The following is a 71741-nucleotide window of genomic DNA, read 5'->3' as shown; positions in this document are numbered from 1 at the left end:
TGTGAGACAGGAACCCATCAAAATCCTAGAGGAGAACATAGGCAACAACTTCTATGACATCGGCCAAAGCAACCTTTTCATGACACATCTCCAAAGGCAAGAGAAACAAAAGATAAAATGAACTTGTGGGACTTCATCAAGATCAAAAGCTTCTGCACAGCCAAGGAAACAGTCAAAGGAAACTAAAAGGCAGCCCATGGAATGGGACAATATATTTGCAAATGATGCTACAGATAAAAGACTGGTATCCAAGATCTACAAAGAACTTCTCAAACTCAATACGCGAGAAACAAATAAACAAATCATAAAATGGGCAGAAGATATGAACAGACACTTTTCCAATGATGACATACAAATGGCTAACAGACACATGAAAAAATGTTCAAAATCATTAGCCATCAGGGAAATTCAAATCAAAACCACACTAAGATACCACCTTACGCCAGTTAGAATGGCAAAAATTGACAAGGCAGGAAAGAACAAATGTTGGAGAGGATGTGGAGAAAGGGGATCCCTCCTACATTGTTGGTGGGAATGCAAGTTGGCACAATCACTCTGGAAAACAGTATGGAGGTCCCTTAAAAAGTTAAAAATTGAGCAACACTATGACCCAGCAATTGCACTACTGGGTATTTACCCCAAGGATACAGACGTAGTGAAGAGAAGGGCCATATGCACCCCAATGTTCATAGCAGCATTGTCCACAATAGCTAAATCGTGGAAGGAGCCAAGATACCCTTCAACGATGACTGGATTAAGAAGTCGTGGTCCATATATACAATGGAATATTACTCAGCCATCAAAATAATGATTTCTCAACATTTGCAGCAACATGGATGGGACTGGAGGAGATAATGCTAAATGAAATAAGTCAAGCAGAGAAAGACAATTATCAAATGGTTTCACTCATTTATGGAACATAAGAAGTAGGTAGATAGGTAGGAGAAGGAAAGGAAGAATGAAGGGGGGGTAGACATAAGGAGGAATGAATCATGAGAGACTGTGGACTCTGGGAAACAAACTGAGGGCTTCAGATGGGAGGGGGGGTGGGGGATTGGGATAGACCGGTGATGGGTATTAAGGAGGGCACATATTGCATGGTGCACTGGGTGTTATACGCAACTAATGAATCCTGGGACATTGGATCAAAAACTGGGGTTTACTGTATGGTGACTAATATAACAAAATAAAAATTATTTTAAAAATGGTAGACTTTATGTGTATTTTACCAGAATAATAAAAAGGATAATTTTAGTTTTTAAAGATTTATTTATTTATTTATTTATTAGAGAGAGAAAGAGAGAGAGCACGAGATGGGGAGAGGCAGAGGGAGAAGCAGACTCCCTGCTGTGCAGAGAGCCTGATGATGCGGGGCTTGATCCCAGGACCCTGAGATCATGACCTGAGCCAAAGGCAGATGCTCAACCAAGTGAGCCACCCAGGCACCCAAAAGAATATTTTTAAAAGTTTTTAAAAAGCAAAGGATAGAATAAGCTGTCATTTTTGTAAATTAATATGCATTTATGCGTACGTGTGTGTATACACACACATATACATTTGTATGTGTATAGGAAATTTCTGAAGTATACATGAGGGTAATGGTGAGATGACAGAGAGCCTTACTTTTTCAATAAAAATAAGGAATTTAGAAAGGAATATTTACCATAAAACTGTAAATAATTTTCAATAGTTATAGACCATCAAAATCCCTTTTGCCATAACAAACTTGTATTTCCCAATCTGCTTTCCCCAACGGTCACACATATACATCACACCTGCTGTTAGAGGTAACACTAGCCTAATCAGCCCCTTTGTGTAATTGGAAAAAGGCCCCTATTCCTTTGGGTGAATATAGCCCCATAGGCATGCAGCTTGAGGAACAGAGAAAAGGACAGATTTCAGCCCTACTAGCTCTTCAACTGGGTGCCTTTTTGCAGTGCACAACATGCACAACTGTTTGTGGTGGTCCTGGCTGGAGCCCACTTTTCCCTACTCGGCCAGTGTTATTTTTCATAGATTAAGAAAAAACATAGCACCTGTTGTTAAAAATACATGTCTCTTTAAAAAAAAAAAACAGACTGCTCTCTAGTTTGTTTATTTTTGAAACAGACAGAGAGAGAGAGAGAAAGAGAATGTGCAAATGGGGAAGAAGGGAAAGGGTGGGGTGGGAGAGAGAGAATCCCGAGAAGGCTCCACACTCAGCATGGAGACTGACACAGGTTTGATCTCACAACCCTGAGATCATCACCTGAGCCAAAATCAAGAGTTGAACGCTTAACTGACTGAGCCACCCAGGTGCCCCAATACATGTTGGAGCCACATGTTAGGTGTAGAGATTACTTTAAAAAAATAAAATCTTTTTTAAAAAAGTAGAAATAGAGAATATTCTGCTCTTTTCAGTTGTTTTATTGATGCAATATGAAAGGCACCATCCAAATTTCCTGGCAACTGTTGGTTGCTGTGATTTTCATAACCAGGATGACCAGCAAACCTTTCTGGTTACTTGAAAATTTATTTTTTGTTTCAGAAAATCCTAAGAGTTTAATTAGAAGGGGGAAATCCCTTGTTTTCTGTTTTCCTTCCCATCAGTTGGATCCCTATTACAAAAGCCTTGTATTAAGGGATATAGTGTTTCCTGATCTGGTCTGAGAACATCCATGCTCAATACGAGGCCAGAGAAGTCATAGGATAAACACAACATCTGATTTCAGGTCAACAGAATTCACACCAACTGGTTTTTGTATTGCTTTATTTTTTTAGATCAAAGTATCTTATGAGCTACATTACCCCATGCAAAGAATTGCAATCATTCGTAATATGAGCTAGAGGCTCATTTGTACAAACCTGGGAAACCAAAACAACCTGTTAATACTGAGTCAGCAAGGAGCAAAGCAAGAAGGAAAGTCTCAGTTACCTTGACTGTTGGTTTTTGGTTCATTCTCCACAGACACACAAATCCGCTTCTCTCTAAGTACCCTGAGTCCATAGGTGCCTTGAAACCAGACCATTCTGAACCTTAAAGGTAAACTTTTTCTATGGAACCTAAAAGAGACATGCTTTCAAATGTATTCTGTCCTTTTTTTATTGAAGATTTTTTTTAAAAGATTTATTTATGTATTTTAGAGAGAGAGAATGTGCACTCGTGAGAGTGAGGGGAAGAGACAGAGGGAAAGGGACAGAGAATCTCAAGCAGACTTTCCGCTGAGTGCAGAGCCAGGCTGGGGGCTTTATCTCATGAGCCTGAGATCATGACCTGAGCAGACACCAAGAGCGGACACTCGACCAACTGAAGCACCCAGGTGCTCCTTATTCTGTCCTTTTACAAAAAAAAATGGTAGATTTAGGGAAAAGTTGCAAAAATAACAGAGTTCCCATTTACATTCTCCCACCTTCCCCGAATATTAACCCCTTGCACAACTGCATCAAATTTAAGAAATTGATGTTGGTACAATACTATTAGCCAATCTGCAGACTTTATTTCAACTTGAGCAGTTTCCCCACCTTTGCATTTACGTGTCCCATATCCTCCACTCCTCTAATCTGTTACAGTTCTTCAGTTTGTCCTTGACTTCCATGACTCTGATGTTACTGAGAAGTACCGATCAGCTATTTAGGAGCACATTCCTCGACTTGGGTTTGTGTCAGGATCACATGGAGGTGATGCATTTTTGGCAGGCATGCCCCTGGTGACATCGTGCCTGGCCTGGTGCCCTCCCTTGGGGGATATCATGCTGACATAGCCTCTTAGTGGTAATGTTCCTTTTGATCTCTTGGTTAAGGTGGCCTCTGCTGGATTTGTCCACTATAAAATTACTGTTTTTCTCTTTGCAGTTAATGAACATCTTTGCAGAGATACTCGACTGCAAATACCCTGTTTTTCCTCAGAATTTGCTGACTGCTTTTAGCAAGCATTGATCCATCAGATAGTTGTCACGGTGGTAACCTTGTGGTGGTTTCTGTTTTCCTCGTGCCTCCTACATTTATTAATTAGAATTTCTCTGTAAGAGAGAGCTGTTCTTTCTCCCTTACTTACTTATTTACTGATTTTTAAAAAAGATTTTATTTATTTATTTGTCAGAGAGAGAGAGCACAAGCAGGGGGAGCAGCAGGCAGAGGGAGGAGCAGACTCCTCGCTGAGCAGGAAGCCCAATGTGGGGCTCAATCCCAGGACCCCGGGATCATGACCTGAGCCAAAGGCAGCTGCTTAACCGACTGAGCCACCCAAGTGTCCCAATTTTTACTGATTTTTAAAACTCAGTTATTTATATCAATAGGTACCCATGGACATTTACTGTTATTTATTTTGTTATTTATTTTCTTTCATTTTAGCTTTGGAAAATGAAGAGCTCTTTCAGGTTGGTTCCTGTGCCTTTTGACATGTCCCCAGCTTCTCCAAATTTTTCCTTACTTAATGACCCCCATGATGCTTCAGGCTCATCTTGGTTTTCCCTGCCCCAGTCCTGGGATAGAAACACAAATAGTACTGCTGTGTAATTAATCATGAATAAAACAAAGTATAATTATTTATATCTGCATGATAGAACTAAAAGAATATCCCAGACCTCAATATCACCACCATTTAGAAACTGTAGTTTAGATACTGTGGTTTTATTTTATTGTTTGGCTTGAGGAACATCTACAGCAGTACGTGACACACCGTGGGTCATAACGTAACAGCTCTGAGAATGCAGAGTTCACACCACCATTTTTCTTTCTTTGCCTCAGAATAATTATCCACAAGTCGGAATTTATGTTCCTCTTTCTTTAGGATGCGGAGAAAACAGGTGAATTACATGTCTGCTCATCTCAGATTGTAAGCTCAGAACAGCCCTCAATTCTGGGACTTCATTGCGGAAGCCAGGCTGGGAAAGGTAAGGAAAAAGAAAGCAAGACACAGGAAGGATGCACATGAGAATCAGAAAGTCACCACCTCTGGAGGGCCTCCCAGCCTGCAGACCCAGCCAATGGGCCTCACCAACTCATTTTCCTGGTCGTTGTTGTTGGATTTGCTTATTCTCAACCCCAACACTGTTCAAATCTTGTCTAGAAAGAACAAGGAAGCAAAGCAAGCAAACATAGGGATTTTTCTTTGCAAGTGTTCCTTGCATATTTTGGCTCTGGCATCGAGCCAAGAAAAACATATATGATCCAAGAGGCATTACCCTCAGCCAGGACCTGCCACCTGTCAGCGCAGAGGTTTTCTTTTTTTGTGGACAGGGGTAAAGAAGAGAAAGATTGGTTTAGTGTCAGTCCTTAGACTCCTCAGCCTGCAGTTCTGCCTCCATGCACGGTAAACTTGTCAGAAGCATAAGACAAGGCACTGCCAGGCACACTTCCCATGGGAACCAGCAGAAAAGCCAGAGAGTATTCAACAAAAAGCAAAGCAATGAAAAAAACATGAAGACTGAAGTTTGAGAACCCTCCCCCAGGTGATGCAAAGATACTATTCACTTTCTGGGTCTTTGAAATTAATTTTTTTTTTTTTTGGTTCTGTTAGCTGATAGGAAGCTGCATAGCAGGAATAGGATCCTAGGATTATGCAAAGCTTACTCTGTACTTGAACCTGGAGCTTTTGGGATAGATCTTATTTTCCCAGTCAATGAGACAGCTTGCTACAAAGGAAGTATTGTTTCAAATTTTTTAAAAAGAGTATAAAAGGAGTGTAAGAGAACTCTCGTATTTCTTTATATCTTTATAATCTTTTACATCTTCATTTCTGGGAAACTGGAAGCTAGATGAGAAAAATGTACTGAAATCAGGGCACCTAGGTGGCTCAGTTGTTAAGTATCTGACTCGATTTTGGCTCAGGTCATGATCTCAGAGTCATGGGATTGAGCCCCGCACTGGGCTCCTCACTCAGCATGGAGCCTGCTTGAGAGTCTCTCTCTCCTTCTTTCTCTGTCCCTTCCCCTGCTCATGCTCTCCCTCTCTCTAAATAAATAAATAAAATCTTAATTTAAAAAAGTACTGAAAGCATTGGAAGTGTAAACAGCTGCTATGAATTTCACTGTATCCCTCCTGTAAAAGAGAGGTGTTGCAGTCTTAACTTCCAGTACCTCAATGACCTTGTTTGGAAATACAGTCTTTGCAGATTTAATCAAGTTAAGATAAGGTCACTGATGTTCTTATTAAAAGGGGAAATTTGAACACAGAAACACACAGACTGGATATAGTTGGGTTCTGCTTTTATATTTAGTTTGACAATCTCTGACTTTTGATTGAAGTATATGCTTTATTTATATTTAATGTAATTATTAATATAGCTGGATTTTGGTCTACCGTTTTGCTACATGTTCTTTATTTGTCTTGTCTGGTTTTCACTCCTTGGTTTCTCTTTTCTTACACTCTTTTAATAATATATTTTATTCAAATTGAAATTTAGAATCTCAGATTTTCTAGGGAATTGCTGAAGCCAGTGAGCCTCAAACTTAGGGTTGTGAACTCTGATTTTTGTAATAGTATGTTTCTTCACTATCCATGACAATGTTTATGAAGTCAGCATCAGGCTGGATTATATTCAAGTCTCAAACAGGGGAAGTGAAGGCTTCAGAAGTTATAAATTTGGGAGTTGACTGAAACAGTAATTTGTGAGTTGTCACTATATAGAAATAATTCCATATGCCCACTCTAGCCACTATTATTCAACATAGTATTAGAAGTCCTTGCAACAGCAATCCGACAACAAAAAGGGATAAAATGTATCCAAATCGGCAAAGAAGAAGTCAAACTGTCTCTCTTCGCGATGACATGATACTCTATATGGAAAACCCAAAAGAATCTACTCCCAAACTATTAGAAGTTACAGAGCATATCTTCTGCCCATTTTTTGATTTGTTTATTTGTTTCTCATGTGTTGAGTTTGAGAAGTTCTTTGTAGATCTTGGATACCAGTCCTTTATCTGTTGTCCTTTGCAAATATATTCTCCCATTCCTTGGGCTGCCTCTTAGTTTTTTTGACTGTTTCCTTGGCTGTGCAGAAGCTCTTTATCCTGATAAAGTCCCATAAGTTCATTTTATCTTTTATTTCTCTTGCCTTTGGAGATGTGTCGTGAAAAAGGTTGCTCTGGCCGATGTCATAGAAGTTGTTGCCTATGTTCTCCTCTAGAATTTTGATGGATTCCTGTCTCACATTGAGGTCTTTCATCCATTTGGAGTTTATTTTTGTGTATGGTGTGAGAGAGTGGTCAAGTTTCATTCTTTTGCATGTAGCTGTCCAATTTTCCCAGCACCATTTATTGAAGAGACTGTCTTTTTTCCACCGGATGTTTTTTCCTGCTTTATCAAAGATTAGCTGCCCAAAAAGCTGAGGGTCCATTTCTGGGTTCTCTATTCTGTTCCATCGGTCTATGTGTCTGTTTTTGTGCCAGTACCATGCTATCTTTGTGATCACAACTTTGTAGTACAACTCGAAATCTGGCACTGTGATGCCCCCTATCAGAAAGAACAAGTTCTCAACATTTGCTGCAACATGGACGGCACTGGAGGAGATAATGCTAAGTGAAATAAGTCAAGCAGAGAAAGACTATTATCATATGATTTCTCTCATCTATGGAACATAAGAACTAGGAAGATCGGTAGGGGAAGAAAGGGATAAAGAAAGGGGGGGTAAGCAGAAGGGGGAATGAAGCATGAGAGACTATGGACTCTGAGAAACAAACTGAGGGCTTCAGAGGGGAGGGGGTGGGGGAATGGGATAGACTGGTGATGGGTAGTAAGGAGGGCATGTATTGCATGGCGCACTGGATGTTATACGCAACTAATGAATCATTGAACTTTACATTAGAAACCAGGGATGTACTGTATGGTGACTCACATAATATAATAAAAAAACATTAAAAAAAAATGAAACATTTCTATATATCCATATAAAGGAAAAGTTACATAGCTTAAGATAAAAAATTGAGTTTAGAGAGCCAGCTTAGAGAAGCCATCTTGCAGGCCAGAAAAATTCAGCAAGAACAGCAATTATCATCTGGCCTGTTGGCACTATATTTTCGGGGGTTTACGAGCACTTTCCAAAATCAGATGGCATGTCTGTGATATATCTGATCTTGGAAATGACTACCAAAAATGTTCGCTGATATTTCTTTGACCTACTTGACTTATATAAAATAAATCAAACTCTGTGGCTATGTCTCCCTTGATTTGCCCTCTTATATGGTAGTTGAGGTATTGATAGAAAGCCCGTAAGTTCTAACAAACATTAATTGATCGATATTTGCAGCTTTAGTTTCACTGAACAAAAAGTCAGAATATGCAAAGATTAATTCATGCAACCTGGTGATTGGGCAAGCATAGGAAAGAAGCCCTCCCCCCAAAAAAGGAGGGCAATTAACATTTACTGAGTCCTGACTATGTTCCTAGCAAGGTGCTGTGAGTGTTTAAGATGAGGATAGATCAATGGACCCTCACTGGAAGGTTGGGCATATCAGATGGAGAAATGCACGTGAAAGCTCCTGGAAAACTATCAGTGGGCTAAATGCTGTCTTCTGTTGGGTTGCTTGGAGCAGAGCTTGAACCAGGGAATCAGGTGCACAGGGTAGACTGAGGGGGTGGGCTCAGGAGAGAGAGGAAGATAAGTTCTGTGTTTTCATTTCCTCATTTGCATTTTGGCGATAAGTATCAGCAACAATTGTTTTTGAGTACTCTATCCACCAGGCACAGTTCTAGGTAGCATGGATAATCCAAACTAGAGACCCAAGTCCTCCTCATGGGTGACAGTCTTGTAGATTCCATTACTTCTTGGTTCCTTTCCACCCCTCTGGGGAGTATACTGTTTAAAGTGCCTTGTTCCCAGGTACTTGCCCTGGAGTGAGGGGGACACAAAGCCTGGACTGGCATCTTCTTCTGAGCAGCTCTGAGTCCTTGCTTGATCCATGTCATCCTCGTGTCTTCCCAGGGAGCCAGGAATAGGGTAAGTATTATTTCCACTTTGCAAGGAGGGGAATGGTGGTCTCATGACCACCCCACCATCACCCCTGAGACCCGGTGGAAGAAACATACTAAATTTTTGTCTCCTGTGTTCTCAACTGCTTCTTTCAGTCTTCCAACAACCAGCATCTGAAGTGAAGTTGTATCAGATTTAATATGAAGGTGAGTTCATCAAAATCCTTCTGTGACACCTCTGGTTCCTGAGGATGAATTCCTCAGGACACTGTCTCCATCCTGCCTCATCACTGCCCATGGGGCCAGTTCAAGGCTAACTGATTAACTTGGGATAGATAAAACCTCTGATCCTTCACAGTTCTTGACACCCATGTTCAAGAAAACTGTTTATCACTGTAAATCACTAAGTTTGGGAGTGGTTTGTTACACAGCAGAACTGCGGTGGTAGCTGACTCATAGAGGAGTCTTTTCATTAGTATAGTTGGGCAGACTTGGTCAAAGGCCATGACTATTTTAAAGTTCTTAATGCATTTCACCAATTTGCTTTCCAGAAAGATTGTTGCTGTAGATATTCCTACCCTTGCAGTGATATTTGACTGGATTTTTCCTATAGAAACACCAAGGTCTTCTATCCTTTTCCCCTGCATGCTCCCGTCAAGTAGGTTTTGCCTTCTTGCCATTTTGTTTTGTTTTGTTCTTCAGTTGGCAATAGGACCCAGGAAACGGGGCAAATTCATGAGTGAGTGTGTGAAGACAGCGGTCTGTTAAGTGATCTAATGAACGGTGGGTGGATGTATTGCCAGGAATAACATCACAGCGACTCTCTACAGGGCCCTGGGCAATGCCCCTGTAAACCCTGCCGGCCCGCTAACACCAGCCCCAGATTTATATAATAAATTGCATCTCATTATCTCCTCTCTGGCGCCTTCCTGAGTAATCTCTAATGCAAGCTTGGTGGAAAGTGCTAGAAGAAATGGCAGGCTTGCCAGAGCTCGGCCCTGAGGCCAACACTTAATAACCTACTTCAAACAGGACTGTTTTGTGACTGTGCCCCTTGTGGTGGGGAGGGAGCCGTCTGTCTCTCTCTGTGTGGGCCTTTCATTCCCAGAGGGCATGTCTGCTCTCTCTGCCCCTGTTCTCACTCTGAAAGATTACAAATTCAAACCCACCCCGCCTCCCCAAACGAAGGCCCCCAGAGGCTCGGGACTTGAGGACCAGGATGAAGGCCAAGGAAACCCTTGGAAGTCAAGGGGATTTCATACAGAGAGAATACCGAAGGCATTTAAACGTGCCACGTGCCACCATACCCACAGAAACCATCCCCCGCTCCAGGTCAAAGCAGTTTGCATTAAAGCTACAGCATGACCTTGGTGGTGGGTTTAGAAAACCCAGAGCAAGTGTTGGTAAACTTCTTCTGGAAAAGGCCAGGTAGTAAATGTTTTAGGCTTTGTGGGCCATATTGTCTCTGCAGCAACCACTCAACTCTGTCTTCATGGGTGTGAAAGGAGCTGTAAACGATACTCAAACCAATGGATGTGGCTATATGCCAATAAAACTTTATTTACAAAATATTGTGCTGCAAAGGTGTAGTTTGCCGACCTGTGACTCAGGAGATGGTGATGAAAAAAGAGGCAGAGCCCTGCCTTTAGCTGCTGAGGTGGGAAATATAGACATATTTTCATGTTTTCATTTAACAAACACTGAAATAGCCTCATTATGTTCCAGACATTTGGAAGAGCTTTATAAATATTGATGTACTTAATTATCACCATAACCTATAAGGCAAGTGCTATTGGTCTCCCTGGTTGGATACAGAAAGGTTAGGTAACCTGCCCAAGGTCACACAGTAGTAAGTGAATGTCAGGATTTGAATGCAGGCAGCCTGTGTTCTTACCCTTCACCATGTGCTGTGGAGAGGCAGGTTGGCCTTCATGGAAAGAACGTCTATGCACCTTGCTCAACATTAGCCTGGGGGGAAAGGGAACAGGCCAGCAGTGATTAAGACCTAGATCTACCCTCAAGGAGCTCCAACCCTGCAAATTAACAAGTATGAACGAACGTAGGAAAGCATGGGATTCAGGATGATTCCATTTCTATGAAAGTCTGGAACCAACAAAACTCACCTATGGGACAAAGGTGAGAAAAGAGGTAACCTTGGAGCATGCCGAGTTGGAGAGGTACAAGTAATGTTCCAAAGTGCTCTTCACCTAGGTGTCTGGTATACCTAGGTTAAAAAACAAATCATCAAGCTGACTCAGTAAAATATACACATTTAAAATAAAAATTTAAAAGAGACATGGAGGGGCTCCGGGGTGGCTCAGTTGGTTGAGCAGCTGGCTCTTGATTTTGGCTTAGGTCATGATCTCAGGGTCATGGGATCAAGCCCCAAGTCGGGCTCCATACTCAGTGGGGAGTCTGCTTGAGATTCTCTCTTTCTCTCTCTGCCCCTCCCCCTGCTCACTCACACACACTCTCTCTCTCAAAAATAAATACATAAATAAATCTTAACAACATCAAAAAAAGACCTGGAAAATGATCATCCCAAGCCTTGGGATTGAAAGAATACCTTCAAAAATTGGCTGAGCCCTCACTCCTTGGAAGGAAGGCAGTCTCTGCACTCACTGTCCCCAGCTCAGAGGACCAAAGTTGCTCATGTCTCCTTGATCGCAAAGGCAGTCTCATCCCAGTATAGACCTCAGACCTCAAGCCCTCAGCTGGAGTTTCTAGGAGAGGCCATCTGGAGGCTTTGATTTCTTTATTCCCTGCCCCTCAACCTTAGTAGAACCCAAGCAGAGATGAGGTTGCGTGGTCCTGAGCCCACCACATCACGTACTTGCTAACAACCCATCCATCCAACCATCCAGCCGCATGTGCACTCAGGCCCCTGACCATCTACAGAGTCACCCATCCACAAGCCCACTGGCACATCGCTTCCAACTTCTGTCCTTCCTGCAAGGAGCTAAGGGTCTTTGGAGATGATTTGCTTCTTGAGGTTGACTGGTGTGTTGGGGGTTTTCGGAGAGGATGACATCCTTGAGGGCTGTCTTCACCATCAGGACATGCTCACAGGCTTGGAGAGATGGGAGGGAGGTTGAATACGTGGTCACTGGTGTCTGACTGCCTAGGTTCACATCCCCCATTCGCTGGCTTTGCGAGCTTGGGCAATTAATTTTAAGACACTTCGCGGTTCCTCACTCTTCTGACCTGCAAAAGCCAGTGAGGTAAATTACCAAAATGCCCACAAACCTCCACTCCCCCTTGTATCCACACCCTTCACAGCGTGACTTCACAGCTCTTCCCACAGAGAGGTGGAGCCTGTTTTCCCACCCCTAGAATCTGTGACTCGTTTTGGAAAACAGAATGTGGCAAAAGTGATGTTGGGCCAATTCTGAGCTAGACCTAACAAGCCTTGGCACCCTGTTGTCTTTCCCCTTCTTCTTCCCCACCTGTTTTCCCCCTCAGTCCTGCCCCCACCATGTAAACAAGCCCAGGCTAGCCTAGTGGAGGAGGGGTGCCCCCATTGCTGCAGCCAACCCCCAGAAGCTGAGCCTCCTAGCTGACCTGTGGCTGACACACGGTGGAGCCCAGACAAAACCAGGAGGACTGCACAACCGAAATGCTTCACTCACAGAATCACAAGCCAGCGATTAGTGGTTGTTTTGAACGGCCATGTTTTGGGGTGGTTTTACGCAGAACTACTGCAGCAATAGGAAGGCGATGCAACAGGATTCCACACCTCCTGTACCTCCCAGAGTTGCAGAGGAGATGAAATGAGGTCTTCTGTGCAAAAGGGTTTAGTTCAGTGGCTGGCACTAGGCAACAGTCCATGAATGTTCTCTGTTAGTCTCCGTGTGGGGCATTGAGTCCTACATGGAGATCAAACCAACAATCTCTGCCAAACTGTGCTAGAAGCGGACTCCACCTGAGCACCCAACAGGCCACTCGTGGACCATATGTGGCCCCACCGACAGAAGCCTGGGCTCTGCCTACAATGTCTAGTTATATAATCAACAGGCACCCATGGACCAGCTGAGAAAGGATGTGTGCAATTTGGTTGGCATGCGGTGATGTGAGACTCACCTGCCATGCAAATACGGGGCACCCGCCGCGAGCCCGCAGACAGGTTGCAACAGTCTTTTCGTCCCCCGCTTCCTCGAGGACGTTCTGGCCCTCCTCTGGAAAAGGCCGGGATTGCATGCAGCAGATGGCCCCTGGAGACCAGCCTTCCTCCCACTGCTGAACAGCTTTGAGCGTTAGTGGATCACGAAGAACTTGTGGTGTCGACTCTAATTCCAGTCTCAGAAGTGAGTCACAGCCTCAGCACCCGTACAGTGGGTTATGTGCACAAGGATGCTTTTCGCTTCCTTGTGTGTAGTGGTATAAACTGGAAACTGCTGGAGTATCCATCGTTAGGGAGGCGGGTGAAGAAATCGTGATATCATACACGTATGGAATATTACACAGCTGTGTTTAAACCTAGGTCTTTCGACCTGGGGGGAATCTCCATGATGCATTGTTAAGGGAGAAAATCAAGCTGCGCAATAATTAATGTACAGAGACTGATCCCATTTTTATAAAACAACAAAATCCCATATAAGTGAATACATATTAGTGTAAGTTTGTGTGTGGTATGGAGAAGGTACGGAAGGATACACGCCTGGAGGAGGGGCTGGGAGAAGCTTATTAGCTTATCCTTTCTTTTCGTTTTATTTTTTTATTTGCTAGATGATTCATGTATGTTCCCACCCCCATCCCTCACTTTCTCCCCCTCTTTCTCTCTCTTGCTTGGGATCTCTGTACACACACACACACACACACACACACACACACACACACAGTTTTTTCCTGAACCATTAGAGAGTAAGTTACACATATCATGGAAATTTACCCCTAAGTAAGTACTTCGGTGTGTATTTGTGGTCCTAAGAATAGGACCACAGTGCAGTCATCAGCTTCAGAAATTTAACATTGATACTAAGCATGTTCTCTGATCACAAGAGACTTAAACTAGAAATCAATAACAGAAAGATATATGGAAGTTTTCTCCAAGATATGGAAATTAAATGACTTACTTCTAATAACGCATGGGTCATTTCTCAACATTTGCTGCAACATGGACGGCACTGGAGGAGATAATGCTAAGTGAAATAAGCCAAGCAGAGAAAGACAATTATCATATGGTTTCTCTCATCTATGGAACATAAGAACTAGGAAGATCGGTAGGGGAAGAAAGGGATAAAGAAAGGGGGGGGTAATCAGAAGGGGGAATGAAGGGGCGCCTGGGTGGCACAGCGGTTAAGCGTCTGCCTTCAGCTCAGGGCGTGATCCCGGCGTTATGGGATCGAGCCCCACGTCAGGCTCCTCCGCTGTGAGCCTGCTTCTTCCTCTCCCACTCCCCCTGCTTGTGTTCCCTCTCTCTCTGGCTGTCTCTATCTCTGTCAAATAAATAAATAAAAAATCTTTAAAAAAAAAAAAAAAGAAGGGGGAATGAAACCTGAGAGACTATGGACTATGAGAAACAAACTGAGGGCTTCAGAGGGGAGGCGGGTGGGGGAATGGGATAGACCGGTGATGGGTATTAAGGAGGGCACGTATTACATGGTGCACTGGGTGTTACATGCAACTAATGAATCATCGAACTTTACATCAGAAACCAGGGATGTACTGTATGATGACTAACATAATAAAAAAAATTTTTTTTAAATACAAAATAAATAAATAAATAAATAACACATGGGTCAAAGAAGAAGTCATGGAGAAATGAGAATATATTCTGAATATAGCAATGTTAAAGAATAACACTTCCATCTAAGACACAGATTCACGTTTCCTTTATAGACTTTATAATTCATGTCCTTTACCACATGACTTTATTTATTTATTTATTTATTTTAGAGAGATTGCAAGTAGTGAAGAAGGGGAGGGGCAGAGGGAGAGGGAGAGAGAGGGTCGTAAGCAGGTTTCAAGCCCAGTGCAGAGCCTAACACAGGGCTCCATCTCCTGACCCTGAGATCATGACCTGAGCGGAAACCAAGAGCCAGATGCTTTAATCAACTGAGCCATTCAGGCGCCCCTGCCGTGTGACTTTATACACCCAGCCACTGGAATGGGTGGAGGCTATTTCCCTTCCCTGCCAATATTGGGCTGGGTCACGTAACTTTCTTTGGCCAAAGGAAAGGGGCCAGAGTGAGAATGTGCTGGTTCCTGATCAAAGCCTTGTGTTTTTCCAGTGTCTTCTGCCTCTGCCATTGTCCTGAGAAGAGCTTGCCCGTGGCACCTGCCCCAGTGTTGCCTCAGGACCCAAAAGGAATAGGTGTGGGGCAGACCTGAGCCTAATTCAGCTACACACACACAACTCGGGCAAGAGATGCCCAGAGAAGGGGATGGAAGGTGGGGAGGGGGGAGGTGGGTGGGTCAGAGTGGAGAGACATTTAGAAAGCTGAATGGCAGAACTTGGTCCTGATTGGCCAGGAGGAAGTGGGATGGGGTAAACTGAGGCTCAAGGTTTTAGTTTGGGCAGTGCGCTGAGTAGCAGTGCTGCTCTTGGGTGGAAAACACAGAAAGGGGAGCAGACTGAAAGCCAAGGGACCTGGGGTTTCTTCTTCTTTTGCTCCTCTTCTTTCTCTTCTCCTTTAAAAAAAAAATAACAGCTTTATTATGCTGTAATTTACATACGGTAACATTGACCCATTATGAGTGTAGGAGTCAATGATTTTGTAGCCTATTTACAAAGTTGTGTGACTACCACCCGAATCCCATTCTGGACCATTTTCTAAAAGAAACATTGCACTCATTTACAGCTGCTTCCCATTCCTACCTCCACACCGAATAACCCCTAATCTTTCTGTCTCTATAAATTTGCCTTTTCCAGATATTTCACGTAAAAGGAATCATGCAATCAGTATTCTTTTGTGTGTGGCTTCTTTCAGTGAACATAATGTTTCAAAATGCTTTCATGAAGGCTGTGTCATCCATGTGGGAACATTTGTCAGTGCTTTGCTCCTTTTTATTGTTGGGTAATATTCCATTGTATGCACACACCATATTTGTTTATCCATTTATCTGATGGACATGGGAGTTGCTTCCACTTGGGGGCTATTCTGAATAATGCTGCAATTAACATTCATATACAAGTCTGTGTGTGAGCATATGTTCTCATTTCTCTGGAGAGGACTGCTGAGTCATATGGCAATTCCATGTTTAACATTTTGGAAAGCTGCCAAACAGTTTTCCAGCGTGACTGCACCATTTTGCATTTTCACCAGCAATGTATGAGGGCTTCAATTTCTGCACAGCCTTGCCCACACGGATTATGCCTCTTTGATTAAAGCCATGCTAGTGAGAAGCATTTGAATTTCCCTAATGACTAATGATGTTGAGCATCTTTTCATGTGCTTATTGGCCATTTGTATGCCTTCTTCAGAGAACTTCTCTTCAAATCATTTGCCCATTTTAATTTTTTTTAAAGAATTTGTTTATTTATTTGAGAGAGAAAGTGAAAGAGCTCCAGTGGAGGGAGGGGCAGAGGGAGATGGGTAATCATACTCCCTGCTAGCAGGGAGCCCAACGCGTATCCCAGGACCCCAGGATCATGATGTGAACTGAAGGCAGACACTTTACCAACTGAGCCACCCAGGCATCCCCATTTCCCCACTTTTAAATTGGATTGTTTGTCTTTCTTAAAATGGATTTAAGTTTTTAGTGCAGTTCTAGGTTCACAGAGACTTAACCAGAAGGTACAGAAATTTCCCATATAACCCTGCCCCCATATACACACAGCCTCCCCCCATTATCAACATCCCACATCACGGTGGTATGTCTGTTACAGGATAACCTTTACTGACACATCATTATCATCCAAAGTCTATAGTTTGCATTAGGCTTCACTTTTGATGTTGTGCATTCCATGGGTTAGGACATATTTATAATAAATTTATATCCATCATTATACTACCATGCAGAGTATTTTCTCTATCCTAAAAATCCTCTGTGATCTGCTTTTTAATTCTTCCCTCCCCCACAAGCCCCCGGAAACCACTGATCCACAGTTTCCACAGTTTTATCATTTCCAGAATGTCATCTAGTTGGGCTCATACAGTATCCAGGCTTTTCAAATTGGCTTATTTCACTTATTAACATGTATTTATGTTTCCTCCATGTCTTTTCATGCTTGATGACTCATGTCTTTTTAGTGCTGAAAAATATTCCACTGTCTGGATGTACCATAGTATTTCCTCCAAGTAACCTATGGTTACTTCCAAGTTTTGGCAGTTATGAATAAACGTTAGTGTGGATATAAATTGTCACCTCAGTTGGGTAAATATGAAGGAGTATGACTGCTGGATTCTATGGTTAAGACCATGTCTAGTTTTGGGATGCTTGGGTGGCTCAGTAGGTTAAGCGTCTGCCTTCGGCTCAGGTGATGACCCCAGGGTCCTGGGATCCAGCCCTGTGTCAGACTCCTGGCTCAGTGGGGAACCTGCTTCTTCCTCTGCCTCTGCTTATCACTCCCCCTATTTGTGCTCTCTCTCTCTCTCTCTGACAAATAAATAAATAAAATCTTTTTTAAAAAAAGACAAGACTAGGGGCGCCTGGGTGGCACAGCGGTTAAGCATCTGCCTTCGGCTCAGGGCGTGATCCCGGCGTTATGGGATCGAGCCCCACATCAGGCTCCTCTGCTATAAGCCTGCTTCTTCCTCTCCCACTCCCCCTGCTTGTGTTCCCACTCTCCCTGGCTGTCTCTATCTCTGTCAAATAAATAAATAAAATCTTAAAAAAAAAAAAAAAAAAAAAAGACAAGACTATGTCTAGTTTTGTAAGAAACTTGCCAAACTGGGGCGCCTGGGTGGCTCAGTCGTTAAGCGTCTGCCTTCGGCTCAGGGTGTGATCCCGGCGTTCTGGGATCGAGCCCCACATCAGGCTCCTCTGCTGGGAGCCTCCTTCTTCCTCTCTCACTTCCCCTGCTTGTGTTCCCTCTCTCGCTGGCTGTCTCTCTGTCAAATAAATAAATAAAATATTTAAAAAAAAAAGTTTCAAAATTCTGTACTAGAACGTTGCTCAAGCTGTTTGTTTTTAACGAGAGATTGGTTAAAAACACCCAGCTTCGTACAGTACATCCCTAGTTTTTGATGTGAAGTTCCATGATTCATTACTTGCGTATAAAACATAATTTAAAAAATTATGAAAAATAAATAAATAAATAAAAACACCCAGCTCTGAAAGACCGTCAGCCGCAGGGACCATAGACCGCTCCCTCTGCCCGTGGGACCGCCGGCCACTAGTGCGGGGCCAGGGGACGCGACGGTTCTGAGAGTGATCTTGCGGCCAGACGAGCAGGCAGAGGTGGCCCAGCAGTGCTTCCCTCCTAACCGAAGGACACCTGCATGGCGCGGGGTGCAGGGCAGAAACGGGCGGGGCACGTCTACCTGGCACGAGTGGAGAAAATGATCTTTGCATCAGTAGGAGAAAGAGAAAGTAACGTGGCACAAAAGATTGCATTTATATACCATTTCTCCTCAAAAATCTCTTCAAATGTTTCCATGAGAAGGTTAGTCTGGCTTCCATGAACTAATTTTTAAAATACCAGGTACTACGTTTGAAATCACTATACACAATTATCGATCACGGGTGTTCACGAATTCTCTTCTAGTTCTTGACTGTCATCCACGAGAAAAGTAGTTGATGAATGTAGGTGATATTTAATCTTCTCTTTTTTTAATTTAAAAATTTCTAACGGTTGAAAGGATAGTCTGACGGTTGAAATGATAGTCCATGATGTTCTTCTCCTGGACACAGGTAATGTTGATAATTATGAAAACGGGAATAGAATTTGAATCCAAAACAATTTTTTTCAAGCCAAGGCTGGAACAAAGGGCTCCTCAGGCCTCCAGGAGCCTCCCCGACCTCCCCAGCCCAGCCCCCCAGCAGCTCCGTCCTCACCTGGGCTCAGGTGGCCATGTGTCCGCGGCTTGGTGGACCTCAGGGCGAGCTGCCAGCCCCTGCTCTCTGAGGGTCCAGGGCAAGCTGGATGCAGGAGCGGTTGGTTAGATTTCCAGGGATCTTGTGAGTCATTATGGAATGTTGAATTACATAAAATTACATGAATCACATTCAAAATCAAGATAATAAATTCTCAAAACTCACCACGGGCTGATTTTACTATGTGACAACTCTGCTTTTGAGGTGGTTTCTGTCCACTGTGTCTCTATGACAGCAGTGCTGCGTGATGGTGTGCCACCTACATGACTTTCCGACTCTGGCTTCAGTGACATCACATTGGTAGCTTTGGATCCACCATGGTGAGTGTTAACGCCACGGAAATCAGCAAACGCGGCAGATGGGTGCTTGACTTACTGCTCCTGACTCTGACCCCGGCCCCCCAGTGGTCAAACATTTATCAGCACACCTCTGGCTGCATGACACCGGAGACAAACATCTAGGGGCTCCAGCTGCCCCGGGGCTAAGGGCATTCCACTGGAACCATGCTTGGACCGGTGGCCTTCATGACACTGACGCATGCTATCACGTCACCCACAGTAAGACACCATCTAGTGAAGCCAGAGGGGGAGACTGAGCTGCCCTCTGCACCCGTGGGCTTGCCTGAAGCCATACCACCTGTGACAACCAAGGGCCCCTTCCGGCTCTTACCTGAGCAACCTTCAGTCTTCGTAGCTCATCGAATCCGAATCTGGTTACGGGCTCTGGTTACCCTGGTAGGATTCCCCTACCCTCGTGGAACCTGTGTAGAGTATTGTAAGGTTCTAAGAGGTGGAAGCCGCCTTTACTCACCCAGGCAGAGAAGGGCCTGTGCTCATGCAGGCTCCAAGAAGTAAGAAAATTTTAACTTGTGATGAACAGAAAGATGCTGTGTTTGTGAGATTTGGGAAAGTGAAAAGAAAAAAAGAGAGAGAGCGAGCCACTACTGAGGTCTCCCCCGCCCCCCAAGCCCAGACACATACAGTAAGACACTTCATTTTCTCCACACCCACCCAAGCGTTAGCGGATGCCTGTCCTGCGCCAGGCAGTTCTAGGTACTGGGGATAGTGGCGAGCCACGCACGATGCTGACCCCTCCCGGAACTCCCACCTACTGCCCCTCATCCCCGGGTGGGGCCCAAGCGGGGAAGGCCGCAGGCTGACACCAGACTGCCTGGCTTTGAGTTCAGGTCCTCCGTTAGTGATTTTCTTGGCCTTGTTGTCCCTATTGCGGCAAACCTGTCAGGCAGGGATCATCAACCCTCTTAAGAGAGAGCAAGCCGAGGTTTGATATTGTCTGAGTTAACTTAGCCTGTTTCCCAGGGCCCAGCACATGCTAATGAGCGCACAAGTATGAAGCAAGTGTGTACCAATGAAGAATCTTACAACCACTCCATGGCCATCCCCAGTACTGAGATACACTTTTTTATCCCAGTCTCCTGCTAGTATATAACAGAAGCATATCCTTAGCCAAGGAGTGTGCCGAGTAGCCCAGCCCTGTGGAGTGGACCCAGGATGCTCTCCCCGTAGGGCTTAGTGGGGACACCGAGCCCACTCACAGGAGGCAGTTCCAGGGAAGGTTCCATGGAAGTATGGCTTTTAGGTGATGAGCATTTTGCATAAATCATGTTAACTAAATTTTAGAAAATTCAAAATTTTGGTTTTGGTTCTCAAACATCCTGCTGCAAAGAGCTCAACCTCCCTAGGAAGACTCTGGATAAGTAAGGACATGGTTAATTCTGGTCTCACTCCTACCTGCATGGGGGCCCTGGAAGCCCACTCAGCTACTACAGGCCACCTCCCCAGAGGCAGGGAGGCCTGGCTACAGGTCAAGGACAATCCAGACTCCTTGGGAACACACAGCTGAAGATGGGGTTCCTCAGCTCTTTAGAACTCATGCCCACTTTTGTAAAACAGAAAACAAGCCCTCCTTACTTGGGAATGTTGAAATTTCAAAATAAATTATAACGGAAAGTCCACCAAAACACAGTAATTTGAGAACGCTCTTCCATGCTGCAGCCCCCACCCCGTGCATCGGTTATTAAGTATTACTTCTGGAGGGTGGTTAGAGGTTTCTGATAGTGTCAGCCTGGGGGAAAGCCAAGGGCAGATCAAAACCAGCGGCTGCTTGCTATATTGGGGCCACTAGGCCCATCTCTGGAGGTAGCCTAGCCCCGATGCTGGAGCAGGACTGCGGTGGAGCAGAGCACGTATACACGAACAGACTGTGGAGAGGGGGCTATCGGTCACCTGTGTGACCCCCACTTGGACACTGACCCAAACCAACCACAGCAAAGGCACTTTTGAAGCAACCCATAAGTGTGACTACATATTGACTACTAGCTAACTCTGAAAATGGGTTCATCTTCTTGTGAGTGGTAATAGGCATTAAAGTTATATAAAAAAATATCCTTAGTTTTTAGAAATATCTACCAAAGTAGGTGTGAAATTATATGATATCTGGGATTTACCTTAAAATATTTAGCAAAGGACAGATGAAGCCAATGTGGCAAAAATCTTGATAATCACTGAATCTGAGTGGTGGTGGGGCGGGGGTTGTTGCACCATAATTTAAAAATCCGGGGTGCCCGGCTGGCTCTGTTGGTAAAGCATGCGACTCTTGATCTCGGGGTTGAAGTTCGAGTCCCACATGGGGCATAGAGATCACTTAAAAATAAAATCCTTCAATAAATAAAAATGAAAATGTAAAACAAAGGTAGATTAAGGCCATCGCAGAATCCCTCAGCTCCTTGAAGTTATGGAGATCGTTGCTTCTGCCACATTTCCCAGCAAATGCTTACTGTTCACGTACAACAATTGCAGCCTGGTTTCCAAGTTTGGAAAATGTCACTTCCTCCATTTTACTTGTTGGGGTCATAATCCCCAAATCTTTAAAAGGTAGAGAACTCTCAGGAAGAAGGGCAAGAGGGAGGGAGGAAAAGGGGAGGGAGGGAGGGAGGGAGGATATGCTGCTCCTGGCCCTCGCGAGGTGGAACAGAGCCTGGGCTGCTCTCCAAGGACAGAACCAGGCGTCCCTTGCACAGACGGACCGCGCCTTCCCCTTGAACAAAGGGATGCGAGCTGGCTCTAAGTGCGGCCCCTAGAACAGAGGCTCCTGACTGCGGTCCACAGATCTCGGAGGCAAGATTTTAAATGTGCATGCACAGTTTTCTAGAGAATTCAGCTTTCTTTGGATTCTCACAGGGAGCCAGGTCTCCAGAAGTTAAGAACCACTCACTGCTCTTCGTTAAAGAGAGTTTGAAAGCAAATTGGTTAGACTGAAGCTCTGGCCATAGATTGTCACAAGGAAAGATTTTTATTTGAGAACATCTGATACTTTTGGAAAAGCTCCTGCTGGATCCAAGACACCCCGCCTGACAGTCCATCTCCAACACCCCCCCAAACCCAACAGCCTGGCCCTGCAGACAAGACAGGCTCTGTCCCCAGCTGGCTTGCTTCCACCACCCACACCTCCAGCCAGCCACACAGTCTTGCTGGCAGGCCGCACAGACACTGCAACCCCAAACCAGCTGCACAGGCGTGGGGAGGAGGGGTCCTCTGGCGGGAGATGCTAACAGCAGAGCAGGTGACACGCACGTGGACACAAACACTCTGTTTATTTTGACTGTGGCCAAAGTCAGGGAGAGACAGCAGCAGCTCAGTGCCCTAGAAGTCTTCCCAGGTTCAAGGCTCAACGACGGCTCACCGGTGGCCGGGTGAGTGCTGGCCTCCCTCCGTGGGCTGAATCTCCCACCGTCTCTGACGGGCTAGCGCCCCGCGGCATGGCCTCAATCGTTCGTGGCTACCACACTTCCTCATCCTGTACATTGGCACAGACTCTCTCTGACGGAACATCAGCTGAGATGCTCCTTTATTCCTGCAAGCTGCGTGTGGAAGGACAGCAGTGGCATCATTCAGTCCTAGCGGAGTCCCGATTTGGGGGCCGAGGCCTCAGCAGATGGGACAGGACAGCGCTTTTGCTGAAGGGCTGCTCGCTCCTCAATTCTGCTGCCCACCGCCTGTCTAGCCTCCGGTGAGAGGTCTGAGTGGCCGTCTGATCGCAGAGACGGGGGCCCCCGGGGACAGGAGCAGCTGCCTGCGGCCTACGTGAGGACCCACCTCGAAGAGCACACTGTCTCTGTGGGGCGCTCGTTCACCTCAGCGCCGCAGCCTCAGGAAGAATGCGTGTTTACACTCCGTACTCTCCAGGGGGTAATACTTATCGTAGAAATCTAAGACGTATTCCTCAGTCTTGAATCCAAACTTCTGGTAGAGCAGCATGGCGGGGTTGCTTGCTGAGACGTGAAGGGTCACATCCTTGCCCATGCAGGTCTGCCGAAGGGTGGAAAAGTACCAGATGAGAATCAAAGAGCCCGAGGGAAATGAGTAGGTGAGGGAAGTCTGTGAAGTGCAGGTGGGTAGTTATGGCAACCGGGGACAGCAGGGACAGCAGCTGGGACGCCCAACACCCAGCAGCAGCTGGGAGCCCCAGTCACTCTCTGCGGCCGAGCCACACGCTCACGGAAACGTTTGAGACTAAGGAAATGGGTGGTGTGCTGGGTGTTTTTGCTCTCTGAAGCAAAGGGCCCAGGGGGATAGTTTATTGTCAACTGGATTATTTTATTTATAATTCAACCACACTTCCAAATATCACACATATCAATACCTGGCACTCTGACAATCTTGAAGAAGTAGAGAACAAGATGAGAAGTTCTTGCTTTTTAAAACTAGATGTTATCTTGTACTTAAACTTGTAAAAATGCCCTTCCTACACCTACTAGAAAAGATGCCATTATGAAGCTGGATACGAGGTATTAGGCCTTTCGTTTAGTTCTGAAACCTAAAGACCCAGCCCAGACCTTGGGAATCCCGCAGGCCCCCTGCCATCCCTCCCAAACTGACAGCACTAGCTTGCGGTTTCTGTATTCAGCGCTGCCCTAATCCTGGGGGTGGGGGGAGAGTAATCTTCATTCTATTAATACCAGGCAAGTTCTTAAGATCCTTTAATGAGCTACACAGAAGAAAAAAACCAAAAGTCGTAAGACCTTGCTTTCTAATGAAGAAGGCACCAAAATACTGAGGTTGACAGGGTCCTTGAGATTTTGCAAACCCAGGGTCCCCTCAGGCCTAGATTGAAGAGGCTTCTCAGGTAGACAGCTCTCCCCTTTGCTCTGCTTCACTCATGCTCTGGGCCCAGCAGCACTACTGGGAGTGCAGGACATGAATTCTGTGGAGTGGCACTTGTGTCCCGTGCCTGGTCTGACCATGGCGCCATCGAGCACTACTGCCCAGCTGAGCGGTACTGTGTGGACCTGTGGCTCGCGGACTGGCTGCGGGCCAGGCCTGCACACAGGACGAACGCGCCTGCACCCACCCGCTGAGCACTCAGGAAGGACTGGCCCCGCGCCAGGCCTTCTGTGAGGCACACACGTGGGAACGGTGCCCCTGCGCTGCCCGCGGGCCCCTGCTGGTGACAGGGATAAAATTAATAAAATAAAATCTTTAAATAAATAAATAAATAAAAATAAAAAAACTAAATTGGAAAAATGACATTTTATCTTCCCTTTCCTCTATTTAAAAGGAATCTTGCCCATGTAACACTCAGTCCTCCATGCCAAATGGTTTCTTTCTTTCTTTTTTTTTTTTTAAGATTTATTTATTCATTTGAGAGAGACAGAGACAGAGAGAGCACGTGAACACACAGAGGGAGAGGGAGAAGCAGCCTCCCCACTGAGCAGGGAGCCCGACGCAGGGCTCGATCCCAGCACCCTGGGATCATGGCCTGAGCCAAAGGCAGACACTTAACCGACTGAGCCTCCCAGGTGACCCAGCCAAATGGTTTCGAAATAAAAGTTTACCAGAAAGATTCGGGGGGGGGACCTCCTTATGTGTTTTTCTGATGTTAGTATATAAATATATGGTGTATTTTCTTCAACAGTGGTACAGATATATCAGAGGATGAATTGTAATTCAATATTAAAATCAAGTCTCAAAAGCTTATACAGCTCGTACAGTGATAGTAAAGTGAAGAGTAATCAGCAATAATAGAGTATGTAGTCCTGGTTGACATGGTTTGCTAAAATGTTTAAAAATACTTAAAAACTTTTGCAACAGCATAGGTGGCATTATGCTTAGTGAAAGAAGTCAAAGACAGATACTGTATGATCTCATTTATATGTGGAATCTAAAAAACAAACAATATAAACTGAACTCACAGATAGAGATAACACACTGGTGGTTGCCAGCGGCGGGGCTGGGGGTGGGTGTACAGGCGGAAGGAGTGTCAAAAGGTACAGACTTCTAGGTTAGAAAACAAGTCAGTCCCAGGGATGTCCGGTACAGCATGGAGACTAGAGTTCACAATACCGTACTGTGTACTGGAAAGTTGCTAAGAGAGCAGATCTTAAAAGTTCGCATCCCAAGAAAACAAATGTTTGTAACTATGTAACTATGCATGGTGACAGGTGGTAACTAGACTCACTGTGTTGTTTCGCAACATATACAAGTATTGAATCATTAAACTGTACAGCCGAGATGAGTATGTTTTGTATGTCACTTATACCTTGGTAAGAAAAAAGTCCCAAAGACCACAGTTCCACTTCCACTCCTCAGAGTCGTGGCGGTGGGGTCTCTAAGATCAGCAGCAGTTACCACTGTGAGTCCTATGAGTGCTTTGGGCTCTCACTTCTGGTATTTTCTCATTTTATTTACTGTACATGTTTACAAACTGGTTTCTTTGAAGCCTGGGCCTGAACAGTGATCTTACTTTAGAGGGGCCAAGATTTTTATCTCTGTGTGTTAAGAGCCTCAGGAGGGATGGTGACTGATGTTTCCTCAGTGGGTTTCTGAGACCACCCATTCTTTTGGGCTGCACTGGGAAGGCTCAGCCCAGCATCATCCCTCCCATCTTCCAGGGGAGCCCAGAGGCAAGCTGGTAGCACAGACAGCTTACCTGAATCAGATGGTAAATCATGAATGTCGCAATCCCTGCTCTTCTCCATTCAGGATGGACAAACAGAAATGAAATGTAAGCTTCATTGTACTTCACGTCGGGAACCATGAAGCCAAAGGCAATGATGACTTTTTTATAAAGGACAACAACACTGAAGTCTGGATACTGCAGGCACTCAGACAGGTCAATGCCTAAGGAAAAGACATAATTGAAGATTCAAATTGTGTGCCTTCTGGAATTAACAAACACCAAGCTGTTCAGTCTGTACTTACAACTACACCTGCATGCTAAAAAAAAAACCAAACAAACAAAAAATCAAAAACAAAACTAAAGACAAAGATATTAGCATAGACAGATCATAAAAATAAAAGTGAATTTTAGAAAATATCAAAACTAACACTGTCCTTTCTAAGTACATGTGTTAAAAGAACAGAAGCAGGATAGGGTCGGTAGTAGAGATCGCACAGGTCTAGAACTGGACATACCTGGCCTTGAACTTGTGCTCCTCTACAATGTGTCAGCCAACACCTTTCTAGAAGTGGGCCTCAGCGTCTGCACACCCAGACCTCACAGGGTGGCAGCAAAGACCCCGAGAGCCCATACTGTTGTGTGTTTCACCTCAAACGTGTACAGTTTACAAGCTCTTTTGTACAAAGGCTACATTTTACAGTAAAACGGATAAACAATGACTGCATGCATGAAGTATGGAGGCACCCAAAGTAAGGTTGGGGAGTAGCAGATGCTCCCAGAATGCTCCTTTAGGGCCCATACCACTCCTGAAAGATGAGCACAACTCTGCCGCCACACTATTACGCGATTATCTGACAACAAAGACGACACAGCTCTAATCCCGAAGAAATCTTATCTAACTAACATCTGGAAGACATGTAATATTTCTTTTGCGTTTCACAGCAGCGCGGTAAAACAGATCCACAAAGAACGTGTGCTAAATATATAGCGATAAAAATGCGTTCATTCCTTTACTTGCTGGTTTTGGTCTGTAGAGATACAATATATTGAGGCTAATAAAATGACAAATCATATTGGGTCTACTCTTATTTTCAAAGCCTGCAATTGGGGTATCTGGCTTTTTAAAAATGCCTTTTGGCTGTATTAACACTGTCCCCAAGGAATAGCTAAATAAACAAAATTATAGAATTATTAAGCAAAAAATCAAAAGTGTCCCAACAGGCCCAAGCTACCAGCCAATGTATCACTGGTAGACATTACCTGGTATCTAAACATATGTAGAAGCAAAACAGGATGAATCTCTTATTCTGGAAGCAGAGACAGACAGGGAAAAGAAACATATAAAAATATTGCTTATTACTTTAATTGCTGGCTTTTTCTTGATCTTAGGAAGAAAGAGGTGTTCATATTTTACTATCTCTATGCTAGCAGAGACAAACTAAATGAGATCATGAGTAAAGATTTTAGAGTCACATGGCCTCCACTAATTTAAAAATACCACTACAGTGAACTACACAAAAAACTGATCTGCCTAGTTTGGGAGGGGGAACATACCAGGCCAGAAAAACTCCTGACACATGGAGTTTATTGTTGGGATGTGATTTGGCCGGACGTAGCAGTAATCAAGAGGTGCCTCAGCTTCCGGCGTCCAGTGAGGGTCACTCCTGTGCAGGTGGGAACGAATCTGTGACAGGAGCTGCAGTTTGGGCGGCTTTGTTTCATAATCACGCCTCCAGGATCGCAGAAAAAAACAAACTCAAGTCAAGAAAAATAAACTCGTTATCATTCCTAGCCAAGTGATTCACATCAACTCTTCACTGTGCTTGAAATTTTAAGCTAACTTGTGTCCCTTTCTATGGCAGATGGCTTGACAACTTGAAAGCCTGATACTGTTCTGGTATGAAATTTAAAATTCGCCCTCTGCACCTACCAGGAACACTACTTGTGCTGACGAGCCTTCATGCACAGAGTGAGGGACCAAACAGCAGCCTGACTCAAGCCTGCGTGCGCTGGCCCAGGACAGAGCCCTGGGAGGGAGAGTCCGGCTCTGCCGGGGCTGCAGGGACAGGCTAGCACACTGCCTGTCACAGGCCCGGCGGACGGCGCTGCTGGGCAAGGAGGGTCAGGTGACTCTGCAGCAAGTGCGTCAACAAGACACTCTCTCAAGACAGCACTGGGGGCCTCTCTGGTCAGCTCAGCTCAGACAGCACTGCCTAGACAACGAGACTCATCATCACCCCCAGACGTGAGCCTAACTGAGATGTCTCTCCCATTTTTTCCATTTTACAGACTACCAAATATATACAACATTAAAATTTAAAAGAAACATTACGAGTATAATACTCATAATGAAATCTCGTGGAGTTAATTTATTCTTGCTTTTTACATTTCATTCAAAGGACTGCTCTTTCTGCAAAAAACTACAGTCGAAACAAGCCAAGGGTAAGACTGGACGCGGAGCACAGACTCAGTCTGTGCTGATGCCCGCTCCCAGGGGCGGGTCTGGCCTCACTCCAGCGGGGAACCAGGGTGCAGAAGCCACCAAGGCCACTGCTCACAACACGCTCAACGTCACAGCTCTTCTCCAAGTACCTGATGTAAGGCTTCAGGATCCGAGAGGTGTAAGGGCTGACGATACTCTGGTCCACGGCCAGATCCTCCGATCCCACCAAACGATACAGAAATCTAGTAGTCTGGTGCCGAAACCCTTTCCTGGATGGCAAGGCAGTCTAGGAGAAAGAAACGCTGGTGATGTAGAAATAAAGTCACTCAAAGGACTGCTTTAATTTCACAGATAATTTGTACGTAAGGACGTGTTTATGTGTTAGAAAGTAGGTCTGTTTGTATTACTTATCGGGAACGCTCAAATTTCAATACAAACCTCATAGGTACCTCTGCATAGAATCAGATATGATAAACCGATCCTCGTTCTAACAGTTTAAAACTGAAACAATTTAAAAAATTTTAAAGTTACCTAAAAATTTGTAAGTGAGTGGAATGCAGGGCTGAGCCCTGGATTTACAGCTTCTGTAGGTTGCATTCTGCCTAATAACACCTCCAATCCAGTCATCAGATCTTAACCTACTCAACACGTGGGTCACGTTGGAGGAGCAGTGTGTTATCCACAGAGCGGAAGGGGCCAACTCATGCCGCCCCTGTGTATGGGTTTGGTAAAATCGGCCTCTATTCTACTAAGTTGGACAGGTGTAGGACTGACATAGACCGTCGTCCCTGTGACAAATCACGACAGCGGAGAGGCCCTTCCAGGGGTCGAACGAGGAGGTGCTCTGAACAGAACAGGTGGGCTTCACTCCGGAAGCCTGAACGGAGATGTCTGCTTCCTGGAGTGCTGCTCGAGGGCCCCCAGTCGTGTAGGAACAGAACATGTGCAATTAGGGTTTTACAGCAGAGAGCCCAGATGGAAGATTAAAAGGCACATTTATAAAGTGGTTTGCCAAGGGCTAGATGAAGTTTAGAAACCGGAGTTGTTTTTGGAGAGTCCGTTTGCTCTTTAGCCTAGAAAATAACTTCGTTGGAAGGAGAGCAAGAATTCCTTCTTTTATAATTTGCTCTCATTACTTTCCCCAACTGGACACCAAAACTTTCAAAGGATGACTTTGAAATTCTTCCAGGACTTTCAAATAAGTTTCAGAGGGAAATTCAGGGCTATGGCATATAGTTTCCAAGCATAGCCTCAACACTTCCTCCCGCGCCTGTGGAGACTGTGGCTCCTCCTGTCAAGCGGAGGTCTATTCCCTCCCCTTGGATCTGGGTGGGCCTTGCAACAGGCCTTGACCAATGACAATGCGTCAGAAGTCACGCTCTGGGACCTTGAGCCCAGGTCTTAAGAGCACCGGCAGCTTCCACGCTCTCTCTCTTTTCCAGTCCAGTTGCCACGGTGTCTAGGCTGGACCCCACCTGGAGATGGGGTCTGGAGGAAGGGGAGCCATCCTGGTCATTCTGATCCTGACCAAGCTCCCTGCTGAAGGCAGCCATAGGCGTAACCTCAGCCTTCAGCACATGGGGTAGAACCACCACCCAGTTCAGCCTAGTCAACCCACAGAATCAGAAGAAAGATTAAATACTGCTTTAAGCCTCTAAGTTCTGGAGTGGTTTGCAATGCAGCAACAGATCACTGAAACAGCAGGCACTGAACCACTGGCCCACAATGGACGATCTGGTTCATGGCTCGAGGTGAGCTGTGTGGATTCCAGAGAAGTCATCCAGTACCCTAACTTCTCGAGACCACCTGCAACGTCTGCCTGGATCACTACCACTACTTCCCATGGGTCTCCCCACTTCTACTCTCACCCCTTATCGCCCATTCTCCCATGGAGCCAGATGCTTCTTTTAAAAACAAATATACTCACTTCTCTTGATTAAAACTCCTATGTGGCTTCCCTTACAATTCAAAGTCCTTACTTGCGACTGCAGGACCCACCTGTTAACCTCTGGGGCCCCATCTCCCACCCACTTCCTCCGCCATCACTATGCTCCAGCCCCACATACCAAACTACCTGCTGCCTCGGGGCCTGCACCTGGGCCTTCTGCCCCGAACCTTCTTCAGCCGGGCTCCTCCTTGTGGAGGGGATGGGGTCGAGTGGCACCTCCACAGAAAGGCTGTCCTCAAGCGGTACTGCTGCCTCTGCTCTCCCACCCACTGCGGCACCCACCTTGCAGGAAATGATCCCATTTCGTGAGTTAGTCCTGTCATCTCACTGCTCCATCAGGTGGGCACCTCCTGCCCTACGGCACCGCAACGTCCCCAGCTAGAGAAGGGCTTGGCACACAGGAAGTACTCAATTTACCTTTGCTGAGTGACAAAATGGTGGCGGGGGGCTGGGGGGAAGCATCCCAAAGTTTGGAAAATATTAAATGAGCTTCTTCTAACTTCTAGTTCTAAACAAAATGGAGCACTAGGTGGGCTGCTGGGTCCGTTTCCCAAACCCGTTCTGAAAGATGCCATAAAAGTGACAGGGAAGATGGAACACAAAGGCTGTGAGAAACCTCAGGAGAGACCAAAGGTGGCCAGGGACAGGTGAGGCAGCAAACGGCCGTCTAGAGCAGAGCAAGGCTTTCTACCACACATGGGGACGGGGGCACTTCCTCTTACAAGCTCTGCTCCAGCGGACCTCTGCCAATCACCTTTGCCTGCAAGTGTCGACTGGAGGGGTCACAGCGGGACGCCCAGAGTGCTGGAGACTTCAACTTGTCAAGAGGGTGCCCCTCCCCCCGGTGTACACACCAGCAAAGGCACCTGATTAGACCAAGAGAATATTCATTCACAAGGGAAAAACTCAAGATATGCTAACAAGGAGTGCAGAAAAGAAAACAAAGTAAACAAACGGTACTGGAAAAGGCAGGATTAATTTACCAGACAGCCAAGCATTTTTAAAAAGCAAATAAACAGTCACCGGGGAAATGCAAACCCAAACGACAATGAGATACCACTTGACACCCACGAAGATGGCTATAGTCAAAGAGATAACAACAAGTATTGGTAAGGATGTGTGGAAAAGTCAGGGTCTTCATTAAGTGCTGATGCAAATCTAAGATGGTGCAGCTAATGTGGAAAAGTCTGGCAGTTAATCAGAATGTTAAATATGCTACCATTTAACTGAGCAATCCCACTCATAGGTAAGTACTCAAGAGAAATAAAAACCTATGTCCACACAGAGACATCTATACCAATGTTCACGCAACATTGTTCACAAGAGTCAAAACGTGGAAACAACCCAAATGTCCATCAACTGATGTGTGGGTAAACAAAATGTGGTGCGTGCACACAATGGGGAATTACGTAGCCACAAAGGGGAATGAAGTGCTCATATATACTACAACATGGGTGAGTCTTGAAAACATGCGGCCAGAAAAGACCGCATATTATCTGATTCCACTTATGTGAAATGTCCAACAAAATAGAAAAATCCATAGCAGCAGAATGTAGATTCATGGGGGCTGGGTGTGGGGGGTTGTCCAGTCACAGCTAAACCATTCAGGGTGACGAAAATGTTCTAAAATTGATTATGATGATGGCTATACAATTCTGTGAATACAGCAGAAACCACCAAATTGTACACACACTTTAAATGGGGGAATTGTATGGTATGTGAATAGTATCTCAATAAGCCTGTTAAAAAAAAAAAGCATAATAAATAGGTTCCAAGGTAATAAAGGCACCTGGCAACAGGAATGAGTATAGTTATGAAGAAACTCTTATTCATTACTGGATATTAAATACATGATCACTGAAATAAAGGACTCAGTGAATAAGTTAGGGACAGACTGAGGATCTCTTCAAACAGGCAAAGGAAGAGATTAAGGAAAGAATTAATGGTGTCAGCACCCATAATAGAAGTCCATAAAAGAGGGGGGGAAAAAAAGAGGAATATATTTAAAGAAGCAAAGATGAAGAATTTCCCAGATTAAAGAGCAAGTGAGAGGACTTCCGATTTCCTGTCCAGCATATAAGGAGAACGGAAGTTGTCGCTGTATCCTAACAAGTAAAAACTCTTCATAGATCCATCAGAGAATTGAGATCACAGAGCAAACTATACCCCCTCCCCCGAAATTGGAAAGACAAACAGGTGTATACAGAGAATCCTAACTCAGCAGAGTAGAAACCTCCAGGAACCAGTGCTGGGGTATGAAAACCTAACCAGCAACGGACAAACTGCTGGAGACACAGTGTGGATAAAGGGGAGCGAAAAAACTCCAGGGGGGTGGGGGGGGCACATTTTTGTGACTTTTACCTCCAGGAGCTCTACCAGGTTCTCATGGTAAGGATCAAAGAAAAAATCCCCTCAGGCTTCCGGCAAGGAAAAGGTAGCTGTTCTGAAAATATGTCAGAGTCCTTTGTTCTTTATAACAAGGCCTGTCCTCAAGAGAAAGTACTTTACCAAAACCTAACCCATTCCGTTTTATCAGAACCTAACCAACTTGAGGAAAGGAAATTAGCCACCTCCAGCTCCCGCCAGCCATTCCATGCCACCCAGCTGGGGAAGCAAATCTGAGACACACTGTGACAGTTACAGCCCAGGGACACATGTTCACTAAAAGACTGAGAACTGATCATAGGTCCATAGACTGCTTCTCACCAATACATCTCACCCCTATACCACTTTTACCTAGGATAACATATTTGACTTTCAAGAAAAATTATAAGGCATACTAAAAGGCAAAAGATACTGTCTGAAGAGACAGAGCAAGCATCAGAACCAGACTAAGACATGGCAGAGATGTTGGAATTATTAGCCTGGGAATTTAAGACAACTATGATTAATATGTCAAGGGCTCTACTGGACAAAGCAGACAACACCCAAGAACAGATGGGCAATTTAAGCAGTGAGATGGAAATGCTACGAAAGAATCAAGTAGAAATGCTGGGATCAAAAATATTATAACAGAAAAGAAGAACCGCCTTTGGTGGGCTCATTAGTAGACTGGATAGGGCTGAAGAAGGAACCTTTGAGCTTGAGAATACATCAAGAGGAACTTCCCAAATTGAAAAACAAAGAGAAAAAAAAGACTTAAAAAACCCAGAACAGAACAGAATATCCAAAACTGTGTTGCAACTATAAAAGGTGTAAAATACATGTAATAGGAATACCAGAACGAGAGAGAAAGGAACAGAAGAAATATCTGAAGCAGTAATGACTGAGAATTTCACCAAATTAATCAGACACCACACCAAAACCACATATCTGGGAAGCTCAGAGAACAAAGGCAGGATAAATGTCAAGATGAAACCGCTTAAAAGCATAAAGTTGAAAAAAAATCAAAATGGTTGCACTAATGCTTCAGTGAAGTTAGATTTTAAAGTCACCTTGTTCCTCTCTTGCACAACCACTCCTCCTCCCTTCTTAGCCTTTTGTTTCAGGAAGCCAGTACTATCCTGAAGACATGTCCAACGAGGCTGGCAGCACATGCACAGTTCCTGCCAAACCCAGCTAGATCCTGTATTTCCCTATAAAGCCCCCCAGCCCCTTCCTCCGGGCGGGTTTGCAGTTTTGAAGGCCTTAGCCTCCTGCAGCCTTCTTTGCCTGGCAAAGCAATAAAGCTACTGTTCCTTCTTATCCCAAACTCTGTGTTGTACTTGGCTCTGAAGCGGAAGTTAGTGGTTTTTAACAACAAATCAGCATATAAGACACCTGTGACTGAAGGAGAAGCTCTGTCAAACAAGATAAATGAGATCAAAAAAACACTTTTAAATGCACAAATAGAATTAAAGATTAGAAACGAAGACAAATTACAGATTGGAAATGAAGATGCTTCCAGGGTGCGGGAAAATAAAACAGGAGACCACCTATAAAGAAACAAGAATAAGACCAACAGTGAGGCTCTCAGCAGCAACAATGGAGTAGTAATTTCAAAATGTTGGAGGAAAAAATAAAATTACAATTTTATATCCAGCTATGCTATCATTTAAATGCAAGAGTGAAATGAAGATAATCTTAGGCATACAGGTATTCAAAATTAATTTCAAAAAGACTGTATTTTTAAAAAACTGTTACAGAAAGTAGTCTAACAAGAAATTAATCTAGGAAGAAATGATGGGAAATAAGAGTAAACAGTTTAATGAGGTTTACTGTTATCTAAAAAAGCAATACAAAAGAACAAAGATAAGAACGTGAAAAAATATTCTGTTTGGAAGAAAGACCACATGATAATATTAGAAAATTTACAGAGCAAAATAAATATATGTGGTAAGTTAGGACCCACAAAAAGAATAAAAACAGAGCATGTAACTTTCTTTATAGCAAAGAATCAACATCATATACACTATTTTCTCTGACTGCAACATAATTTGATTAGAAATTAAATCAATTACTGGGGCGCCTGGGTAGCGCAGTCGTTAAGCGTCTGCCTTCGGCTCAGGGCGTGATCCCGGTGTTCCAGGATCGAGTCCCACATTGGGCTCCTCCGCTGGGAGCCTGCTTCTTCCTCTCCCACTCCCCCTGCTTGTGTTCCCTCTCTCGCTGGCTGTCTCTCTGTCACATAAATAAAAAAAATCTTTAAAAAAATAAATAAAATAAAAATTCCTACATATCCTGGGGCTCCTGCGTGGCTGAGTCGTTAAGCGTCTGCCTTCGGCTCAGGGCGTGATCCCAGCATCCTGGGATCGAGCCCCACATCAGGCTCCCTGCTCAATGGGAAGCCTGTTTCTCCCTCTCCCACGCCCCCTGCTTGTGATCCCTCTCTCGCTGGCTGTCTCTCTCTCTGTCAAATAAATAAATAAAATCTTAAAAAAAAAAAAAGAAAACAGCAAATTAAAAAAAAAATTCCTACATATCTAAAAACCAAAAAAAAAAAAAAAGCACTAAATAACTCGGGTAACAGAAGAAATAATGAGAAAAATCACAAACTGCTAAGTACTGATTGATAATGAACTCACATCATTTCAAAAGTCCTAAGTCATAGCTAAAGCAGCACTATAGGGACATTTATAGCTATGACTGATTTATCAGAAAACAACAGAGTACAAATTGAGCAAATGCACTGATAGCTGCTCCCCTGTATAACTGCATTGACATGATACTAAAATTCCATGTTGGGATGGGAGATTAATCACAATTTTATCCCCTCCCCAAACCCACTAAAACTATAGAATCAGCCTTTAAAAAAAAGAGAAGCATACAGAAATAGAAAGATCAGGGGAAGAAACATCTGGGAGGCAGATGGACAAATACTGACTGCTGTGAAGCCAGCACTCCAAGCTGGCTCCGGGTAAGGTGAGAAGCAGGCCCAACTGTACCGCGGCACCCTCCCACAACCCGGTGGCAGCACCAGACCCCTCTGGAGCTGGGAAGAAACAGGGCAGTAGAATATGGAGCACGGAAGAGCTGTGCGCCCCGCAGTTTGATCCCCAGGGCCTCAACCCCTGCTGCCGGCTGGCTACCTCCCCACAGACGTCTGCACGTCCCATTTCCAGGGGAGGTGTAACCGGCACTCTGGGGGGCAGCTCCCGTGGCGCGGAGGCAGGAGTCCCACAAGTTGGAAGGCTAGGGTCCCCCTGCCCCTAGGAGGTAACCAGGGTTCCGAGACTGGAAGAGTGGCCCAAGGGAAGGACCCCAAGGAAGAGACAGTGGGGGTCCACGTCAAAGGGTGCTCCCAGATAACGGGTCTGGACACAGAGACCCAGGCTGAGCCTCATTCTCCCTCAGAATGGGAAAGCTGCCAGTACTGCTTAGCTGTCTCAGCTTTACCCAACGCTGGCTTGGGACTCTGGCTTAAGTTCAAGGCCTTTCGGACATGGAAGGTCTCCAATTTACTTCCCAGGCAGCTTTCCTCCGGAAGCCACCAAGAATGCGCTCCACGGAAGCAAGGGAGTAAACCTACAAGAAGGTGAAGCTGAGGCACAGGAAACCGGGTTCAATACAGAGCAAGGGCGAGTGAGTCTCCAGCGAAGGGAGGTCCTGGGACCACTACTGAGAGACAAGTGTCACTCGAGGGGCAGGCACACTGAGGCCATCGTCTTAGTCCCTGCTGCAGCGTATCATCTTTTATTTAGTTTTGTCATTTTATTTTTTTCATTGTAGGTGTCCTCCTTAGTCCCCATCCCGTTTCCCCTTCCCCCTCCCCCCTCCCCTCTGGCAACCAGCAATTTGTTCTCTACAATAAAGTCTGTCTCTTGATTTATCTTTTCCCCCCTTCATTTGTTTCTTAAATTCCATGTATGAGCGAAATCATATGGTATTTGTCTTTCTCTGACTTATTTTGCTTAGCATTATACTCTCTAGCTCCATCCATGTTGTTGCAAATGGCAAGATGCCATTCTTTTTTTCTTACGGCTGAGTAATATTCCATTATATGTGTGTGTGTGTGTGTGTGTGTATTTATATACATATATATGTATATATATAAAACCCATCTTCTTTACCCATTCATCTATCGATGGACACCTGGGCTGCTTCCATAGTTTGGCTATTGTTAAGTAATGTTGCAATAAACGTCGGGATGCCTATATCCCTTTGAATTCATGTATTTGTATTTTCGGGTAACTACCCAGCAGTGTGATTACTAGACCATTAAGCACAGGGAGCTGTAGCCCAGAATCTCCTCAGTGCTCGGCTGGGTTCACCGGCACTCTCAGACTCTTCTAGTCCCTCCATGCCCACTCCCTGCATCAGCAGAGGACACTGTGACCTCCTACAGGCTGCAGGAAGCACATTAGTCCGGAGGCAGGAAATAGAGGGTCCCACTGCCCCTGCCCAGATTTCTGCCACACTGCACGATATACACTGCAGCCCTGCCTGAGGCTCGGGCTATGGTGAGCCTTATGTTTCCCAGGACTGCCTAATGACCTAAAACACTGACTCCTCTAGAAAGGGGTCACAGAAGCTGGAGCCAGAACACAACTGTGTGTTTCCTGGGGCTGCCACATCTATGGCCTGCATACGTGCTGGCTTAAATAACAAACTTATTCTTCCACGGTTCTAGAGGCCAGAAGTCAGAAATCATGGGGTCACCAATGTTCATAGCTGCATTGTCCACAATAGCCAAATCATGGAAGGAGCCGAGATGCCCTTCAACAGATGACTGGATTAAGAAGCTGTGGTCCATATATACAATGGAATATTACTCAGCTATCAGAAAGAACGAATTCTCAACATTTGCTGCAACATGGACGGCACTGGAGGAGATAATGCTAAGTGAAATAAGTCAAGCAGAGAAAGACAATTATCATATGATTTCTCTCATCTATGGAACATAAGAACTAGGAGGATCGGTAGGGGAAGAAAGGGATAAAGAAAAGGGGGGTAATCAGAAGGGGGAATGAAACATGAGAGACTATGGACTGTGAGAGGCAAACTGAGGACTTCAGAGGGGAGGGGGTGGGGGAAGGGGATAGCCTGGTGATGGGTAGTAGGGAGGGCACGTATTGCATGGTGCACTGGGTGTTATACGCAACTAATGAAGCATCAAACTTTACATCGGAATCTGGGGATGTACTGTATGGTGATTAACACAATATAATAAAATAAAATTAAAAAAAAAAAAAAGAAAAAAAAAGAAATCATGGGGTCAGCAGGGCTGCGCTCTGAGTATCCCAAGGAAGAACCCGCTCTATGCTTTTACCTCCTGGTGACGGCAGCAATCCTTGGCGTCCCTTAGCTTATAGACACGTTGCTCTGCCCCAGCCATCACATGGTGGTCTCCCTGGGTCTGTCTCTGTGTCTCTTCTCCCCTTCTTGTAAGGACACCAGTCACATTGGATTAAGTGCCCACCCTGCTCCAGTGTGACCTCATCTTAACTAATCACATCTGCAAAGGCCCTATTTCCAAACAGGGTCACACTCACAGGTACCAGGGGCGAAAACGTCAATACAATCTTAGGCGGGGCACAGTTCACTCTACAACAATGACCCTGGGAGACTGCTCAGCTTACCCTCCCCTGGAAGCTTCCCTCTAAGAGTGGCAAAGCCCTTACACAGCTAGATGGGTGCCTCCTACTTAGCTTTTTTAAAAACTAAAAATGACATAAAAAAAACTCAGAGTAGGCAGTACGCAGAACTTCCAATGTGCTTATAATGTTGTTTCTTAACCCAAGAGATAGATTCAAAAACATTTATTAATCTATAAACTATACCGATGTGTTCTATGTATTCTTCTACAGTTACAGGACACATTTCACAATTTAAAAAATTAAGTATAGGGATTAAAAAGACAAACCCACAAGAACAAAGAAAAGGTGAGTAGATGACCGCAAGAAAAGCATATGAGTAAGTGGCAAACGGCTGAGACCAGAGAGCCAGATCCCAAGGCAGCAGTGAAGACGGACCAGGAGCCCCGTGATTTACATGCGGAGCCTCAGGAAAGGCAGCAAGGCAACGGGTCCTGCTAACACTGAGAGTGGGCAAGAGGACAATAGGCTGGGAGTTTCTTACGAGGTTAAAGTCTCCAATTACACCCCCACTGCCCACCTCCAGAAACATCTTTCCCTCCACGGGCAGAAGGCTAGACTGTCTGGAAAGGCTCGGCAGCGATTCTGGACTACCGGAGGGAAGTTTGCCAGCTGAATGGTGGGCTCCCGGCCCTCCCTACTCACCCCTAGGGTGCACGCAGGCAGGTTACTACTTCCCAGGAAAGGCAGAAAATAGGAGAGAAAGAGAAAAGGGATCCATCTAGAGTAGGGGTTGTCAGTGAACAATAGATCTGGCCTGTTGTAGTAAATAACCTGTCACTGGGACACAGCCACGCCCATCCGTTCCATCTTGCTCTCACACAACAGCAGGGGAGAGAAGCTGCTACTCAGACTGTGTGGCCTGCAAAGCCAGAACCATCTACTGTCTGCCCCTTGACAGAAAGCCTGCTGACCCCTGGTCTAGAGGGACCAATATCCAAATAATAGGTGTGTTCTAACAAGACAGAAGAGAGAAAATAAAAGACAGGAAATGAAGATGATGTTCCAGAATTCCAGGAGAATTCTAGGAGAGTTTCAAACTGAAAGGGCCCACACACCACATGGCCAACACAATAGAAGAAAAAGCCCCACACATGGTACATCACAGAATAAGATCAGAACACTGGCAGCATCAGCCCACTAGTTTCCAAAGAAGACAGAAAAATGTGCAAATAATCCAAATAGGCAATTCACCAACAGAGAAACAACTAGGAAACATGAAAAATGTTTAAATTCGCCTGTAAACAAAGACATGTAAATAAAAAATAAGATTTCACTTCACAGCTATCAGATTAGCAAAAGTAGTTAAAGGCTGCTTAGGAGCAAGAGCTAGCAAAGATTCAGGAAGATAAGACCTGTCGTTCCTGCTATGGAAAGGTGTATTCTTGAAGTTCTGAGTGGAATTAATCATTCCCCCGAGCACTCCCAGACCTGGATTCCTCTGTATCTCCTTGGGAAGAGCTGACACGCACTGATCTACTCCTACGTGTGGTTTCCTTGGAGCCTGCTCAGCACATGGTCTGGCACCTCCTATGCCCTCAACAAAAGTGTCACTCAGAGCTATGACACAAACCATGTGCAAACTCAGTCCGTGCCAGGGACAGGAGGGACAGAGAAAGTGTCAAGGCTCTGTCTTGAACACCCAAAAGGAAACAAACAAACCCAGATATATTAAGGGGTATCCATCATGAATAGTTTCCAAACATAAAGCCCAACAATTTTTGTATCTTTCTCCCTTGCTGTTTTGTCTCTCCCCCAGAATCACTCAGGAGTTGAAGTCCCAGCACAGCACGGTGCCCACTCCGAGGTCTGCCTGCCCCACCTCCACTGCCTCCCGAGAGTCTCACCTGGTATCGGTCAAGGATTCTGAAGTCCTGACAGGTCGTTCTGTATGTGGCTTGTCCAGCTGGAAGCCTAGAAACTCCTTCTTTGGCTCCATAAATCCCATCAACTAACAGAAGAGCAGCAGTAACAACTTGATCCAAGTCAAAGAGTGGTAAGCCTCTATCCCTTTTCGCTTGTCTGACTATCAATTTCCGCTTCAGTCTGCGAGCTTCCGGCGTCATGGCTACGGCACTGGGACAAGCTTCCAGCCGCTTCAGGAGCAGCTTCTCCTCGTAGATGCTCACAGGTGTGTACTTGGGCCCTTTAGGTTTCCTGTCCTTCTCCAGCTGTGCCTTCCTCTTCTCTCGAGCCCTGGTTTGCAAAGATGTATTGGAATCTGTGTCTTCGCTGTCAATGTCCATCCTGTCGGGCTTCTCCTCCTCGCTCTCTACCTCCTGCTTTATCTGTTCCGGCGCTCTGACCTTTCTGCCCCCGACTACTGCCCCGGATGCTGTTGCCCCGGAGGGGGGTGGGACATACTCCATCCCTGGGTCTATGACCCCATCGCCTTCCATCTCATCATCATCTGTGCAGAGTGCAAGACAGTGTGATCAAGACTGAGGAAAGAAGAAATGCAGGGCACACTGCCCACGAGGTGAAAACGCACCCATGTACCATGGCCCACACATAAAACCAAAGATGCAAGAAAGGCAAGTCTTACCATGAAACAAGGCTTGTGGTGGCATCACATCTGGAATCAGATCTGCCTCTGAGAGCAAGCTGGGTGTGGCCGAGTGAGAGGCGGGGGTCCCAGGGGCAGAGAAATCCAGAGATGGGGAAGGAGATGGGCTGGTCAGCGGGGTGCGGTCAGAGGAGCTCAAGGATGAGAAGTCAATCACTTCTCCTTTTTCTAGAATCACGTCTGGCCTGCGGCCACGGCTTATAAACTTCACCGGAGTCGAAGAGGTACTCCTGTCCAGAAAGCCAGCTGCTTCCTTCTGGGCTCTCCTAATGTCCTTTGCTTCCTGCGTACGAGACCTTTTCTCCTTTAATTCCATGGCAGATTCCACGGGGTTCCGACTCGCCCGTTTTCGAAGGCCCTCAACAGTAATGATGGGATCTAAAGTTGGTTTCGAGGCTGCCAGGAAAGAAGAAATACCTAAATTTTTAAGAATAAATATCTCAGCTTTGGCTTCTTTTGCTAATTTATTATTGTGAACTTACTACCATGTTCAAAATAGAGAAACGTACAATGAAAGCCCTAAACTAAGACTTAGAGCTTTCTTAAGAAAAAAGGGATTATCATGGAAATTTAAATGATTAAATGCTATCTGTTCTTATCGAAATTGGTAAACATTAAAAGTTTGGTAATGCTCAGCAAGAATATGGGAATGGGTATTTACATGCCTTTCTAGTAAGGCATACATTTTATTACAACTTTTTGCAGGGTAATTTGGCAACACCAATTAAAATTCTGAATAAATAATGCCCTTTGGTAGAGCAACCTGTTTCTAGGAATTTATCACAAATAATTTACACACAAATGCACACAACTGTAGCACTGTTTAAAGTAACAACAACAGAGAGGCAGAAGTAACCAAAACATCCATCAACAGGGGAATGGCCTATTACATATCACCACATTAAGGTCACTAAATGGGATACAATGAAAAAAAAAAGAAAAGAAGGTAGATCTACAATGTACTGCTATGGAAAGAGGTCCAAGTATCCTCGTAAGCGGAAGAGGGAATAACGAACAGGTATTACAATATGAATTTATTTTTTCAATAAAAATGCTTAAAGATGTAGAAATAACTTCTAAAAGCATTCACAAGAGACAGCAGTGGTTACTCTGGGAAGTGAAAAAGGTGTAGGTACAGGTGAGGGGGAAAGGGACACTGTCAGGCTTTCAACTTTTCAATACTATTTGATTTTTTTCTCAGTTATATTTTTAAAAATTTAAAGCTCACTAAAATTTTTTAGATTAAAAAAAATCAGACCAATGTGTGACTGTAAGGAGTTAAATTTTTTTTAAAGTGTGAGAATGGCATCATGGTTAGGCTACAAAAGAGTCCTTATCTCCTAAAGATAACATACTGAGATTTTTATCATGTTTGTTTGTTTTAAAGATTTTATTTATGAGAGAGAGAGAGAGTGAGTGTGTGTGTGTGAGAGCCCACGAGTGGGGGGAGGGGCAGAGGGAGAAGCAGGCTCCCCAATGAGCAGGGAGCCTGATGCAGGACTCGATCCCAGCACTCTGGGATCATGACCTCAGCTGAAGGCAGACACTTAACCGACTGAGCCACCCAGGCGCCCAACATACTGAGATAAGAATTAAACGTTGATGCCTGGGATTTCCTTCTAAATAATCCAAGGGGTGGGATGGGTGGAGCGTTGGGGGAAAGTACCCAGGGGTCTAAATAAAATGAGACTGCTAGCAGTTAACTGCTAAAGCGAGGTGAAAGGTACATAGGGATTCATTATATTATTCTATTCATATTGGTATATGTTTTAAAATTTCCATATTAAAAAGGTGAAAAACAAAATGAAATTGGAAGTAGAGAACCTTGCAGATACCAAAGGAAATTTACAGAACTCATAACTTGAACGCTCACCTCGGGAGCACATATACAACTGGTCACTTCATTAGGAAATGATAAAATATTTTTTGTATGGTATTTATTTATAGCACACACAAAATGTGTCATAATGAAATTGCCAAATAGAGTCACTCCAGAGAGGCAGATGGGCTATGCCTGGAACAAGGAGGATGTCTCACAAGCTCACACTTGCTTGGCTTTGGCCTGGTCAGCACGTCCTGTACCGCTCTCACAAGAGTACCTTTTACTTTCAGAGTCGAGGCAGACAGCTTCTCTCCTTCAGGCTTCATTGTTGGGGGCTTGTTGTGAACAAGCTTCCACCATCCTGGTTCTCCGAACTCCTGAGCACCCGAACGGAAGAACATTGGGCTTCCCACACTGAGGCAACCCGCTACTGTGCTCCACCAGGTCGACGTCTTTTTCCTGGAAAGTTCAAGAATTTAAAAATTACTGGTGTTTCAATTCTTTCATTATGTAGAAAATACCCCCTCTGTATACTCTAGGACTCAAAGCCTATGATACGCTAGGGAACCTCCAATCTTTGAAGGAACAGAGCCTAACGGTCAGAGAGGCTCTGAGGGCACCTGGGTGACTCACTCAGTTGAGCCTCTGACTCTTGGTTTCAGCTCAGGTCATGATCTCAGTGTCATGAGACTGTGCCCCACATGGGCTCTGTGCTCAGCAAGGAGTCTGCTGGCAATTCTCTCTCTTCCTCTGCCCTTCTCCCTGCTCATGTGTGCTCTCTCTCTCTCAAAATAAATAAATAAATCTTAAAAAAAAAAAAAAAAAAAAAAAAGGAGAGGCTCTGGAGCCTGTCTGGCCTCAAGTCCTGGCTCTACCACCTTCTGGCTGCCTCAGTGTCTTCTTTAAAATCAGGATAACAGGGGTGCCTGGGTGGCACAGTCGTTAAGCCTCTGCCTTCGGCTCAGGGCGTGATCCCAGCGTTCTGGGATGGAGCCCCATATCAGGCTCCTCTGCCAAGAGCCTGCTTCTTCCTCTCCCACTCCCCCTGCTTGTGTTCCCTCTCTCGCTGGCTGTCTCTGTCAAATAAATAAATAAATAACTCTTTAAAAAAATAAAATAAAATAAAATCAGGATAACAGAACTTAGCTCATAAGGTTGCTGTAGGGATTGAATGAAATAATTCAAACAAAGCTCATAATAAAACACTTATCCCAATCATCATGATTACAGAGTGCCACAGGCTAAATGAAATGAACTTGAGTTGCTTTTATATGTGAATTAAACACAGCTCTCAAGAAAGCAAGCAAGAGAATCATTAGCCCTGGTAAACAGTTCATTTTACCCCAGGAGTCGCATATACCTCTCGTCTGCTTCTATCTGCCTGTACGTAGTAGAGTGGAATAAAACTATACAGAAAGTTCTACAAATAGAGTTGAACTCTGGGGCAACAACCAGCTTTGGAAAGAAAAAGAAGTACGTAACAAAAATGTTAAATGATACGTAAAATGTCAACTATTCAGATTCCTGTTGAAAACGCTTTCTTTTTTTTTTTAAAGATTTTATTTATTTGACAGAGAGAGCGCACGCACACGAGCAGGGGGGAGCACCAGAGAGAAGCAGGCTCCCTGCTCAGCAGGGAGCCTGATGTGGGCTCGATCCCAGGACCCTGAGATCATGATCTGAGCCGAAGGCAGACACCCAACCAACTGAGCCACCCGGGTGCCCTGAAAATGCTTTTAAAGGCAACTGTTGTATTTCTACCTTGAAAACATAATTACCCGAAATCCTGAAACACAGTCTCTCATAAGACCAGCCTTAACAGTTGGAAAATACTGCTAGGGAGGCAAAAAGAAAAAAGGATTCTTAGGGACAAAGATGTGCTAGAAAACAAAGAAAAACCAAAAATAAAAACTTCAATAGGCATTAGCACTCTCTGAGATGGGGACAATGACACATAGTTTCTGCCCTAATGTTTTGGTCTCAGGGCACCTCTCCCACATTCATACCTTTTCCTAACCTTTCTAAGCCCCGCTCTTGCCTAAAGGATAGTGTGGGGGGAGGGGGAGCATGTTCCACTTGCTTTCTCACACAGTGGGTATGTTGGTCCAGCTGATGGTGCCCCCTCCCGAGGTCCTTCAGGCTCTGCTCACTTTTCTGTCAGCTTTCTTCTTTCTGTTGCTCCTAGTAACTCCCAATTTCCTACCTTCAGATTCACTTACTCTTTCTTCTACCTGCTCAAACCTGCTTCTGAATCACTGCAGGGAATTTTTCATTTCAGCTACTGTACTTTCCAGCTCCAGAATTTCTTGTTGGTTTAAGTTTTTAATCTCTCTGTTGATATTTCTGTTGTGTTTAGACATCATTTTCTTGATGTCTCCACATCACTTCTTTGGGCATTTTTAACACAGTTGTTTAAAAGTCTTTGTCTGGGGGTGCCTGGGTGGCTCAGTCAGTTGAGCATCTGCCTTTGGCTTGGGGCATGATCCCGGGGTCCTGGGTTTGAGCCCTGCATCGGGCTCCTTGCTCAGCGGGGAGCCTGCTTCTCCCTCTCCCTCTGCCTGCCATTCCCCCTGCTTGTGCTCTCTGTCAAACAAATCAATAAAAAAAAAAAAAAAGTCTCTCTGGTAGATCTACTGGTAGGTCGTTTTCAGGAACAGTTTCTGTTGGTTTATTGTTTTTTTCCTTTGAATGGGCCATACTTTCCTGTTTCTTTGTATTCCTTGTAATTTTTTGTTCAAAGCTGGATATTTGGTTTTTTTTTTTTTTAAGATTTTATTTATTTATTTGACAGAGATAGAGACAGCCAGCGAGAGAGGGAACACAAGCAAGGGGAGTGGGAGAGGAAGAAGCAGGCTCCCAGCGGAAGAGCCTGATGTGGCTCAATCCCATAATGCCGGGATCACGCCCTGAGCCGAAGGCAGACGCTTAACCGCTGTGCCACCCAGGCGCCCCCAAAGCTGGATATTTGAATTTAAAAATGTAGTCACTCTAGAAATCAGATTATTTTCCTTCCCTGAGGCTTAAGGGTTTTTGTTTTTCTGATTGTTGTGGGGTGTCTCTGTATCAAAGATCAGCCTGAGGTACAAATTTAAGTTCTTCTCAGGTCCTTTCCCTGGGCATGCACGGTGACTTTCTAATGTCCTCTGTGTATGCAGTTACTTTTGATTGTCTTGGTCTTCAATGTCTGGCTCCAAAGAGGGGACAAAGAGAAAAATGAAGACGGGGAGGAAAATGCCAGCCTTTTAAGTCCCCTTGAAGTCACTGCAGCCAGAGGGGGGAAAAGGCTTACAACAATTCAGGGGAGGTGCAACCCACCTCTTCATATTCATTTCTGTGATCAGAAGCAGCAATCAGTGATATCTGGAGGACAGGGTCCTTTCTGTCTACCCTGACTCCCACAAGCCGTGTATGAGCTGCTTTGGGAACAGGTGCATTGCTGGCTGCCACAGGGCTGAAGGGTGTGGAATGGGAAAATGTGCTAAGAGCTGAAATCCACCAAAATCAATGCAATTTACCTTCCAAGCCTCCCCCTGGAAGTTGCAAGCCCTCAGTATAGATCCAGAGATCCAGGTACATCAGACAGATTCTGCCACTTCCACTATTTTCTAGGTGGGGAAAGAATTCTGGTGCTTCCTACTCTGCCATCCTCCTGAAATCCTTGTCAGATCATTTAAAAATTTTTAAATACTATGAATCTGTTTTATCCTATTTCATCAAATGTAAGATTCATTGACTTTAAGATACACCATTTTACGTACAACAAAAAAAGAAAACTAGCCATCAGCTATGACACACTATCCCTTGTAAGATTGTATCTAGCTTGTATCCAGCTGTCAGAGATGTGAAAATTTAAAAATGTGCACATCTTAAATATCAGTGAAATATGGTAATAGTGGAAAGTATTCAAAGTATTCTTCACTAATCAAAGATATACTTCCAACATACTGTAAACCTGAAATTAACAGAACACTGTATGTTAAACTACACTGAAATTTAAAAAAAAGAGTTACACTTCCTAGAAAAATTCAAGGCCAGGATTACAAAAGCAGATTAAATGATCATACATACAAAGACAATTAAACTGCAGCAATTAATTAAAGCTTTCGTATACATTTAAACTTGTTTCCACAATAGGTACATAAAGTCATAAAAGCAAAGCCTGTAAACATCTGAAAGAAAACGTCTTCAAATCTTGTACTTCATTACACAGTATACTATACTCTTAGATCCTAGGGCACATGAGAAATGATTATCGTTAAGAATTTAAAGAATGTTCTATGGATAGCAGAATTAAAGCCTTCAGTAGCTTTGAAAAATCTCTAACCGTGCATGTCCTGGGTAGGCCCCTTCCCTGGGGCGTAGTGATTCTGTGTATGTTCACAAACAGAGAAGTGTGACTGTGCGGTGACTGCCTCTGACGAGGGGTTTCAGGGGGCTTCTCCAATCACTGATGCTTACAGCAGAGTTCCCAAAGCGAAGGACAGCACTGAGGCAGGACACTGAGTGACAAGGAATCAGAGTAATTTTTTTTTGAGAGAGAGAGCACGCACAGGTGAGCGCGCAGGTGCAAGCAGGCAAGGGAGGAGAGAGACAGAATGCACTCCCAGCCTGGAGCAGGCAGGGCTTGATCCCACAACCCCGAGATCATGACATGAGCCAAAACCAAGAGTCAGAAGCTTAACCAAACGAGCCATCCAGGCGCCCCACATGGAGTAATTTTTAATGATCTTTCATTCCTTCTAGTGAGATCAAGGAGAAAGTTCGTTGCTTTCAAGTTCTCCCTAACACACGCTGCTACCCTTTTTAATTAAGACAGAGGGCCTCGATTGCCTTTGCAGGTCTTGTGATCCAACTATACTTAATAGTACTGTTTTATTTTTAGCACACCTATTTTTATAGTGTCATTCTATGTATGGCAAATGATACGGGTTCTCTACTTATCACGATGGTTTGAAGTTTCTTTTTAAAATGAATGTATTTATTTAAAAAAATAGTGACTGGATTTAAATAAGTAAATGGTAATTCAAGTGATACACTAACACCGCCAAAACCCACTAGTTTAATGGTTAAACTATACAGAAACTGGAGAGTAATTAATGCCTTTCAGTGAAGTATTAAAAAGAAAAAAAGCCTTGGCTGATTCCCCTCAGAGCATGCTCTACAAATGAACAAATGAAACAACTGAACAACTTATGTTAAAATATGGCAAAATCCTTAAAAACAGGCAATTTAAATCCAATTTCTTCTAGAAGATAATCTACTAAGCAGAATGGCACTGAGAGATCAGGAAAACATTCCAAGATCTAATTTTATCAGTTTTTTCCCTTTCTTGCGCCTTATAAATGGGGTGTATTAAGTTCCATAAATAGTGCTAAATCATTAAACTAAGACCACAGATTTCCTTTCTTTAAGAAAAGAACCAGTTATACTGTCAATTCTTTTCTTAGTAGCACTAAATAACTCAAGAACAAAAATAACTCCTTTTGTAAAAATGTACTGAATCTCTTCTATTTTCTCCTCACAGCGAGCCTTCAGAAAGACGCCTCTCCTGTCGGCTGCCCTCCCTGAGCTCTGAGCTGTGCTGGCAGAGCTGTGACCTCTCTGCGCCCGAGGAAACAGAAGCTAGCTACAGTACCTTCAGAGTGAGGGCAGGTACAAGCTCCCTGTTCTGATTGTGATCAGAGCCTGTGGCACGTCTACACTGACCCAATTAGGCAAGATTTATGAACCTCACACTGGACTTCAGATAGCAACTAACCACCAGCAGCCCACACAATTTGCCAATGCAGTTGCAAACTCACTAATCCCTAATAGCAATAAAAATCTTGTTGATCCGCAGGGACCTGTAGTTAAAACATGTGGTCTGTGCACTGGCACTCCCAGGTCTGATGAGCCAAAGCGGCCACCAAGGAGGCGTGCGCAGCAGTAAAGCCAATGCCCCGTCGTGGAGAGGCACGAATAAACCAGCCGTACGCATGCGCCTAGACTCTGCTAAGCGCTCCCACACCAAACTGTATCAACAGGTTCTACCTGCTAGTTAATAAAAACAAGGACCGATAAGAGCCTATTAATGAAGAGCAATTTAAATAGGTACAGTCCGTCACTGCCATTGTTTTTCTTCCTCTGACCTTCTGTAAGACCCTGATTTCAAAAGCACCAAAAGGTCCTACATCCTCACATTACAGAGTTACTCGGGCAGCTACTAAACAGCCTCATGCAATCCAATGCTCTGTTTTTGACTCTCTGAGAATCTCTTCAAATCTGCTCATGCTCAGTAGAAACCAAGAGTTGCCTCCAAAGCAGGGTAAGAAAAGTTTGGAAACCTATACTTTTTTTTTTTAAAAGATACTATTTATTTATTTGAGAGAGAGACACACACACACACACACACACACACACACACACACACACAGAGCACAGGAAGAGAGAGACGGAGGGAGAAGGAGAAGCAGAATCCCTGCTGAACGGGGAGCCCGACGCAGGACTCAATCCCAGGGCAAAGGCAGATGCCCAACTGACTGAGCCACCCAGGTGCCCCTGGGAACCTATACTTTTAATAGTATACACTTCCACTTTGGTTTATCCGTAAACAAGTTTTTTAACTTAAAAAAGTAACATTTTCAGGAATTAAAACATTCTTTGTAACCCACAAGTACTAATTCCTAAAGGGCTTCATTAGGCTGTCTCAAACCTCGGGTACTTTGTTCTTTACTTCTTCATGCAAGTGTAAGTTTTTCAAAAATCACATTACCTATTCCCTAGTAAAAAGGTCCAATGTTTCTCAATAAAGGCGCAGATATCTTCTTTCCATCGGAAATAACCTTGCCGTCCACTTCCTTCCAGAGACAAGTTGTACATAGCTAGCATGACAACCTGGAACACAAACGCAACAAGGGCTGGGAGAAAAGCATGATTAGGGATGTTACCCTTTGGGGGAAACATGCGTTGTTTTATAGTCTGAGTAGGAATGGTGGGGAACAGAGGGGGAAAAAGAAAGTCTCAGTAGAGAATTTTATCTCGTGTTTTACTTTCATGAGGTGAACAGCACTAAGCCACTTAAGTATGTGCAGTTGTTCCCTACAGGCTGCATAAGCAGGGCTGGCGTGTGGCTGAACTGATCACGATTAACAACTGCTGTCCAAAGCAACCAAGCAACCTACCTGTGTGCCCCCCATCTCTCCATCTTACACAATGCGGCACTAGGTAAGAGGCTGTGAGGCCTCCAGGTACCTGCTACAGCCCACGTTTTCTGACTGATGGGGCTGACTTTTATTAAATATTTTGAAAGTCACCTCTGCCTATATATTTTTCTAAGCTCTTTACAGAGAAGAAACAAAAGACTCGTGGAATTTCAAAGCTGAAAATAATGTTAGTCACCATCTACACAGTGTTTAGCCATTTTCATACGTGGAAACCTTTCTTCGGATGACATTAGCAGTAGGGCCCTGGAGCCAAGAGGCCTGCCTGCTCGGCCCACTCTCAGAGGCTCCAAGACACCCCCAGAGCTCCATGTGAAAACTCCCCTCATCTGGTCCAGTCTTGCTCCTTTACAGGTAATGCATTTGGTGGCCCCAAACTGGGAAGTGTTTTCCAGAAATACAAGTAACACATGTTCGCTGTAAAAGATTTCAATAATAGAAGAGCAAAGAAGGAGGTATAAGTCACTCTAAATCTACCATCAAGAAACAATCACATCTGACACGCTCAATCACTATGCTTTCAGGCATTTCTTCTTACATCTATATGCAATTTTGAATTATGTAATTTCATGTAAATGGACAAAACGATACCAGCTATTCAAAACTGTTTTCAACCTAATAGAAACAATGATTGATTAGGGGCCACTGAAACTGAAAAGGGGACAGAGAATCCAAGAAAAGAATCTAACTTGATTCTTCTTTCTAGAAAGTGAATCCTGAAAGTATAAGGGAGATAGTAAACTGCATTTCAGGCTCCCAGCACCTGTGCTCATAGCTTGAGACCCCTCAATGGTCCACAGGAAAATCTCTGACTCCAAGGGCCTGGTAATGCTGACACTTCTAGTAATGCTGACACTTCATTAACTGAGCTCCCCCCTCCTTAGACTCATGAAACCTGCAGCTTAACCACCAAACAATTAACCCCATCAACCGAGTTTTCAAGTTCTTCCATGCGTTTTTTAAACAGGTCCACATCAGTCAACAAACACCTTCCTTAATACAGTTACTGTCTATGGGGACTTACTATTTAATGGATATTGAATTTCAGCTTGGGAAGATAAAAATATTCTGGAGATGGATAGTGGTGATGGTTGCAAAACAATGTGAATGTACCTATGGCCATTCATTGAATTTTATGCTTAAAAATAGATAAAATGGTAAACTTTCATGTTATACGTATTTTACCACAATTTTAAAAAGTTATCGTTCAAGAAATGCTTTAAGCAGAGACTGAAATGAGTTCCTTCTGCCTACTCCTGGACCCCTCAGACACATTTATTCACTGTTCATCTCAGTGGTAGAGACACTGTCTGCTACTTTACTTCTGCTATTTTTTTTTTTTTGGTATATGTGAAATACTTCATGACTTTAAAAAGTTAAAACTCATATATTTACTTGAAAATAACTTTTTAAAAAATCACTTAATATTTATTGTGCAAACCACAAACTCAACATATGAAGGACATGGTTTTCCTCCTCTCCTGGAATCTGTAATCTTCAAAAAAGGGATCCCAGGTTAGTCTTCTGCTCTCCTACTACCAGCCCAAGCTCATCAGTGACAGTGTGTACCCAGGGCTGAGCTCACAGCTGAGCTCAGGGCTGGCAGAGCCACAGTAGGCATTTCACAAGTACCTGCTGGAAAACACCCAGAAGAACAATGAGTACAGATCATGGCACATTCTTTACCTGCCACGGAAGAGTAAGTGTCCAGGATGAGAATGTAACAAGTACCCTAGCCTTCCCAAACACATGATAAAGTTTCTCCTGCATTTCCAACTATTGTTCACAAATCCCCGAGGAGGAGAGGACACAGAAAAGGGCACGGAAGAAAGGTCAGGAGACCAGACTTCTTTACTAATGGTATTTGGTGATCAAACATTTCTACTCATTACTTTGATAAATTAATAAAGTTAAAGCTTTAAAAAGATAGAAAACCCATATTCCAATATCCTATTGGTGACATCAATAAAATCTATCCAAAACCACATGACTCTCCTTCAGCTCTTTCTTGAGAGTCTAGGTTTTTTAGGTGCAACTAGAAATACTGGTCAGTAGTTTACCAAGACCAGATCTACCAAGTGTCTGCCTGAACACTTCACTATACCAGGGTATTATCTCCCATCAATCCATCTTCTGGCAGTGAAAACATAATTTTCAAGTAATGTTAATCTCATTAAATGTGCAAACTGAACCAATATTACAACTTCTAAGCAACATAACCAAAAGCCGCTTGTTCTTTTCAAAAGAACCTCCACAGAAAACTAGTGTTCTTGCAAATAAACTATACATATTTGCTATTTTTCCACGTTACAGCTTTTTGAGAAGCTACCTGCAGATCAAATGCAAATGTGCCGCGGGTATATGCATCAGCATAATCTATTAATATTAATCTTGCCTAGACACAATATCTCATGTACACGGTGAGAAAAACATCACAATTATAATATTCATGAGGTTATACCCTCAGTACAAACTTCCCTTCATTTTCAGCCAAGTCAAAAAAGGCTCCCTAAATTCCCCACTGACAGATTTCGTAAGTATATCTCCTAGAGAAGCACTGACAATGAAGGTAACAGTCTAAGCTGCTAAAGCAATCACAGTTTTATAAGGAACACCTTAAGTGGCTAAGTGCATTTCATCTAAACTCTTTCTCATTACCCTGTTTAATTTCCTTCAGAGCAAAAAAAAGTGCTATTGGTAATTAACTTGTTTATTCGTCTGCTTATTATCCAAAATAAATGCCTAGCATGCCAGCTACCCAGCTGTCTCACTCAGCACAGCAGTCTCCAGGCCGACAACAGCACCGGGGTTGTCCTAGGCACTCAGTATGTATACTCCACTTGTTTTTAGAACTTACTGTTAACATTGGTACCCTGTTACAGACCTATTAACATAAGAACAAAACCAGAAAAATTAATGCAAGCTGGAGATCAGGAAAAAGCTATTGTTCAGGCTATCGTTGGCTTGGATTAAGGTGCTGGTACTAGAGATGGTTAAAAGGTGCCCGCCCATAGGTACTCATCGAACAAAAAATATTCAAGCACGTCTGTGTTCAAATACAGAAAAGCTGGATTTACGCTGGTTTCTGCAATGAGCCACATTATACCTTCTAACTATTTCTAGTGTGGCCATCTTTACATTTCTTAAAATGGTTTTATTGTCCTAAACATGGCTGCCAGAAAAATTTGAACCTCACTTTCAATTCCATTAATATCAGAGTTTGGTATTACATATAAATGCCATTCTGTGTGTGTCTGAGGTTTTCAAGAATCTCAAACCTAATTCACTGAGTTAGCACTGAGTATTTTTACAAAGAACTCTTTTCTCCATATATCTGGAATATGATTTTCATTGTGAAAATAAAGTGACCCTCAAAACAGCTCAAAAGCCTAGAAGTAAGCTCCTCATTCTCTGAATTTAAATTCCAGTAAATTCTCTGGGGGATGGACCTCATGAATTCAAGGAGGAGGGCTTTTTACTCACTTGCTGCCACGTGAGCTTCAGCCTTTCATACTGCTCCTTGCCATCTTCCGAGCAATCGCAACAAGTGAACCTAAAAAAATTATCACCCTTAAGGTAACTGAGCTGTTCCCTCAGCTGACCTAGGAGAAAAACAAAAAGGCACATCATAGGTTTATCTATAGCAGTGTTTTATCAGTTATTAGCCAGATTTTCCACGCTTCCCATGTTTTTCCTCTTTTTCAGCAACCCATGACAGCAGGACGGGAATAGGGAAGGTAGAAGAAAATATTTTTATTTTTCTAACATGGTGTATGCCTGCCGAGATCTGTGGTTCCCTAACTTTTAGGAGAAAGATACTAGAAAAGCAAGTTTGTATTGCTGTCATTGGATTTCCCAACTGCTGACATTGCTGACTCCGATGGGTCTCTTTATACATTCTTTCAAGAAATATCTGAGTCCCCACTGCGTGCCAGGTACTGGCACAGGAACCAGAATGCAGTACCCAAGACAGAGTCTGCTCTCGGAATTTTATAAATTTTGAGGGCACAGATGAGGAAATAGTCATCACAACAGCACAGTGGTTCTCCATCCTCACAATGCATCAGAACTACCCGGGAGTGGTTTTGGTTTTTTTAAATATGCCTGGGCCTAACCCACACAGGATGAATCAATTTCTGAAAGTGGGGTCTGGGTCTCTGCCTTTTTTAATGTTCCCCAGGTGATGCTGATGCTCTGGGAGACAGGACAACCACTGGAACGGAATTCGGTGTATGCCATAGGGCAATGTGAGGACACAGAGAAGGGAGGCCCAATCCGTATTAGGAAGATGGGAGAGCTAGAAAAACTAGGGTCTGTAGGGAGCCTGAAGGATGACTAGAATTCGACAGCTGAAGAGGGGTGCCTGTGTGTTTGGCGGGGAGGCCATGGGGGCTAGAGAGATGCATATTCAGAGAGGAAATTAAAATGTGCAAAGACCTTGGGATAAGAATTGTTTGTGGAGAATTAAAAGCTCACCCTAACTGCAAAGTTCTGGTTCTGTGGGAACAAGACACTGAAGAGAGAAGCTGAAGTTAGAAGGGACCCTATCGTGAAAAACAGTTTAAAATATATCCTGAGAGGACAAGGGGAATGCCACTGAGATTTTCAGGCAGGTGTGTGAATCAATAAGCAAAAACTGCTCAGAAGCAAACACTAGCTAACGCATAGAAAGTTCTAGATTGTTTCCTATGAAAATGTTTGTCATTAACTATTATTCTGAATAGTCAAATCCATCTTAAACATATTTCCACACACCAAAAAATGACCCATTTCATATGTATACACACACACACACACACACACGCACAGAAATTTCTCTGACCTAGTTACAAACTCTATTACACAAAGAATTCCTTCGGTACATATGTCTTTACTAGTCTCTGCCTAATGGGAAAATCCTGTTTTGGTAAGACTCATGATGGCTGGCAAAGCATGCTCCTTGAGAGCCAGGAAGCTGGAAGATGCAAAGATTAAGCTGCAAGAGTGAGGTATCAGGAGAGCATGTGTGTGTATCTGTTGCCAGCACATCTAGGAGGCAAGCAAGCGGAAAACAAGACTGGTCCCAGAAAAAGAGCACAAAATACTTTAAATCTGCTAATTCTGACTTACTTCAGCATACAACAGTTTTCCATGGGAGTTAAGTATTACCAGAGTAACCTGAACTTTAATTCTATACGGGGCCTATTATTTGGCCCCAAATCTATAACATGATCTTGTTAGAACAATGTGGCTAATTCTTTAAATAACACAGAATTTCCAATTTTCTGATTTTTATTGGGTTGCCATCAAGAATGTTAATTTAACAATGTGAGAGGTTGACAGTAATTTTTATTAATACAAATGTGTCTATGTTTTATATAAATCTGTCATTAACCAACTAAACTAATAATAAATATAATAATTATCTTTTTATTTAGGTCCATTTTACATTCATGTTTTGTTCACAGGTCAGAAAAACAAACCTTCACATAGGAATTGACAAATCAAAGGAATTGAGAAGCTCCTTACTGGCCGGTATCCATTTTTGGCACTTGTCACAGAAGTAGGACAGCTGCTCCTCCATCCACGACACATCTCCTTCATCACTGTTGAGGGAATCCCCACTCTGATCATGAGATAAGTCCACTGATGCCTGGTCCTCTGATTCCACGATCAGGAGAGTCTCTCCCTCCACCTCCCCCTCCTCCAGGCCTTCTGAGGTAGATGTTCTCGTGGCTTCATCATCGTGCCGGCTTATCAAACTACTCAGGTGGATGTTACTATCCATCCCTTCCTCTCACAGGTTCCAAAGTGCTTTTCACTAACGATCCTAAGCTCTGGACACCAAGCCTATGGGGGCTTCTACGAGGACCACACGGACAGACAGAAATTGTTCAGAAGAGTGTCTGCCTGCTTCTTGACTCAGAAGGGACTTCTGAAACAATAATTTAGAACAGATGATCCACTGTCCTTTTCTATGGTCAAGCCTGAAAGGACAGTGACCAAAAAAAGGCTGAAGACCTTACTAAGCTATTCTCCATCCACACTCGCACATCCACACTCGACACTGTCCCATCAATATTTGACATTCATTTCAAGTCATGTTTTTTGAGATCCTTTTGCCAATAACATCTTCTCTCTTTCTGCTTCAAGTTGCTCAGTCAAAATAATCTGTTCTCCCAAAAGACGAATGTTTTCTTTTTTCCGATTTTGTCTCTCAATGTCTCTGATCACTCCATCATGAAGCCTCTAAAAACGTAAGAAACAAATTTCAGTAACACCTTGAACAGGTGCCATTCAATCCGAATAACAGTGCTACTAAAATACACTGAAAACTTTCAGACTCCGAATACCCAATTACTATTTCACCTTTCTGTATAAATGTGAAATGTGACAAACCATCTGATTAATTTGGTAGTGTGCTCCACCAGTGCTATTACTAAAATGACTTTTAAGAAATTCCTAAACATTCAGTATAGAAACTTAATGGGAAATAACATTAATTTAAAAAGAAAAGACGCTCCTGTGTTGAACTTTAAAAGTTTAATTGATATTCAATGCTTTAAAAGGTTTGGTGAGATTTACTATAGTAACTCTATGAACTACTTTCCTGTTAGCAATTATCCTCACTGAATAATAAACACCAAAGAAAGAAAAAAAAAGTTACTGAAATTTAAATAATCAGGATGCAAAAAAGGAAAGAACTTGGCTTTTCCTAGAGTGTAAAGAGAAGAAGTAAAAATTATACAGAATTACTAACCAATTACATAACTGAGAGAGACAGGAAAAATACAATTCTACTACCAGAGAAAAAAATAAAGGCCCATCAGTGGTAGTTACTTTGATAAGCACTAAAGACAGGTAGAAAATTCCAGAACATGGACCTGGCACCTAAGGTGAGACTTTTTAAAGCAAAAATCCAGTCATTACTAACAACCGCCATTTTATAGTTTTTAGGTCACAAAATAAAAATTTTTTTTTAACAGAGGCCTTGTGAGGTAGAATTAACGGGGGTGGGGCCCGGGGCCTGGGGTTTTTTTGTGTTTTTTTTTTAATTATCAGGTCTATTTTGAAACCTCACAAAGTACCTACTTGCTAAACCTCCTCCAAGCCTAGCGTTTCATTCGCTCTTACAGAGGATTTGGGAATTTAAGACTCCTGGAACAGACAACACAACTGAAAACCAACTTTTTGGAACACTGCTCCTTGGCTAGATCTCCAGAGACATTTGACTCCTCCCTCTCCAGCTCTTTGGTCCTTACACCATGACACACCCACCCACATGCCCACACCGTCCCACAAAGCACACACCATGGCCTGGGATCATTCTTTCCCCACAAGCCTCTGAGATCCCACCCTTCCTTTCTCAGACTTCAGCATATGGCTTAGGAGTTTGCTCTCCTGCCACCATCTGCTATCTTCCTCCAAGTTTCAATATATGCTGATTGCCTGTGACTTCCACTTAACTACCTTACTAACCACCAAGACCTCTTGACCATTACTCAAATAGCACTACTCGTTTTGCTGTGTTCCTGTAAGGATGAATGTCAGTGCCTGGTATGTGGTAGGCAGTCAAAAAATGACAGAAAACTACAGTGTTTATTTCTTGCTTCCTTGAACCTTCCAACACACCCACCATGCCAATCATTTGTTTTCCTCCTTCCCAGGCTAGAAAGAAAGTCCACGGTGAATGACTGGTTGTAAAATAAACACACGTTATTCTGGTCAATCTTTTCTTCACCTAACTTCCAAATATCTAAATCTTTCTGTTCTTCCACTCTCTAGCAGTGATACTCAACCCAGTCTGCATGTTAGAATTCCCCGGGTAGCTTTTAGAACATACCTATGCCGGATCCCCATCTCTAAGAGATTCTGATTTAAGAGGTCTGGAGTAGGTTATATTGTAAAAACTTCCCAGGAACATGAGATGTGTAGCTAGTTACAGAACCAAGTTCTCACCCACCCTACCCAATTCTCTTTGAAAATCCCTGCCTTCATTGACATCAGAGCTAAATGGGTCACACCATCCCTACTCCATCTCAAATTTCTTTTGATCACCCTCATTTCCTTTCACTTCTTAGAAGAGGAACTCTCCTGCCTCTGTTCCAAAAACTACCCCCCTCAGAAGCCATACTTTATTCCCAAATCTCTAACCTCTTTCATGCCCTGGCATGATTCATCCCAATACCCCCTCTCCAAAATTCTTACACCTTTCTCTGATTGCCACAGACTGTGAAAAACGAGGACAAAGACCTCATCTGTTTCATCTCTGTATACCAAGCACACTGCTCAGCCCAATGCAAGAAAAGACCGTTTACTAGTTCATCCAGTTCATTACTTCCACCCTCGACAAACTAGGCTCAACCCTAACACACGCGCTGACCTAGTTGCCTGTTCTCACACTCAACGTTCAGCACTACTGTGAATCAGATAGACTCCGGAACGCCTATCCTTCCTTTTTTGTTTCCCAACGTGCCTAGTGTGGTGCCTGATACACACGGATCGGTCATTAAACATGTGCCAACTAGAGTAAAGAAAACAGGAACTGAGAGGCACAGAATGGACGGCCGGTTTACCCATCAGTAAGTCACGGTTACTTCCAGAAATACAAGTACCGAAAAAAAGAAAATATGGAGGCCGGTATCTCTAGTTCCCAGAATCTGGTTTCCATAGCAAATTGCTCCTTAAAAGACGCACACACACCAAAAAAAAGCAAAAAAAAAAAAAAAAAAAAAAAAAAGCATCCACCAAATGACCTTGGCCAAAGGCACGGAAAGTGGATGCGGGGAAGCCTCCTTAATTCTGGGATAAAATCTCGCTAGCACTGAAACACATTAGGACTGAGCCCCAACCTTGGGCCTGGGGTTGGGGAGAGGCCGACAATTTGCCGAGTGCACCCCACGCAAACCCCTTCCCCGCCTCGACTTTGCAGCGGCCCAGGTGAAACGCTGAAAGTCCGTGTCACCGCAGGGTGGCGGTGACTTCGTAACGGGACCGCCGACCACGCCGCGGGCGAGGCTTAGCGAGAGCCAGGCGGCTGCGGCGCCGAGGGCCGAGGCTCTCAGACGCCTGCCAGGACGAGGTCGGCCGGGGCCTCCTGGTGCACGCGGCCGCGGGGACTGCGGCGCCCAGGACCCGGCGGGAGGCGCGAGAACGCGGGAGAGCTGGGTCGCGCCGCGGCGGAGCCCACGAAAGAGGGAAAGACGAGGCGCAGCGGAGAAACACGCGGAGAGATACCGGAGGGCCCGAGGTCGCCGTCGCCGCGGCCACCGCGCGGGTCCCGGAAGAGGCGATCACGTGACACCGACCTGCCGGTCCTGCCGCTGCTTCAGATGCACGCCGGCCACGGTGGCCGCCGTCAGCACCACCGAGAGGCCCAGCACCGCCTTCGAGCTCCTCGACATCCCCGCGCCGGCCACTGCGGCCTCCTCCTACCCGCCCGGGGCCGGGGGCCGTAGCCGAGCGATTCTCCGCTGGTGCGGGTCAGGCTCGACCGCTCGAGCGCAGAGCCCCGGCCTCCGGGTGCACCGCCCGCCGCGCCAGGCGCGAGCAGTCGAGAGCCGAGCGGCGTCTCTGCTCCGCGGAAAAGGTGGCTGCGGTTACGGTCCTGGGACAGGAGCGCCTCTTCCCCTCCTGCCGACCCTGGCACACACACACACCCCTGTCCCCTCTGAGCGCGATGGTGACCCGGGTCCTTTGCTCCATACCACCTTCACCAAACGCAGCCTCATTGCCCCTGTGGAGGGGCAGGTGCCACCAGAAGATGGAGTTCTTGCTTGAAGATTCATAATTACATGTTGCAGACACTGTCAACTGTTTTCATCTTGATGCTGTGTGTTGGCTGGTCAGGCTCTGATTTTTCTTAGAACCGAAAGCCTTCAACTAGAAGGCTGAGCAGCGACGCCTCGTTGCCTCCAGAGAGGAAAACCACTGGTCAACTTGTTTCCCGTGTAATCTTTAAGAGATCACCTTTATATCTTTGGAGCCTCAGTTCTCACACCATTAAGACAGGATTCCTGATTCCCACATAACTAGGAAAATGAATGAATGAATGATAGAATGGGTCAGGCATTGTGCAAGGCATCATTTTCACTTTTCCTTATGGTAGAAAGAAGTTTGGTTTTCCAGAAACTGTAAAGTATCTGATAGAACACACAATGAAGAGTATTCCTGTTAAGTCATTCTTTCCCACCAGAATTCACGGGGAGCAAACTTCTTCCTGGAAACAGCTGTGGATAATGTTGATTAGGGCCAAGTCTCGATGAGCAACACCCAAGGCTTCTCCATCATTCATTTCTGTAGTGCTTTGCTCTTCCAGTTTCTGTTATTTAAGTGTAAATGGCATGCAGTGATTATTGTTCTTAAGAAATGTAATAAAATAAAAAATTTAAATACTCTTCAGATCACATTTTGTCCACAGTATTTTTCTCAGTCTTTGGAGGATGTACCATTGAATTGGAAAACTGGGTTCCTCCTGTAATAGATCTTGGAGTTAGAAGAACTTTAATTCAAGATATATTTGTATTCTTTTCTAATAGAAAAAAAACTATATTAGACTGCTTTTTACTTGTGGTGGAGTCCAGATATTTTTCTCCGTGAGTCAGTGAGCCTTCAGCAGAGCTACGTGGCCTTAGAATTTGTCAGAGTTAGATGGCCTTTTATACTATTGACTGATTTTTCAATTTGTCTTCTTTAAATGTAGTTTCTTCTGCTTTTAAAAATCCCTTATGTGTTAACCTGTGTCCAATAAAAAAGCGGATTATCTGTTTAAATATTTATGACCCTTGGCAGGGTATTTTGTGTGATTACTGTCACATAAATGACTGAAATGTGAGAGAATGACTGCAGACTCCTATATCCAATAATCACAATGAAAAAAGACAGGGAGACAGTTGACAAGTAGCAGTTGTTATGGACTGCATGTTTGTGTCCCCTCCTAAAACTCTTATGTTGAAAGCCTAACCCCCTAGTGGGGTAGTATAGGAGATGGGGCCTTTGGGAGGTAGTTAGGTTTAGATAAGGTCATGAGGGTAGAGTCCCCAGGATGGGTTAGTGTCCTTATAAGAAGAACAAGAGACTAGAGCCTGATCTCCACCATGTGAGGACATAGCAAGAAGATGGCCGTCCGCAAACCAGGAAGGGCCATCATCGGAGCCCAACCAGGCTGGCACCCTGATCTCAGACTTCCCAGGCTCCACAACTGACAAATCTCTGTTGTTTAAGCCATAGTCTTCGGTATTTTTGTTATAGCAGCCCAAGCTAAGACAGCAGTGAGCTGTTCCCCAAAGTTAAGTATGGGTGTGGATTCTTGCTCCAGAGTATCACCTAATATAGAAGATTCAAGACCCATTTCTCTGTCAGAATCTGCCAGTAACTCTCCTCCAGGAGCCAGGTGCTGATTGGTCTTGAATTCCTCACTCTCTTTTTCTCAATGGTAAATCATCACTTACGCCAACTAAATGGAAAAGTCCTGCTTAACCGTTGGAGAACCTTGGTAAGAGATGCTCCTGAAATAATCACAGAGGTAAGCAGAGGCAGAGCTCCTTCTACAAGGTAGAAGGCATAAAATTGAGACCCACCCACCTACAGGGAGGGTTAAAGAGACCACTTCATAATATTGGCACTTAGCACATTAATGTGTTGCATGCATTTCAAAGCTGTTCATCCCTTTACCAGCATCTCTCCATTTCCTCCACCCCCTGCTCCCACTATTCTACTCTCTGCTTCTGTGACTTTGACTTTTTTAGGTTCCACATATAAGTGAGAGCATACAGTATTGTCTTTCTGTGTCTGGCTTATTTCACTTAGCATGATACCCTCCAGGTTCATCCATATTGTTGCAAATGGATCTCCTTTCTTTTTCATGGCAGAATAATAGTCGTGTGTGTGTGTGTGTGTGTGTGTGTGTGACATATTCTTTGTCCATTCATCTGTCAGGGGACACTTACGGTGTTTCCATATCTTGGCTATTTTGAGTAATGCTGCAACTAACATGGGACTATAGATAACTCCTCAAAATCCTGATTTTATTTCCTTTGGATGCATACCCAGAAGTGCAATTGCTGAATCACATGGTAGTTCTATTTTTAACTTCTTAAGGAATCTGCATACTGTTTTTCGTAGTGGCTGCACCAATTTACATTCCTACCTCCTTTCCTCCACATCCTCACCAACACTTGTTACTTCCTGTCTTTTTGATGACAGCCATTCTAACAGGTGTAAGGTGATACCTCTTTATGGTTATAATTTGTGTTTTTCTGACAATTAGCGATGTCGAGCACCTTTTCATCTACCTGTTGACCATTTCAGTTATAAAACGAATGAGTTCTGGGGATCTAATGTACAGCACGGTGACTATAGTGAATCATACTGTGCTGTATACTCGAAATTTGCTAATAGAATAGATCTTAAGTGTTTTCACCACACACCAAAAAGCTAACAATTTGAAGTGATGGATGTGTCAATGAGCTCGATTGCAGTCATTGTTTCACAACGTGTAGGTGTATGAAATCATCACATTGTACACCATAAATATAAACAATTTTTATTTGTAAATTATGCCTCAGTAAAGTTGGGCAAAAAAGAAATTATAGGAAGATTTTTAAAGCACCAAGAAGAAAAAATAAATTATACATACACATATACACACATGAAAAGAAAAGACTAGAAGTACTGATACATGCCGCAACATGGATGAACCTTGAAACCTTGAAAACAGTATGCTAAGTAAAAGAAGCACAAAAGACCAGCTACGGTATGATTCCATTTATATGAAGCGTCCAGAATAGGCAAATCCATAGAGACAGATTACTGTTTGCCAAGGGCTGGGGGATTTGGGACATGGGCAGTGACTGCGAATGAGTTTCTTTTTGGGGGTAAAGAAAATGTTCTAGAATTAGATCATGGGGATGGGTGCACAACTCTGACTCTACTAAAAGCCACTGAATTGGGCACTCTAAAGGGTAAACTTTAGGGTATATTAATTATTTCACTGAAGCTATTAGAAGAAGGTGGGGGAAAAAAAGCTGTTTATATGTATCAACTCATTTCATCTTCACAATGACCCTACAAAATGGGTGCTGTGCATGTCCCCATTTTACAGGTGAGGAAACTGAGGCACAGAGCAGTATGTAACTTGCCCAGAGCCCACAGCCAGAAAGTTACAGAGCAACTTAATTGGTTTTTAATCTTGTCTTCAAAGACATAAAAGATTAAATTTGCCTTGTTTAAAGTTTAAAACAGAGAACATACATCTTCTGTTGAGAGATACAAGGAGAATGAGTGTATCTAGAATCTTCCAATCCTGTATTTGAGCTATTTACAAAATGGGAGGAGAGAGCTAGGCAAGAGAGGGAGGAGAGGAAAGAGGGAGGAAGACAGGACTAGGCACCTGATGGGAGAGGGAAGAGAGAGAGAAACAAGAGAACAGAAAAACCAACAGGAACCCTCCATAGGTTCTAGGACAATAGCATTCACCTCCCTGGGATGTTCACTGGAAAATGGACTTCTGAGAGGTGTGCCCCATTCATGCGGCCCCTGGGAATTCTGGTTTGGGGTCTTCCATTCCTCCCTTTGATAGGAGAGCCTTGCAGCATCCAGCAGAATATTGTTCTCAGAAGATGGTCTCTGAGCGAGGCTCTGCAGGAACATGCAGGTGGGAAGCTGGGATTCTGGCTTCACTCGGGGGTCAGTCCCTTACCTTTGGGGCCTCAGTTTCCTCCTCTGAACTAGGGGGACAATGATATGTCTGCTACCTCCTTGGCTTTCTGGTTGAGACAAGGAATTAATATCATGGCTACACCAAAGCCAGGCCGGTGGTGATAATGCAAATTGGAGCATCCCCGCCAGGGAGCCTTAGGATGGGAACCCCTGGGCCCTGGGGGGAGGGGGAGGGCTCCTGTCACTATTGCTGCTGGGAGTGGCCCTGAATCCTTGCTTCACATATTTAGGAAATATCTCTCAGTTTGCAGCTGAGTGGGCCTTCCAGGGACATCTCAGCGGGGGCAGCAGTGAGGCCTCTCCCTGAGCTTACCCAAACCATGGATGTGTTTCATTGTTTCTAGATACTTGGTGTGACTGAGTTCTTTTGGATTCAAAATCCAGTCACGTTATCAGAAAATAATGTCAACATTACTGTTGTTAATGCAAGAAAAGAGCTATTAGAGCCTTTAAATAAAATTTTGACTGCTTGGAGTGCCTGGGTGGCTCGGTCGGTTAAGCATCTGCCTTCCATTCAGGCCATGATCCCAGGGTCCTGGGATCCGGCCCTGAACTGGGCTCTCTGCTCAGCAGGGAGTCTGCCTCTCCCTCTGCCCCTCCCCCTGCTTCTGCTCTCTCTCTCAAATAAATTTTAAAAATCTTTAAAAAAAAGTCTTGATCAGGATTTATGTGCAGACATTTTATTTTTCATCTTCATTTTTCTTTATTATTTTTTTTAGTAATCTCTACACCCAACGTAGGGGTTGAACTCACGCATCCCAGATCAAGAGTTGTACCTTCTTCTGACTGAGCCAGCCAGGGGTCCCTCTGTGCAGATTTAAACATAAAACTTGGTATAGAAAAGACACAGAGAAACAGGCTGTAGTTTTTCATTAAAAAAAAAATCACAAAGTTGTTATCAGGAAAGTTTACGTGGATTCAATATTTAAATCTGCACCAACACTTTGTTTTTATTTTTCTTCCCCATAATTATAGAGTACCATAGATTTTTTTTGTTTTTATCTTTATTTTTTTTAAGGATATACAAAAAGACAATGTAAATAATGATTATCCGTGAAGTTACATTTAAGAGTCTCATGATCCCAGCCGGCTACACAAATATCCCTTTTTTATGTATATCAGGATGGGACAAAGATTTGGAAACATGGCGAGTTTAACACAATTTGTTTTGTGGGCCAGAACTTCGAACCTCATGTCTCTGCCCTTCTCCTAGTGTCCGGGTATCCTGAGATCACATGAGCTCCCACCCCTCTCAACTTCGGACTGACCCAGATGTGTCGCGAATGACCACTGCAGTGCTGTCACCACAGGGGGACAATGGTGCTCCATTCCTAACTCCTGTCCCTTCAATGTGGGTTTTCATGGGAGCTGAAGACCGGGCCAGTGGTGACATTAAAACAGGAAATCTCAGAAGCACGTCTGCTCAAACTCAGGTGTACTGGAAGCCTCTGGGCTTCAGGGTCCCTCACCCTCGCTGACTTGTTTTCCACCCTTGGAGTCCATTTGAAATTGACTGCTTGTGTGATCATTCTTCCTCTGTAAAATTCCTGGAGACACAACCACTGCCATCAGCCTGAGCTTAATTTCTAAGACAAAAATATAAATCTGACTTTCTTAAAAACCTCTATGGCTCTGCATTCCTAGGGAGTGAAGCCCCATACTGCCCTCTGCCCTCCTCTCCAGACATTTCTAAGGAAGAGAAGACATCAAAAAGAATACAATTGGAAATCGGGGGCTTGGAGAAGAACCAAGAAATGAAAACTAAGTTGGGGGAGTACAGTCATCTCCCGATGTTTGAACAATGTGGTCACACAATGCTTGTTCTGCCTTAACTCATACAAGGGCGGGATTTGAAAAAAAAACAAAACAGAAACAAAAAAACCCTTCACCACCCAGTGTGTCATTTGGCTTATGTTTTGTGGGCTTGAATCGTGGCCAAGTCTTTGCAACTATTATGGGAGAGCTGGGTTTCCAAGTCACTTCTGTTTTAGGGAATATTAATCATCAGTACTCTAGTGGGTGATATTAACAGGAAGGCATAGGTTTAAAGTGGGATAGACGGTAGGCACGAATGGAGCAGGTGAGGGCAGATGCCTAAGGCTATGGATGAGAAGGCTGTATGCGGCAGGTCTCTGATAGAAAGAGGAGGCAGCGAGGGGGCCGGTTTGTTTAGGAAGAAGGTGACCGGGTGTCAGCTGAATTGGCACCAGTCCGACCTTTGCGTAAATGTTCCAATCTCAACACCAAATGATTGAGGGAACATTGCATCACATGATGCCCTGTAAAGCACCCTTATGACTATTTAAAAAGCGAACATGGAGCCCTGCCTTGTGTATGGCCCTGGGAGGGAGTATAATAGGGCCCCATCATCTTCAGGTTTAGCTTCTAAAGTCAGCCCTCAGCATGGAATGCAAAAATCACAGTTGAAACTGCCCTTGAAAATCTCTTAGGAAGGTGATGTGTTGGAGACAATAGGCTTCATCTCAGTAAGTCCGACAGTTTTTTGTCTGGCCGTGAAATTGATTGCTGTGAATTCAGTGGATGATCTTTTTAATTTATGTGGAATTCTGTGTAGGAGATTTGTCCCTTCTCTCCCATTTAGTAATGCATTCAATCATTTATTTATATCAGCATGGACTCACACATACTTGTCTTATACTTTGGTTTATAACACAGCATTCCTTTATCTTGTGGCTCAAATAGTTCCAGCTTTGGCTACTGGGAGCTCTTCCAGTTGGCTCCTGTACCCTTTGACACATCCCCACCAATGTGGGTTTTTCTTTTTTTCCTACTTGCTTACTTTCTGGCATACAAGAGACTCCAGCATCATTTGTTGAAAAGACTCCTTTCCCCCAGCATCATTTGTTGTGAACCTCACATCCTTGTTAAAAATTAGTGACCATATACTTGAGGGGTTACTTCCGGGCTCTCTATTCTATCCCATTGGTCTGTATGTCTGTCCTTATGCCACACAGAAAAACACTGTTTTGATTATTGTAGGTTTGTAATAAGTTTTGAAATCAAATCTGAGTCCTTCAACTTTGATATTTTTCAAGATTGCTTTGGCAATTCGGGGTCCCTTGAGATTGCATATGACTGCTAGGATTGGTGTTTCTAGTTCTGCAAGGAATACCACTTGGATTTTGATAGGGATTGCATAGGATCTGTAGATCACTCAGGGGAGTACTGTTACCTTAGCAGTGCTAAGTCTTCCAACTCATTAGGAAATGCTTTTCCATTTACTTATATCTTTCTTTAATTTGGGGGGGGGGTAATATTTTGAGTTTCCAGTATACAAGTCTTTCTCCTCCATTGTTAAATTCATTCCTAAGTATTTAATTATTTTTGATGCTGTTTTAAACAGAATTGTTTTCTTATTTCCATTCTTGGATTTTTCATTGTTCATGAATAGAAATGCATTCCTTTCTTGGATTGTTCATTGTTCATGTATAGAAGTGCAGCTGGGGGTGCCTGGGTGACTCAGTCAGTTAAGCACCCGACTCTTGATTTCGGCTCAAGTCATGATCTTGGGGTCCTAAGATCAAGCCCCACATGGGGCTCCATGCTCGGTGGGGAGTCTGCTTGAGATTCTGTCCCTTCTTCTCCCTCTGCCCCCACCCACTCATGCTCCCCCTCTCTCTATCAAATAAATAAGTCTTTTAAAAAACGCAGGTGAGGGACACCTGGGTGGCTCAGGTGGTTAAGCATCTGCTTCAACTCAGGTCATGATCCCAGGGTCCTGGGATCAAGCCCCATATCATGTTCCTTGCTCAGTGGGGAGCCTGCTTCTCCCTCTGCCTGCCACTCCCCCTGTTTGTGCCCTCTCTCTTTCTCTCTCAAATAAATAAATAAATAAATAAATAAATAAATAAATANCTCCCCCTGTTTGTGCCCTCTCTCCTTCTCTCTCTAATAAATAAATAAATAAATAAATAAATAAATAAATACAATCTTTTTTAAAAATGCAGGTGATTTTTGTACATTGACCTTGTATCTTGCAACTTTGCTGAATTTTTTAGCTCTGTTTTATTGCATATAGACTCTTTAGGAGTGTTTGCATATAATAGTATATTATCTGTAAATAGAGATANTTTCTCTCTCAAATAAATAAATAAATAAATAAATAAATAAATAAATAAATACAATCTTTTTTAAAAATGCAGGTGATTTTTGTACATTGACCTTGTATCTTGCAACTTTGCTGAATTTTTTAGCTCTGTTTTATTGCATATAGACTCTTTAGGAGTGTTTGCATATAATAGTATATTATCTGTAAATAGAGATAATTCCACTTCTTCCTTTCCAATATAGATGCCTTTTCTTTTTCTTGCCTGGTTGCCCTGGCTAGGACTTCAGTACTATGTTGAGCAGAAGTGGCAAAAGTGGGCATCCTTGCCCTTAGGGAAAAAGTCTTTCACCATTGGGGATGATGTTATCTATTGGTTTTTCATATATGGCCTTTCTCATGTTGAGGAAGCATCCTTCCATTCCTAGTTTATTAAGTGTGGGGGTTTTTTTAAATTAAATTTTATCAAAAGCTTTTTCTGTAACAACCAAGATGATTATGTGAATTTCTCCTTCATTTTGTTAATGTGATGCATTACACCAATTGATTTTTGTATGTTGACCCAGGCTTGCATTCCAGGAATAAATCCTACTTGGTCAAGATGGATAATCTTTTTAATATGCTGATGAATTTTGTATGCTGGTATTTTTTTTTTAAACAAATCCAACTGTTTACTTGCATGGCCAATTATCCTTTGTACTCATTTGTAGTATTTTACTGGGGATTTTTCCATCAATATTCATCAGGGATATTGGTGTATAAATTTCTTTTCTTATAGTGTCTTTGTCTGTTTTTGGTATCAGGGTAATGCTGGTCTCATAGAATGAGTTAGATAGTATTTCCTCTTCTTCAGTTTTTAAAAGAGTTGGGGAAGGATTGGTGTTGATTCTTTAAATATCTGGTAGAATTTGCCAGTGAAGTCATCCGACCCAGGACATTGCTTTGTTAGGCGGTTTCTGATTACTGATTCAATCTCAATAATATAGGTATATTAGGGTTTTCTATTTCTTCATGATTTAATTTTGTTAGATTGTTTCTAGAAATTTGTCCATTTCATCTAGATTATCCTGTCTATTGGCATATAAACATTCATAGTATTCTCTTACAATCATCTTTATATCCATAAAATTTATAATAATGTCCACATTTCCATTTCTAATTTTGATAATGTGAGTCTTTTGTATCTTTTTTTTCCCCAGTCAATTGAACTAAAAGTTTGTCTAGGGGCACCTGGCTGGCTCAGTCAGTGGAACATGCAACTCTTATCTTGTAAGTTCGAGCCCCATGTTGGGCATAGAGATTACTTAAAAAATAATCTTTTAAAAAATAAAAAAAAAGTTTGTCTATTTCATTGATCTTTTTGAAGAATTAACTTTTAGTTTTACTGATTTTTTCTGTTTTTTTCCTATTGTTTTTCTAATCTCTATTTCATTTCTATCTCTGCTTTAATTTCGATTACTTCCTTCTCTCTGTTAGATTTGGGTTTAGTTTACTCTCCTTTTCAGTGTGAGGTTAGGTTATTGATCTGAGATATGTCTTCTTTTTCAATGTATGCACTTACCGCTATAAATTTCCCTCTTAGCACTGTTTTCACTGAATCCCATACATTTTGCTATGTTGTGTCTTTGTTTTCATTTGTTTCAAGGTATTTTCTAATTTCCCTGTGATTTCTCCTTCGACCCATTGCTTATTTAAAAGCACTCTGTTGGGCCCCTGGATGGCTCAGTCAGACAAGTGTCTGCCTTTGGCTCAGATTATGATCTCAGGGTCCTGGAATCAAGCCCTGCATTGGGTTCTCCGCTGGGCAGTGAGTCTGCTTCTCTCTTTCCCTCTGCCCCTCCCCCCTTCTCTCAAATAAATAAATAAAATCTTTAAAAAAATAAAAGCATGCTGTTTATTTTTTCTTTTTTCAAGTTTTTATTTAAATTCCAGTTAATTAACATACAGTGTAATATTAGTTTCAGGTGTGGAATTTAGTGTAAAAGCATGCCGATTAATTTACACATATCTGTGACTTTTCCAGTTTTCCTTCTGTCATTGATTTCTTGCTTCATTCCATCATGATCAGAAAACATATTTTGGGGGCACCTGGGTGGCACAGCAGTTAAGCATCTGCCTTCGGCTCAGGGCGTGATCCCGGCGTTATGGGATCGAGCCCCACATCAGGCTCCTCCGCTATGAGCCTGCTTCTTCCTCTCTCCCACTCCCCCTGCTTGTGTTCCCTCTCTCGCTGGCTGTCTCTATCTCTGTCGAATAAATAAATAAACAAATCTTTAAAAAAAAAAAAAAAAAGAAAACATATTTTGATATTAATCCTTTAAAATGCATTAAGATTTGGTTTTTAGCCTAACATATGGTCTTTCTGGAAAGTATTCAGGAAGTCAGTTGAGAAAAATGTATATGCTGCTGTTAGGAGGAGTATTCTGTATATGTCTGGTTTATGGCATTGTTAAAGTCCTCTATTTCCTTATTGATTGTTTGTCAGTGTTGAACATAGTATGTGGAAGTCTTCTACTATTATCACAGAAACGTCTATTTCTCCCTGCAATTCTGCCAATGTTTCCTTCTTATATTTTGACGTTCTAATATTTAGTGTATGTATATTTACAACTGTTATATCTTCTCGGTGAAATAACCTTTTTATCAACATATTATGTGCTCCTTTATCTCTCATAACAGTTTTTTACTTAAATTCTGTCTTGTCTGATATTAATGTAGCCACCCCTGCTCCCTTTTGGTTACTGTTTACATGGAATTTTTTTCCCATTGTTTCTCTTTCAATTTACTCTGCATATAAAGATGTTATAGACAGCATATAGTTTGATCATTTTTTTTAATTCATTCTGCCAATCTATGCCTTTTGATTGAGAGTTTAATCTGTTTCATTTAAAGTAATCACTGATAGGGGGCACCTGGCTGGCTTAGTAGGTAGAACATGTGACTCTTGATCTTGAGGTTGTAAGTTCAAGCCCCAGGGTGGGTGTGGAGATTACTTAAAAATAAAATCTTTTAAAAAAGTGAAGTAATTACTGATAAAGAAGGACTTACTTCTGCCATTTTGCTATTCATTTTCTGTAGGTCTTATAATTTTTTTGTCCTTCATTTCTTCCATTACTATCTTCTTTTGTGTTTAGTTGATTTTTTGGCAATGACATATTTTTATGTCCTTCTCATTTACTTTGATGTATATCTATAGATATTTTTTGTGGCACCCGGGGGATTACATATATCATCTTATAGTTATTACTATCTAATTTGAATTGATACCACTTAACCCAATTTCACTCAAAAATTCTACTATAAAGCTCTACTCTCTTCTTTATGTTCTCATGTCTTGATGTCACAAATTGCATCTTTATGTAATTTTGTACATGCTGACAGAATTATTTCTGTGCATTTGTCTTTTAAATCCTGCAGCAAATAAAAATTGGAGTTACAAACAGTATTGCAATTATAAAATGTAAAATGTTTAAGTTTAATATAATGATTAAATATGAAATATTATCATATGATAAGGATTTTTTGTTTATTCATGTATTTACCTTTACAACAGAACTTTCTCACCATTGAGAGAAATTTTTCTTGATTGAGTATTTGCTTGGTTGCTAAAAACCTTTTGTTGGTTTCTAGAGCGCCAACAATGTTTATTCAGACAGCTTTTTGTTGTTTTCTCAATGTTTCTGTGGGTGAATGAGATTCCTGAAGTAAGAAGTGAAATTCCCAGGTAGGGCTTTCTAGTCCACCATTTTACCCATGTCACTTCCTTCATTTCCTTTTTTGTCTCATTATAGCTTACTTAAACTTGTGGAGCTCTAATTTGTGTTCTTGAGCTTTCTTTGTTGAATGTTTTAAGTCATGGCAATATGCATGGTCAAATTTTTGCCTACTCCTAGGTGACATTTTTCTGGCAAGAGCTCTTCATCTACCATTTTTTCTGTTATTTTTCTCCTTTTTTTTAAAGATGTATTTATTTATTTTGAAAGAGAGGGACAGAGCACAAGCATGTGCAGGGGGAGGGGCAGAGGCAGAGAATCTTTCAAGCAGACACCCCGCTGAGTGAGGAGCCCGCCATAGGGCTCATAAGGCTCAATCTCACAACCCATATGATCATGACCTGAACTGAAACCAAGAGTCAGGCACTCGACCGACTGAGCCACCCAGGTGCCCCTCTCCTTTGTTTTCTTGTGGGTATCTGTATACATCCT

At 43.5% G+C, this 71741-nt stretch overlaps 2 protein-coding genes and 1 long non-coding RNA gene across 3 annotated transcripts; all 3 read right to left on the bottom strand.

The window, feature by feature from the left end:
- Positions 1-11289: 11289 nt before the first annotated feature.
- LOC117795772 lies at positions 11290-14068 on the bottom strand. Its single transcript, XR_004619913.1, has 3 exons — positions 12967-14068; positions 12516-12752; positions 11290-12090 (listed from the first exon to the last, which is right to left on the bottom strand). It is a non-coding gene; the product is annotated as an uncharacterized LOC117795772 (long non-coding RNA).
- Positions 14069-22400: 8332 nt separating this feature from the next.
- On the bottom strand, positions 22401-55569 carry KAT14 (lysine acetyltransferase 14). Its single transcript, XM_002925071.4, has 10 exons — positions 55281-55569; positions 53256-53374; positions 49325-49446; positions 42851-43032; positions 40731-41147; positions 40033-40595; positions 28375-28511; positions 27337-27512; positions 25813-26003; positions 22401-23192 (listed from the first exon to the last, which is right to left on the bottom strand). The coding sequence occupies exons 1-10, from the start codon at positions 55537-55539 to the stop codon at positions 23019-23021; spliced, it is 2340 nt and encodes a 779-aa protein (XP_002925117.1). The 5' UTR covers positions 55540-55569; the 3' UTR covers positions 22401-23018.
- A 242-nt stretch (positions 55570-55811) lies between these two features.
- Positions 55812-59265, bottom strand: LOC105240109 (protein PET117 homolog, mitochondrial). Its single transcript, XM_034640220.1, has 2 exons — positions 59060-59265; positions 55812-56000 (listed from the first exon to the last, which is right to left on the bottom strand). Exons 1-2 carry the CDS (start codon positions 59153-59155, stop codon positions 55851-55853), a joined length of 246 nt encoding a protein of 81 aa, XP_034496111.1. The 5' UTR covers positions 59156-59265; the 3' UTR covers positions 55812-55850.
- Between the last annotated feature and the right edge of the window lie 12476 nt (positions 59266-71741).

Source organism: Ailuropoda melanoleuca, chromosome 13 (assembly GCF_002007445.2).
Source record: "Ailuropoda melanoleuca isolate Jingjing chromosome 13, ASM200744v2, whole genome shotgun sequence".
Taxonomy (NCBI): Eukaryota; Metazoa; Chordata; class Mammalia; order Carnivora; family Ursidae; genus Ailuropoda; species Ailuropoda melanoleuca.
This window is presented reverse-complemented; position numbering and strand designations above follow the sequence as displayed.

Coding starts and splice junctions, on each gene's coding strand:
- KAT14 (XM_002925071.4), bottom strand. CDS start 55,539: ATGGATAGTAACATCCACCTGAGTAGTTTGATAAGCCGGCACGATGAT. Junction 41,148..42,850: donor CTCGACTCTGAAAGTAAAAG/GTACTCTTGTGA, acceptor CTTTCCTGGCAG/CCTCGAAACCAACTTTAGAT. Junction 23,193..25,812: donor TGATTTACCATCTGATTCAG/GTAAGCTGTCTG, acceptor ACCCTTCGGCAG/ACCTGCATGGGCAAGGATGT.
- LOC105240109 (XM_034640220.1), bottom strand. CDS start 59,155: ATGTCGAGGAGCTCGAAGGCGGTGCTGGGCCTCTCGGTGGTGCTGACG. Junction 56,001..59,059: donor AGCAGCGGCAGGACCGGCAG/GTCGGTGTCACG, acceptor TTACGTTTTTAG/AGGCTTCATGATGGAGTGAT.